The sequence below is a fragment of the Macaca nemestrina genome, chromosome 11 (genome assembly GCF_043159975.1).
Source record: "Macaca nemestrina isolate mMacNem1 chromosome 11, mMacNem.hap1, whole genome shotgun sequence".
NCBI classification, from domain to species: Eukaryota; Metazoa; Chordata; class Mammalia; order Primates; family Cercopithecidae; genus Macaca; species Macaca nemestrina.
In genome coordinates, this window is record NC_092135.1 from 128,680,093 (window position 1) to 128,752,181 (window position 72,089).

Sequence of the window (72,089 nt, forward strand, 5' to 3'; positions counted from 1 at the left end):
GGTCTTTTCAATTTTTTGATGATAATATTATATATCAAGCAATCAAAAATTACTTTTTTGTGATCTTTAGATGATGAGGGTTGTTTGGGGTGGAAATCAATACATAAAAGAAGTGCCTCAATATGAATAGGTATGTGTTTTTTTCTGACACCAAATGTGTGGCATCTTTTCCAACAACAAACGTATTCTTCCGAAACCAATCAGTTCTTTAACTTCTCTGAAACCAACTGAGTATCCAACAATTCAATTTAATTATTTATTTTAGCAATTACAAATGTTCAGGGTCTATTTAATGTAACACAGCCTACCCAAATCTCTGAAAGTTGGGATCAATGCCAACTCTGGCACTAGCCAGAGCTGGCATTGACCCCACAGGCTAAGATGTCAGTCCCACAAGACTGCCCTACTGTAGATAACAGCCATGAATGGGGTGACCAGGCCACCCACATTTCTGTGGAGAAGACTGCAACTTTGGGGGTTCACAGGACTTCCCTCAGGTTGGGTAATTCCTTAGAATGATTCACAGAACTCAGAAAGTATTCTACTTATGATTAGTTTTATTATAAAGAACACAACTGAGGGATGACTGGCTTTGTTGAGTGAGCGTGTGGAGGCGTTCTGGTGGCTGGTTGTGATTGGCAATTTGCAGCATCCTCATATCCATTCACAGGTCAAAATGAAAATCTTCATGACGACCTTGATCAGCAAGACAATCACCCTGGAGGTGGAGCCCAGGGACACCATGAAAAATGTGAAGGCCAAGATCCAGGATAAAGAAGGCATCCCCAGCCTCCTGAGTAGCTGGGATTACAGGCGTGCACCACCACAGCTGGCTAATTTTTGTATTTTGTTTTTGGTAGAGATGGGGTTTCACCATGTTGGCTAGGCTGGCCTCAAACTCCTGACTTCAAGTGATCCACATTAATTCTTCACTCGTGCATTCGCAGTGCCCAATGATGGCACTACTCTGCACTATAGCCATTTGCCCCAACTTAAGTTTGGAAATTACCAGTTTCAGTAAACAGTTAAACCTGCTCAAAATGTTAATAAAGGTTTTGTTGCATGGAAAAAAATAAAACCTCAGGAAGAACCAAATATAGGGCAAGGTGGGGAAGGAGGGACAGAGCTTTCATGACCTCTCCAGGTGAGCCTCAATCCTACCTCCCAACACATAAATGCATTCACCAATTCAGAAGCTCCCTGAACCCTGTCGTTCAGGGGTTTTTGTCAAGGTTTCATTATGTTGGCAAGATTGATTAAATCACTTGCCACTGGCAATTGACCTCAATCTTCTGCCCTTCTCTTCTCCCCAGACGTCAAGGTTTGGGGTTGAAAATTCTAATCTTCCAGTCACGTGGTTGGTACTTATAAAACACCCATCATTTTGGAATTTCCAAGAGTTTAGGGACTTTGTGCCAGGAACTGGGGACAAAGATCAACTATGTATTTTTTAAAGTATACCACAGTAGGGCTGATCACGTGTGTATTAGTCTGTTCTCGCATTGCTATAAAGGACTACCTGAGACTGGGTAATTTATGAAGAAAAGAGGTCTAATTGACTCACAGTTCCACAGGCTCTAAAGGAGGCACAGCCAAGAAGCCTCAGGAAACTTACAATCATGGAAGATGGCAAAAGGAAAGCAAGTACATTTTACCATGGTGAAGCAGGAGAGAAAGAGTGAAGAGGGAAGTGCTACACACTTTTGAAAAACCAAATCTCATGAGAACTCACTCATTATCAAGAGAACACCAAGGGGGATGTCCTCCCCCATGATCCAATCACCTTCCTCCAAGCATCTCCTCCAGCGCGGGGGATTACAATTCAATATGAGATTTGGGCAGGGACACAAATCCAAACCACATGATTCCTCCCCTGGCCCCTCCCAAATCTCATGTCCTTCTCACATTGCAAAATAAAATTATCCCTTCTCAACAGTCAACAGAACCCCCATCTTAACTCATTTCAGCATTAACACAAAAGTCCATAATCAAAAGTCTCATGAGACAAGGTAAGATCCTTCAGCCTATGAACCTGTAAAATCAAAAACAAGTTAGTCGTTTTCAAGATACAATGGGGGTACACACATTGGGTAAATGCACCCATTCCACATGGGAGAAATTGGTGAAAACAAGGGACTATGACCCCGTGCAAGTCTGAAACCCAGCAGGAAAGTCATTCAATCTCAAACCTATAATTTCCTTTGACTCTATATCTCACATCCAGGCCACACTGATACAAGGGGTAGGCTCCTAAGGCCTTGGACATCTCCACCCCTGTGGCTCTGCAGAGTACAACACCCTCAGCTGCTTTCATAGGCTGATGTTGGGTGCCTGTAGTTTCTCCATGTGCACGGTGCAAACTGTCAGTGGATCTACCATTCTGGGGTCTGGAGGATGGTGGCCTTCTTCTCACAGCTCCACTAGGCAGTGCTCCAGTGGGAAATCTTTGTGGGGGCTCCAACCCCATATTCCCCTCTGCACTGCCCTAGCAGAGGTTCTACATAATGGCTTTGCCCCCTGAAGCAGACTTCTGCCTGGACATCCAGATTTTCCATACATCCTCTGAGATCTAGGTGGAGGCACCCAAGGCTCAACTTTTGCACTCTGTATACCCGCAGGCTTAATATCACATGGAAGCTGCCAAGGCTTGGGGCTTGTACCCCATGAAGCAACGCCCTGAACAGTACCTTGGCCCATTTTAGCCACAGCTGGAACTGTGCAGTGGCAATGCAGGATGCCATGTCCCAAGGCTGTAAAGAGCAGTGGGGCCCTGGACTTGGCCCACAGAACCATTCTTCCCTCTTGGGCCTCTAGGCCTGTGATGGGAGGGGCTGCCGCAAAGGTCTCTGAAATGCCTTCAAGGCATTTTCCCTATTATCTCAGCTATCAACATTTGGCTCCTCTTTACTTACACAAATTTCTGCAGCCAACTTGAAATCCTCTGCAGAAAATGGGTTTTTATTTTCTACCACGTGGTCAGGCTGCAAAATTTCCAAACTTTTATGCTCTGCTTCCCTTTTAAATATAAGTTCCCATTTCAGATCATCTTTTTGCTCACACATATGGCCATATGCTGTTAGAAGCAGCCAGGTCACATGTTGAATGCTTTGCTGCTTAGAAATTTCTTCCGCCAGATGCCTTAAATCACCTCTCTCAAGTTCAAAGTTCCACGGATTCCTAGAATAGGGGCACAATGCCACCAGTCTCTTTGGTAAAGCATAGCAAGAGTGACCTTTACTCCATTTCCTAATAAGTTCCTCATCTCCGTCTGAGACCACTTCAGCCTGGACTTCACTGTCCATATCACAATCAGCATTTTGGTCACAACAATTTAACAAGTCTCTAGCATGTTCCAAACTTTCCCTCATCTTCCTGTCTTCTTTTAAGCTCTCCAAACTGTTCCAACCTCTGCCCATTACCCAGTTCCAAAGCTGCTTCCACATTTTCAGGTATCTTTATAGCAATGCCCCTCTCCCAGTACCAATTTTCTGTATTAGTCTGTTCTCGCATTGCTATAAAGAACTACCTGAGACTAGGTAATTTATGAAGAAAAGAGGTTTGATTAACTCATAGTTCCATAGGCTATACAGGAAGCATGGCCAGGGAGGCCTCTGGGAATTTACAATCATGGCAGAAGGTGAAGGGGAAGCAGGCACATCTTCACATGATGGAGCAGGAGACAGGGTGTGAAGGGGGAAGTGCCACACACTTTTAAACAACCAGATTTCATGAGCACTCACTCACCATCACAAGAACAGCAAGAGGGGAGTCAACCACCATGAGTCAATCACCTCCCACCAGGCCCCTCCTCCAACCCTGGGGATTACAATTCCACATGAGACCTGAGTGGGGACACAAATTCAAACCAGATTAATGTGAAAGGGAAAAACAACAAAATATCCTGGCTTCTTTCTAACCTAATGTCAATACCAGAGCACCCATAGTCAGTGAAGATTGCCTCCCCCATTTCCCAAAGTGCCAGGTGAGGTGAGAGCAGAAAAAGAGATAACTGGATCTACAGAGTGTACTCCAGTTGAAACGCATCAGGAAGCAGATGCTCTGAACTCAGACGTCTGAGGTCCTGGAGCCCCGCACAAATGGTCCTTGTCCTTCTCACCAGGCCTGGGCATTGATGCTGAGCTGGAGGCTTCCAGGGTCTCTTCGCCCTCACAGGAATCAGAGTCTTCACTGCTGATCACTGCTCAAAGGAACAAAATCCCTTAGGGTCTCAGTGTGGGACCCAGGAGCCAACACAGCAGGAAACACACAATTAGGGACACCAGGAAAGACCCGGGAGCTTGTGTGACTTGCAGGTAGGAATGTCCCTACCCAGCACAGTTTCAGTGCTCCTGCGGAATGCTGAGACGCAGGGTCCTGGTGCTCCAGTCACTGAAACTAGACCCTGAGGCTGGGGACAAATGGCCACAGTGGCCAGCTTTGAGTGTCTTGCTCTCCATTTCCTTACCCCCTCTCTCTCCTTCCCCTTCCCATTGTCTCTGTCCATTTCTCCACTCCTGCTTCTTTCTTGCAGCTTCTCCCTCTTTGTTTCTCAATCTGTTTGTCCTCACTCTGGCATTTTCTGTTTCTGCCTCTTTTACTTCCTTGCACCTCTATCACTCTCCCCTGGCTTTCTTGCTCTACATACCTACCCTCCACGTCTCCTCTGAGCCACTTCTCCCACTCCCAGGTCTCTCTGTACTTTTCCATTTCCCCACTGACTTTCCTCTGTCATGCAGAAGCTCCCTGAACTAAGCACCAGAATCCACGTCTCCCAGCATTCATCCGAGCTCCCTGGGCCACCATGTGGGACTCTGACCACACACCCAGCCTGTCACCTCTGCTGTGACTCACACAGTGTCACCACATCAACCTTACTGATTATTATACCCTCCACCAGCCTTACAGATTATTTCAGGGGCTTGGTTACACGCCTTCCTTGCCATCTGGATGTCTTCCAGGAACACAAAACTAGGTTGCACCCAATTTTGGGATCTAGATAGCTTTGCCCCTAGAACAAATAGTGATCTTTGAAGAATTTCCATCTTTTTCCCTCAAAAAAGCCTTACGGTACCCCTCTTCCTCTCTCTCTCCCCAGTTGACTTCAGAGGATCACTCTAGCACTAAATTTCACCTTCTTCCATACTGCCTCACTGCAGATATATTTCTTACTTTCTGTTTTTCTCTCTGTGTTTATCTTTTTACCTTGAACTCTATTTTGTTTTTCTCTTTTCCCTTTACCTGTCATTCTTATTTACTAACTGATAAATGTCTTGGCTGAATTTTGTGTTCTTCACTTAATTAACTTAATCATTAATAAAGACCTTAAGGGCCAGGCACGGTGGCTCACGCCTGTAATCCCAGCACTTTGGGAGGCCGAGGCAGGCGGATCATGAAGTCAGGAGATCGAGACCATCCTGGCTAACAGGGTGAAACCCCGTCTCTAGTAAAAATACAACAAATTAGCCAGGCATGGTGGTGGGCACCTGCAGTCCCAGCTACTTGGGAGGCTGAGGCAGGAGAATGGCATGAACCTGGGAGGCGGAGCTTGCAGTGAGCCGAGATCGCGCCACTGCACTCCAGCCTGGGCGACAGGGTGAGACTCCCTCTCAAAAAAATAAAAATAAATAAAAATAAATAAATAAATAAATAAAGACCTTAAGTTCTTAACTTAATTCTTATACTTATTTCCACAAAAGTAGCTTATTACATGTACATGTACATATAAATATAATTCTTAGGCTAGGTGCGGTAGTGCACACCTGTTATCCCAGCACTTTGGGAGGCCAAGGCAGGCAGATCACCCACGGTAGGGAGTTTGAGACCAGCCTGGCCAACGTGGCAAAACTCCATCTCTACTAAAAATACAAAAACTTACCAGGTGTGGGGGTGCATGCCTGTAATCTCAGCTACTCAGGAGGCTGAGGCAGTAGAATTGCTTGAGCCCAGGAGGCAGAGGTTGCAGTAAGCTGAGATCGCACCACTGCCTTCGCCCTCCAGCCTGGATGACAGAGCAAGACTCCGTCTCAAAAACAAATAAATATAAATAAATAAATAAATACATACAATTCTTAGAACTATTTTTGTGATGCTTTCCATACAAATACATCAGTGATGTCATAGTTTGCCAAAATATGTGTCTAGTTTTTAGGGCACAAAAATACGAATACTTTCATTTCCTGACAATGTGAAGTATGCTCTTTATTATGTGCCAGACACTGTCATGCTAGGTTCGAAGGACACAGTGAGAACAAGCAGCTGTGGTCCAGAGAGAGCACTTGCTAAGCACACGATCACAACAAGGCAGGAGTTTTATCTCACAGCAAGCAAGAAGTGCTCTGGAACAGACAGGCCAGTCCAGGAAACAGGAAGAGGCTTATGGGAAGAAATATCACGTGAGCAGGAGGTAGCCAGATTAGGGAGGAGATGAGAAGGATAGAGGCCAAGAAAACAGACCCTGATAGAAGACAGAGCACGGGCAAAGTAATTTGAATAACTATAAGAAGCCAACGTGACTTCTTGGAGTGAGAGAATAGAGGCTGGAGAAATAGGAAGGGTCCTCATTGCCCAGCTTTGAAAGTCTAGTAAAGAGATCAACTTCAACGCAGGTGTCATGCCAGTCATTGAAGGTTAGGTAGGAAGACAGCACAAACACACCCGAACTTTGGTATGATGTGGCAGCTGAAGTTCATGAGAGAGTTATCAGAGATCTCATTAGCATCACAGCATTAGGGATAGAGAAAAATGATCAGGTGGCAAATGTTACCAGGTACAGTGCATGGGGCTGGATGGCTGATAGGGCATGGGGGTTGAGGGAGGGAAGAACTCAGGAGGATTCCTTTCTGGTTTTTTTTGTTGTTATTGTTGTTTTTGAGACAGAGTTTAGCTCTTATTGCCCAGGCTGGAGTTCAATGGCTCTATCTCGCCTTACCGCAACCTCTGCCTCCCATGTTCAAGCAATTCTCCTGCCTCAGCCGCCCAAGTAGCTGGGATTACAGGCATGCACCACCACGCCCAGCTAGTTTTTGTATTTTTAGTAGAGACAGTGTTTCTCCATGTTGGTCAGGCTGGTCTCGAACTCACAACCTCAGGTGATCCGCCCACCTCGGCCTCCCAAAGTGCTGGGATTACAGGCGTGAGCCACTGTACCTGGCAAGATTCCTGAATTTCTTGCTTGAGAAAACTTGACAGTAATGGCCACTTTACCAAAAAGGGAGTTCTGGAAGAGGAGGAGGAAGGGGAAAAGGAGGAGGATGTGGTTTCATGGAAGAATGTGTCTCCTCTCTCACTGCCTCACTGATCTCCACCAATTTCTTATTTGCTCTTTACATTCACTCTCTTCCTGGCTTCTTCGTGCCTCTCCCCCACTTTCTCTGTTCCTGGTATTTACATTGACCTCATGTTTCTCTCTCCATATGATTTTTCTCACTGTCCCTCATTTGAGTTTTCAGTTTATCTCTCCTCTGCCATGTCTCTCACTTCCTCCCCTCTGTCTCTGTGTTTCCGGGGCTTCCCTTGATCCTCTGTCTGCCTCGACCCCTCCAAGCATTTTCTTCCTATGTCTTGTTCTTGTCTCAAAAAGTCATGTCCCTTCATTCCTTTTTTGGCTTTAACTCTACCCCCAGGGCCTTTTCCCTCACCCTCCCCATTCTGAAGGTTGTCTCCAATGACCTTTCTTCCTTGCAAATCTGATGGTCACACACCTTGTTTGCCTGATCTTGTGGCAACTTCCAGCAAGCAGGACAAAATTATTTCCTTGTCAATCCTCCACCAACCTAGGAAAGCTTAGACATCATGTCCACTTAGGTAAAACTGGGCTCACTCCTAAAACTTGCTATTCTGTGGCCCAATCGTCCACCTCTTCCATATTCACGCTCCTCAGCTTCTCCACCCAGGATGCCATGCTCCAGGGAGGCGTTCAGCTCTCCTTTCTCTCCTGCCTGGAAGACTTAGGGCGCATACTCTAGGGGTCCTGCCAGTGAGTGCCTCTCACAGTGTTGCAGCCTAGGCACATCACATGCCTCATCCTGCTTGCTTCCCTCACAAATTTGAAAGCGGCTGGAGGTTGGGCTCCTGTCAGAGAGGGAGGTGGGAAGAAAAGCCCTTCCTCCCTCCACACCCTGAGCTAATCAGGTAATTGGTCACTTAAAAGGCAGGATTCAATTGCAGTACCTTGTCTACCATGTGGCCGTCCACTGGGCATCTCTTCTGACCCTCTCTCCTTTTTTATTTGGAGATCCTTGAGTTCCCTGGTTTCTGAAGAGAGAATATAAAATGAGAGACCAGATCCAGTGGCCGGGAAAAGGACTGAGATATGACCACACTGAGCACTGCAGTTGGGAGCGGAAGTGAACTGCTCCTAGGGAGGTGATGCCCCTCTCCGAGGACCCCTGCTGTCCAGCCAAGTCCTGCTCTACCTCTTCCCATCTTGTCAGACCTTGTTCTCTCTCTCCTACTCAGCCTCCCACCAGGATCCAGTCCCCAGGCTTCTGCCCTAGGAAGGCATCTCTGCATCGTGGACTTAGCCAGCTTCTCTCTTGTCTCCCGGTGCATCTGACTCTCTCCTCTCCAGCAATGCTGCAGGAGGACGCATTCCTCATTCTCCGTTTTCCTTTCCCAACTCTCTTCTTCTACATCTCTTCCAAGCTACATATCAGGCCCCAGTCCCGTTCTCTCTGTCTCTCCGTGTCTTTTTCTGCATTCCTCACTTCAACTAGAAGACATACCTTTCCGTTACGTCAATGTCTACCTGCAGTGGACACTGGTCTATCCTTCTACTGTCATTCAGGACTCCTTGGGGTCTCCCTGTAGATACTGATCATTTGACACAGCACTGCCTTCCCCCTTCTGTGTGTGCTACAGACATCTACCACTAGTCACCCATGCAAACACCTGGCCGTCATCAGCCTTACCTACTTGGGCGCTTGTGTTTGCTTGCTGTGTTCCAAGAGCATCACCTGGGCCAAGGATAGAATGTTCTGGCTTTATATATGTTGACTTCACATCCCGGACAGGCTCAGAGGTTTCTGTTCTGGTTCCAGAATGGATGACCCCTAGATGACATTATGATTTCATAAATATGGCACTGTGATGTCATAAATCAAAACCTAAAGTTTTTATTTAAATGCATTAATAAATTAATCAAATATCCTTTTTATCATGTATCCCAATTATCAGTGACATCAGAATGACCTTCCACAGCTCTGAGAGTTCTCTAATATTTCTTCTATGTCATTCATATCAGAAAAAGTGATCATGAAATGCTGAACAAAGAAATAAAATTTGTTATGGACATTACGGTCTAAGGATGAGGGATATTAGGAAAAATAGAAAAAAGAAGAAGACCAAGAATCTAGAAACAGAGGCTAGTTATAGCACAAAAGTACTAAAGGGTTTTTGAAAAGGCCCATCTGGTATCTGAAAGGTAGCTCCTAGCTGCATGCCCCAGGGATGATGGATGAGGGTTTGTATGGGAGGCACAGTGGTGCCGTGGTCCTATGTGAAAGACCCAACAGGGAAGATAGCCTGTCCCACAGAAGGAACATGCCCATCATTTCCCTCCAGCCACCACAGCACGGGCCATCACTGGATGTAAGCTCAAAGTACCAAGGCAGCAGCCAGATTCAAGCAGATGCAGGCAGAAAAACAGTGAAGCAGACACATGGGTAAAATGAGCAGGCTCAGCACCAGCAGGAACCAGCAGCGAGTGTGCTTAAGGGGTGTAGGAGGAAGAAGTCCTCCCAGGCAACCTGGAGGATAAGGACTTGTTATTGAAATCCTGAACTTGGAGACAATGTAGATGCAAACACTAAAAATTCGGGACAATCATAAACAGAGGCAACCCTCTCTTCCCTTACCCCCAGCACATTCCAGAATGGGGCAAGAACAGCAGAGGATCACAGCACAATCAAGAGGAACAGACCAACAGGAGATGAGGAATCTGAGCATGACCAGGTCGGGCTTTGAAAAGGGTCTTCACAGCCAGGTGCAGTGGCTCACACCTGTAATCCCAGCACTTTGGGAGGCTGAGGCAGGAGGATCACTTGAGCCCAGGAGTTCAGACCAGCCTGGGCAATATAGTGAGACCCTATCTCTACAAACAATTAAAAATTAGCTGGGCGTGGTGGTACATGCCTATGGTGTCAGCTACTGGGAGACTGAGATGAGAGGATCGCTTCAGGCCAGGAATTCAAGGCTGCAGTGAGTTATGACTGTGCTGCTGCACTCCAGCCTGGGCAACAGAGGGAGGCTCTGCCTTTAAAAAATAGAGAGAGAGAGAGTTTCACCATCTGGAGCTGGCCGCCTGATCCTTTTTTTTTTTTTTTTTTTTTTTTGAGACAGAATCTCACTCTGTCGCCCAGGGTGGAGTGAAGTGGCGCAATCTCAGCTCACTGCAACATCCACCTCCTGGGTTCAAGCAATTCTCATGCCTCAGCCTCCCAAGTAGCTGGGACTTCAGGCATGTGCCACCATGTCTGGCTAATTTTTTTTTTTTTTTTTTTTTTTTTTTTTTTTTTTTTTTTTTTTGTAGAGATGGGTTTTCGCCATGTCAGCCAGGCTAGTCTCGAACTCCTGGCCTCAAGCGATCTGCCCACCTCAGCCTCCCAAAGTGCTAGGATTATAGGCGTAAGCCACTGTGCCCAGCCCCACCTGATTCTCGAAGTCAGACTCCAGCCCTGAGAGTGGGGGACTGGGTCACTGCACCCTTGGCTGAGAGGGTCTTGGCCAGACAACCCCGCTGAGTATCCTCCATGAGACATTCTGGTAACTGGCGATGGCAGAGTGAACCTGCCTTTGTCCCCACAGCTACCCTGCCCAGGGCCCTTAGCTCATTTCCTGCGAAGTCCTGGTTGCCTCATGCCCACCTCCTTTTACACCACACCCTCCCTCTCCACATCTGTTCATGCTTTCTCATTGGCCTTTCCATGAGGACTCAGAGTTTGGGTCACCTCCCCTCCCTCCAGCTCTTTGTATTCTTTTTTCCCTGGACCTTTTTTTCTGCATGTGTTTCCCCACTTTTGTTTCATGTTTCTGTCTTTTCCATTAGATTCCCTGGGTAACAGGAAGAACGTAACTTCTGTCACAGTAGCAGAAAGACAGAAACAGCCCATCATTAACTGATGAATGAATAAACAAAATGCGGTAGAGACATGATGGAATATTACTCAGCCATCAAAAGGACTTGAGATAATAATTCATGTTACCACGTGGAAAAAACCTGGAAACATCATATTAAGTGAAGGAAGCCCAGACACAGAAGGCCACGTATTGTGTGATTCCATTTACATGAACTGTCCGGAATAGGCAAATTTGTAGAGGCGGAAAGTAGATTACTGATTGCCGGAGATTAGGGGCCGAGGGAAATTAGATGATTGGTTAATGGGCATAGGGTTTCCATTTGGGATGATTAAACCATTTTGAAACTACAGACAGGTGATGGTTGTACAACATTGTGAATATACTAAATGTCACTGAATTCCACACTTTAAAATGGTTAACATCTGAATTTTACCTCCTTCCCTCCCAAAAAATAACAAAGGCTCTGGGTTCATCTTTTCTCACCTGATCTAGGCAACCCCATACATTGTCCCTCTGGGTTTCGGTTTCCTAATCTGCAAAATGGGCACATAAATAATACTACTCTCCAAAGGCATCCATGAACACTAAACCCAGAGCTGCCACAGAGCAGGCATTCAATCACAGTGAGCTGTTCATAACACGGTTATTTTTATTGTTGACCTTCAACGTCTTTCAATTCCCCTCCTTCTTCCTCTCTCTCTCAAAATACCCTCATCCTCTTCTCAGCACATGCATCACTTCCTCTCTGTGTCTTTCTGTGTGACTGCCTTTCTCTTTGAATATTCCTGCTGCTGAACAACATGCCCCCGTTTAAATCGGCCCCTTCTTCTGGCATCACCAAGAGTATCTTCTTTGACGTTGGTGGCCATAGGCACATCCTTCTTAGCCCTTCAGGGCTTCTCACTGAAAGTCTCCTATAAACTAGTCATTCACACTCAGATCCTCACTCTACCCTCCAGGTTATTGGGGAGAAAGTCTGTTTTTGCCACCTCTTGAGAGTGCTCTTGGATTCCAACTGGAGTCAGGTCACTTTGGAATCAACACAAAGTGACCCTCAACCAGCTCTGCCACCATCCCCAGCAGTGTAGTCTTCCCTCAGACCTCAGTTTCCTGTCTCCTCTTCTTCTTAGTAGACCAGAAAACAAAGTTTTCATCCAGACATTATTACCTTGTTTACAGCTTGGCTGAAAGCTGGGCATTTTTGGTGTCTTTTTTCCGTCCCTTTTCTGGGAAAAGGGGAGCGCTGAACAAAGAAAAGAATTAATTAGAGTCTGCAAGCAAGTGACCAGGAACCCCAACTCGTGACCACATGAATACAGCACCCGTGTGTTCTTACAATTCAGTGGGAAACTCCTAGGCCTTCAGTCACTCTGAATCTCAGTGACTTGTGACTTGGTGTTGCTTATTTCTTCCTCTGAGGCAGCCACGAAAGAAAATAACACAACACATAACCACTGAAATCCTATAGGTGATGAGCCTCTCAGGTTTTAAGGATGACGGAGCAGTAGAAAAATTGTAAACCATAATTAATCATCCAACAAGATGATCAGAGAGGAGCGAAAGCGTATCTCATACAAATTCTGTAAGTGGAATGTCTCGTGACCTGTGCAAATCTTCCGGAAGAAACAAAGGGGTTTCCTGAGGAGAAGAGCTAAGATCCTAGAGAGATGCCTGTAGGTAAGAGAAGCCCAACAGCCTTAAATGTGGGGCTAGAAAACAGCAGAGTTTTGGCTAAATTGGGTCTGGAAAGATGAGTGGTTCCCAAAGAGAGGACATGGTGGAGGAACTAGACAGAGTTCCTCAGGGGTGACCCAGACCCAAGGAACAAAGGGAGGACTCTGTGAAGGCTACAAGCAGGGAGCAAATATTGCCACACTGGGAAATGTCCTGAAACGCCTAGACCAAGGACCCCGGAGTCTGCCAACAAAGGGAGGCCAGGGCATAGGTTAGTTATATTCACACCGCCTATCACAGGGCCTGGGACATGTAAGCATTTCTTTATTTTTTTTGTTATTTATTTATTTATTTATTTATTTATTTATTTATTTATTTATTAGACAGAGTCTCACTCTTTGTTGCCCAGGCTGGAGTGCAATGGCGTGATCTCAGCTCACTGCAAACTCCACCTTCCAGGTTCAAGCAATTCTCCTGTCTCAGCCTCCTGAGTAACTGGGATTTATACAGGCATGTGCCACCACGCCTGGCTAATTTTGTATTTTTAGTAGAGATGGGGTTTCTCCATGTTGGTCAGGCTGGTCTCGAACTCCTGACCTCAGGTGATCCACCTGCCTCGGCCTCCCAAAATGCTGGGATTACAGGCGTGAGCCACCGCCGCGGCCACATGTAAGCATTTCATGAATACTTGTTCAATGAATGACTGACCAAATGAAAGAAAGAAAAGCAGACCTAGACCCCAAAAGACAGGAGAAAGAATTGATTACCCTTTTTGAAGCTTTTATGAATCTCAATTAAATCAGGATACTCCTTCAAGTTAACCCTGCTGAACAGGACTGACAGAACTGAACAATCAAACACCTTCTCCAGGTGGCAGAGAACGTGGTACACAACTCTCTGTACAGGAATCAAGTTTATACAAGCTTCTTGAGAATCCTGTTAAAAAAGTCAATGGAAAAAGTAAACAAAATAATAGCTTTAAAGTTAAACAAAGATCGACAATGTAATTGCATAGAATACTTCCATTGTTCTCAGTGTAGGTTACTATTTTTCATGTAATATTCTAGAACTTCTTAAATATTTGATCCACTGTGTTAGAAAAACAAGTCAACCCTTCCTCTTGACTTTTGAGTTTTCATCCTGCCCAGGATGCCTTGGGAATAAATCTTACGGTGATTTTGTTGACTACACAGTAATCACTGCCCCCACACTCCCCACCTTCCCCCTGTGGTATGAGAAGTCCTGAACAGGCTCCGGGAGACAGGGAGATGGTTCTTCCCTTGCCAAGAAGAACACAACAGGAAGAGCAAAATCGCACACTGAAGACATGGCTTCCTTCTCTGTACCTCCAGGGCACTGTTCAAAATACCTGAATTCCAAGGCTCCAGAACTACCCAACAAAATTTAAACACTTTAGACGAGACAACAGCAAGGCAGAAATTTGTTTGATAACAATTATAATGGCACAAAATCTCTGGGGGTTTCATCTGACACACGTAGACATGACAAAGAAATACTGCTTCCATTGTCTTAGTTATCTTAATTTTGTTTTATTCTTGTATGTTGCATAAATCACTACATATTTGCAGAGCATATCAGTTTCACTCCATCCATGTCACCATTACCGTCCACTCCCACCCCAATACTTGCTATAAAAGAACAGGGCAGCCGGGCACAGTGGCTTACACCTGTAATCCCAGCACTTTGGGAGGCCAAGGTGGGTGGATCACTTGAGGTCAGGAGTTCGAGACCAGCCTGATCAATATGGTGAAACCCCGTCTCTACTGAAAATACAAAAATTAGCCAGGCATGGTGGTGGGCGCCTGTAGTCCCAGCTACTTGGGAGGCTGAGACAGGAGAATTGCTTAAACCCAGGAGGTGGAGGCTGCAGAGAGCTGAGATTGTGCCACTGCACTCCAGCCTGGGTGACAGAGCAACACGCCATCTCAAAAAAAAAAGGCGGGGGGGCTTCAGTTAGAAATAGAGTGCCTTGTCCAGGAAAGGTGGCTCACATCTGTAATCTCAACACTTTGGGAGGCTGAGTTAGGAGGTTCACTTGAGGCCAGGAGTTCGAGACCAGCCTGAGTAACACAGCAAGACCCCATCTCTACCAAAAAAAAAAAAATTAGCCAGGTGTGGTGGCATGCACCTGTAATCTCCCAGCTACCCAGCAGGCTGAAGCAAGAGGTTTGCTTGTGCCCAGGAGATCTAGGCTGCAGTGAGCCATAATTTTGCTACTTTACTCCATCCTGGGCCACAGAGTGAGATGCTGTCTCTAAACAAAACAAAACAAAAAGAAAAGAAAACAAAAGAAAAAGAAATAGAAATGTCTTTAATGACATCTGTTTACCCCATTACCTTCTACCTTATACAATAATTAACCAGCAGAAAAGGGCCTTCCCACAAAAGGCATAAAAGGCCTTTCAGGCAGTTAGCAATATACTAAACTTTGAATCCAGGATGCCAAATATAAATGAATGTGGGGGCCAGACCACAGTGGGTGATGGAATAAACTTCACTTACAGCATACATCTTTTCAGTGATAAAAGAATTGTCTCTGAGGCTTTCAAGAAAAGGAAATGGCTTTGTTATTGCATTTGCTATCTCCACCTTATTTTCCTTGAAGTGATTGACAAAGATCTCACAGGAAATCTCCTTCTTCTGGACCGCTGCAAACATCCTAAGGAAAAAAAGTACAATGAGAAAATAAACATCAAGATTTCAAGATGCCTTTCCCAGCCAAAACATTCCAGACCCAGATGACTTCACTTGCAAGTTCTTCAAAACATACATTTAAGATAGAATATAACCAATCTTACACAAACTCTTCCAGTGAATAAAGAAAAAAGGAACACACTCTAACTCACTAGAGAAGGATAGCATAATTCTGATACACAACCTGACAAAGACATTACAAAAATGAAAAGCACAGGTTACTATCTCCCATGGACAGAGATGGGAAAACAGCAACAAAACATTAGCAAGTCAAATCCAGCAATAGTTAAAAAGAATAATACATCATGACTAAGTGGGACTTATTCCAGGAATGCAAGAATTTTTTAACATTTAAAAATCAGGAAATGGTGCTTCCTTCGGCAGCACATACACTAAAATCAGAATAATACAGAGATTAGCATGGCCCCTGAACTAGGATGACACACAAATTTGTAAAACATACCATTAAAAAAAATCAGGAGGCCGGGCACTGTGGCTCACACCTATAATCCCAGCACTTTGGGAGGCTGAGGCGGGCAGATCACGAGGTCAGGAGTTCGAGACCAGCCTGGCCAACATGATGAAACCCCATCTCTACTAAAAATACAAAAATTAGCCGGGCATGGCATGGTGGTATATACCTGTAATCCCAGCTACTCAGGAGGCTGAGGCAGGAGAATCGCTTGAACCTGCAAGGCAGAGGTTGTGGTGAGCCAAGATTGTGCCATTGCACTCCAGCCTGGGCAACAGAGCAAGACTCTGTCTCAAAAAAAAAAAAAAAAATCAGGAACTAAATATCACCAGATTGACAAAATAAAGGGAAAAAAATGATAATTTAAATAGATCCAGAAAAAGTGAAAATATAATAAAATACCTGTTCATGATTTTTAACTCACAGAAAACTAAGAATAGAAAGTAACTTTTTTAATATAATGAAGTATATAAACAAACAAAACCCTATGACTAACACTATACTTAAATGTGAAATACTAAATACTTCCCCACTCAATTTGAGAACCAGACAAAAATGTCTACTGTCACCATTTCCATTTAACACTTACTAGAAATCCTAGACAATGCAATAAGGTGAGAAAAAGAAATAAAAAGAATAAACCCAAAAGGGAGGAAATATAACTACCATATTTTGCAGATGACTATATACTTGGAAAATCTAAAGGAATGAATAAACTATTAGAATTAATTAGTAATTTCAGTAAAGTATCTGGATTCAAGGTTAATATGCAAAAATAAATTGTGTTTTTGTATACTAGCAAATTACAAGTTTAAATAACAATAGAAAAACAATATCCTTTTCAGAAGCATCAAAACCACTAACAATAAAGGTAAATCTAACAAAAGATGTTCAAGAACACTACACTGAAAATCATAGAACTTTTGCTGAGAGAAATTAAAGAAAGCCAAAATAAATGGAAAGGTATATCTGTGGATTGAAGACTAAATATTAATATGTAAATTCTCCCCAACTGATTCACAGATTCAATATAATTTTAATAAAATTCAAGTGGAATTGTTTGTGGAAACAGACAAACTGATTTTAAAATATAAATGAAAATGCAAAAGACCAAAAGAGTCTTGAAAAAGAATCACAATGTTTTAACTTCATATAAAGTTACAATAACTAAGACAACATGATATGGGCATAAAGACAAGCATATAAATCAACAGAGACTACAAGAAAGAGAAACACACACATAAGGTCACCAAATTTACAACAAAGACACTGCCACATTTCAGCGGGGAAAAGGATGGTCTCTTCATGAAATGGTGTTGAAGCAATTGAACACCCTACCTCATACCATGCACAAAACTTTATTTCAAATGAATCATAGACCTAAACGTGAAAGATAAAATAGTAAAGCTTCTAGAGCAGGTAGTATAATATCTTCTTGGCTCAAGGTAGGCAAAGATTTCTCGCAAAAGATCCCAAAACACTAACTATGAACGAAACCACTGACAAATTAGACTTCCTTAAAATTAAGAACTTTTGTTCATCAAAAGACACTATTAAGAGAGTGAAAAAAAGCCACAGAATATGTGAAGATATTCACAACACATATCTAACAGAAGACTTCTATGTAAAACATGTAGAATGTCTAGTAATTAGAAGAACACAAAAATCCCCAATTTTTTTTAAAAATGGGCAAAATAACAGGCATTTCATAACAAAATACTCGAATGACCAATAAACATATCAAAAAGTGCTCAAAAGCATTGTTTTTCAGGGAAAAGCAAAGTAAAAGCTCAATGAGATACCACTATGCCAAGATATCACTATCTATTCACCAAAATGACTAAGATTAAAAAAAAAAAAAAAAAAAAAACAGAACAAAACAAAAAAAAACCTAGCATCAAATGTTGAGAGGAAAATGCTGTTTGAAACACTCATACATTGCTAGTGGAGTGAAAATTAGTATACCCACTTTGGAAAACTGGCAGTGTCTACTAAAGCCACCCTATGACCAGGCAATTACACTCCCAGGTCTATACCAAGAAAAACAAAGCAAAACCAATAAAAGAAACGTCAGGGTTCAAATGTCTTTGTCTCACCTAGGTAACATTTGCAAAAGGGTAAGTTACGATAGGTAGCATTCCATCACCAGCTATCACTTGCCACTTTTTACCTGATTTCTCAGAGTTTAGTTTCTTCTACTTTACAATATGCAGTTGGTTTTATGACCCAGTTCAAAGAAGTTTTGGAATAAAACTGAGTACAAGTAAATACATATAAAAACCCACATGGAGAAAGATGACAAAGGAAGGGAGAAAAAGACGCATATCTTCTGTTCACCTGCTGCCTTCCTGTTCCTGCTACTTTCTAGGCTGCAGTGCCCCAAGGGGGCTGATGCACCATCTGCCAGCATCTATGCACTTTCAGGCCCAATTTGGGCTTTCCAACATGGCTCCCAGGGACCAGAACAAAAAGTCTGAACTGTCTCACCCAGAAAGTAGAAAAGGGAAGTGGAAGTATTAATATTTATGAATGCCTCTGTATTTGTGAAAACCAGGCCACAGATACTTGGAGTTTCTCAACTCTTGCGAAAATACGGTAGCAGGGAATTAAAAAGGACTTACAGAATCATGTCTGGAGGACCAGAAGAGGGTGCAGCCCAAGGAGGAGGAACAGGAGGCCAACTCCGAGGAGTCCATGGAAGTCAGGGAACCATGTGTTTATGCAAAGGAAAGAGGGCGGAAAAGTCTATTTGACCAAAGTTGACTGAAGTTATTTCTAGGTGAAGTAACATAGTTATGTTAGAGAGAAATAAACCTCTATGTTTGCCTCCTCCCCTTGCAGACATGGCCATGGGAGAAAAAAAAAAAAAAAAAAATGGAAAGACAGAAAGAAACTTCCAAGCCTCTCTCAGGCCTATGAGTTGGCGGGGCACACTATGACCTTGACTGGACAAGTTAGACCCCAAGCATTTGGATATAGGTTGGAGGAAGCTGAAATGCTCTACATCATAAAGTTGGGGGAATGCCCTTAGAGTTTCTAAAAAACAGCCTGGGAGGAAAAAGAGAAACCTCTGGACCACTGGGGCCAGAGGCAGGAGTCAAGTTGATAAAATAGCCAACCTTTTAAAGAGAGTACAGATATGAGGCTTTAAAAAAAATACCCCCAGAATTTGACACTCCTCCCATTGAGAGGTGGAGTCTATGTCCCCTTTCCTTTAATCTGGGATCTGTGACTGCTTGACCAACAGAATGTTTGAATATGGCAGAAGCAATGCTATGCTGATTTTAGGACCAGGCCTTAAACCACAGGAGGGCCCCAGCCAGCCGGCCATGTAGTGCGCCATATTGGTAGTTGATGCTGCAGCCCTGGTCAAGCTGCCAGGAGATACCCATCTAGAGCAGACACACACCATCTCCACTGAGCTCTGCCCAAACTGCAGGTGTATCACAAAATAAAATAAGACTTATTGTTTTAAATCACTGCTGTAGGGTAGTTTTTTATTTCACAGTAGTATAACTAGAACAGATTTTGAAGTAGGATGCAGTTATAACAAAAACATAAAACATGGGGCATTTGGCTGTGGGACAGAGCAGTGGATGGAAACCTAAAGGTGTTCCAGAAGACGTCAGTGCAGTGTATGGGAAAATGGAAGAAACACTAGTGCAATCTGAAGGAAGGAGACCCTTGTTATGTAGTGGTAAAAGTTCTGTGAAACTCTCACCTGCAGTCATGGGGAAGTAGAAAATGTACCCAGCAAAATCAATGACCTAGAGAGGTCCAGGCAGTGGAGCTCAGAAAGGTTTCTCATGGGATGGGCCAAGGGGATGAGAACCAAGATTATCTAGGTCTTAAGGGGTGAGATGAAGATCCAGCTACATTTTTGTGTGTACACAGTGATTTTTTTTACTCATACTCTAATATTATTCAACAAAGATTTGAAGTGACTTTTTAAAATACTTTTGAAAATGTATCAGTACAAAGTTAAAGATAAATTGGAGCAAAGAGAGAATGAAAGTGGGACATGAACTAAAACCAGGGACCAGAACTCTGAGCAGAACTGTGGAGCAGAGACAGGGAGGCAGCTGGGAACCCCAGGGATGCTGGAATCCAGGGTTTGAGGTGAGCAGAGCCCAAAAGTGGGGGAGGATTCAGGGGCCCCAGGGGGACCGTGCTCCAGAATGATGCTTTCCAAAGCATGTTCCACTGAATCTGACTTCTGACTGTTTTTTGGTTTGTTTTTTGGTTTTGTTTTGTTTTGTTTTTGAGATGGAGTCTCGCTCTGTTGCCCAGGCTGGAGTGCAGTGGCATGATCTCGGCTCACTGCAACCTCCACCTCCCTGGTTCAAGCAATTCCCCTGCCTAAGTCTCCTAAGTAGCTAGGATTACAGGCACCCGCCACCACGCCCGCTAATTTTTTTATATTTTTAGTAGAGATGGGGTTTCACCATGTTGGCCAGACTGGTCTCGAACTCCTGACCTCAGGCAATCTGCCCACCTCAGCCTCCCAAAGTGCTGGGATTACAGGTGTGAGCCACTGCACCCAGCTGACTGTTTAAGAAGAATCTCAGGACATAAGGGTTCTGTGCCCAAGTAATAAAAAATGTGGGTCAACGAGGCTTCTGTCCTTCTTCTCCTGCACCCCCCACCCTGGTTTGCATTTCTCTCCACACAAATTGGGCATACATCCTAGCACCCCAATGGAGGACATCTTCACCGGTGGACAGGCACACGCAGGTCCTGCACATGCGTGGGTCTCTCCCTCTCTCTCCCTTCTCCCTCCCTCTCCCTCTCCCTCCTTCCCCCACCCTCTCGCTCTGGCTCTGACTTGTCACTTGTGTGTCACACGTTTCACTGAGGCAGGATGTGCTCCCTCTGAGCAGAGCCATCTCTCCAGAGTGCTGCTCTCTTTTGCTCCCAACCATTATGGGGCAAGTTAACCTGAGCAAGAGAGTGGCCCAAATGTGCTGACTTCTCTGACTCCCTTGGCAAGAACAAAGCACTTTGGTGTTCCTCGGATGGTTGTTGGGAGGATTAGAACTATTGTGGTTCAGAAATAACCCTTTGATTCTATACCCCATGCCCTAGTCAATAGAAAGACCTGCATTGCAATGTCGTACCCTAGCTGCTAATAACACACCATAACTGAGTTCCCATCTCCCAGTCTTTTTTTTGTTTTTTTTTTGAGACCAAGGTCTCACTCCGTCACCCTGGCTGGAGTACACTGGCATGATCTCAGCTCACTGCAACCTCTGCCTTCTGGGTTTAAACAATTCTTCTGCCTCAGCTCCTGAGTAGCTGGGACTACCGGCGCGTGCCACCAGCCCAGCTAAGTTTTGTATTTTTAGTAGAGATGGGGTTTCGTCATGTTGGCGGCTGGTCTCAAACTCCTAACCTCGGGTGATCCATCCACCTTGGCCTCCCAAAGTGCTGAGATTACAGGCAGGAGCCACCGCACCTGGCCTTCCTGGAGTCTTTAAAAAAAAAAATCATTCCAGGCCAGGCACAGCACCTTGGGAGGCTGAGGTGGGTGGATCACTTGAAGTCAGGAATTCAAGACCAGCCTGGCCAACATGGTGAAACCCTGTCTCTACTAAAAATACAAAAATTAGCCAGGTGCAGTGGTGCGCACCTGTAATCCCAGCTACTTGGGAGGCTGAGGGAGGAGAATCGCTTGAACCCAAGAGGCGGAGGTTGCAGTGAGCTGAGTTTGCACCACACTATACTCCAGCCTGAGCGACAGAGTAGGACTCCATCTCAAATAAATAAATAAAATAACTCCTTTAAATTTAATTCAGCTTAAGTTTTTCTTTTAACAGACCAAGTGTCTCAGTGTTTGTGCAACCCGACTGACTCCAATAGAGTGATCAGGAGACCTCACCTTGAGAAACATTCTTCCTTTGACCTTTGGGCTATTAGAACCAGGAACTGTTAAATACTTCAAAGCTAACAGTCTCAACTTCTGTTTGTCTTTCTTTTTTTGTTTGTTTTGTTTTGTTTTTGTTTTGAGACAGAGTCTCACTCTGTCGCCCAGGCTGGAGTGCAGTGGCAGGATCTCGGCTCACTGCAACCTCCGCCTCCCGGGTTCACACCATTCTCCTGCCTCAGCCTTCCAAACAGCTGAGACTACAGGCACCCGCCACCATGCCCGGCTTTTTTTTTTTTTTTTTTTTTTTTGTATTTTTAGTAGAGACGAGGTTTCACTGCGTTAGCCAGGATGGTCTGGATCTCCTGACCTCGTGATCTGCCTGCCTCAGTCTCCCAAAGTGCTGGGATTAAGGCATGAGCCACCACGCCCAGCCTGTTTGTCTTTCTTTTCTTTGGAATTCCATCCAGGTGAACCTTGGCAGGCCTCCTGTAGGTGCAGTTTATCTCAATCCCCATCTTCCCTCCTCTTCCGCTGAAATCATATCTCCCCACTGAAGGAGGCCTCACCGTGGTAGTGAGTTGCAAGGAAATTTTCCTTATTTCAGACCCAACTGTGTAGTGGACTTCTTACTGGGAAGATTGAAAGGAGCGAGGATCTTGGCCAGGCCTGGTGGTGCATGCCTGTAATCCCAGCTACTAGGAAGGGTAAGGCAGGAGAATTGCTTGAATCCAGGAGGTGGAGGGTGCAGTGAGCTGAGATTATGCAACTCCACACCACCCTGGACAGAGTGAGACTTCGTCTCAAAAAAAAGGAATCAGAGACCGGGTATGGTGGCTCACGCCTGTAAGTCTAGCACTTTGGGAGGCCAAGATGGGCGGATCACCTGAGGTCGAGTTCAAGACCAGCCTGGCCAACATAGCAAAACCCTGTCTCTACTAAAAATATAAAAATTTGGCTGGGTGCGATAGCTCATTCCTGTAATCCCAGCACTTTGGGAGGCCAAGGCAGATCACGAGGTCAGGAGTTCGAGACCAGCCTGGCCAGCACGGTGAAACCCCATCTCTACTAAAAATACAAAAATTAGCCAAGCATGGTGATGCATGCCTGTAATCCCAGCTACTCAGGAGGCTGAGGCAGGAGAATCACTGGAACCCAGGAGGCGGAGGTTGCAGGGAGCCAAGATTGTGCCACTGTATTCCAGCCTGGGAGACAGAGTAAGACTCCATCTCAAAAAAAAAAAAAAAATAGCCAGATGTGGTGGCACAGACCTACAGTCCCAGCTACTTGGGAGGCTAAGGCAGGAGAATCGCTTGAACCCGGGAGGTGGAGGTTGCAGTGAGCCAAGATCGTGCCATTATACTCCAGCCTGGGCGACAAGAGCAAGACTCCATCTCAAAATAAAAGGAATGAGGATCTCTACACTGGGGAACATATCAGTTTCTTGGTTAAGATTCAGAATAAACACAAACCTAAGTGGTAAGGTGATTAAAGAACCTATGTCAGAGCATTTGGCTTAAAGAGAGAGGACACTCTGGTTGGCTCTGCAAATCCCCTCTGCCTCAGATGACTCCCCCAAACCAGTTGTGGTCATGTCTCTGCCTCTCTGGTCACTGGCTCATGGATGGTCAGGACTAAGCCAGTTTGCACCGATGACATGCAAGGACAGTTTTCCTGGAGCTTCTGTGCAAAACCAGCCAGCCTTCCTCACCCTGTGGTTCTAAACAAGGCCTCGTCTCCCAGCTGCTGCCAGCAGTCATCTTATGGCCATGAGAGGAACCACCAACCTCAGGGTGAACATATTCTCTTTATTGAGGCCAATTTGAGTCAAGATATTTGTTAACTTGTAGATCCTAACTTTAAAAATCTTCAGAATTTATTATGTGAACAGAAGAGGTTTGGGAAGAAATAAAAAGAAACAGGAAAAAATAGGATCCGTTTAAGAACCAGGCTTGGGAAGAAGAAAAATTGTCTGTTTGTAAATGACATGATCTTACATATAGAAAGCCCTAAAGACACCACCAAAAACCTGTTAGAACTAATAAACAAATTTCATAAAATTGCAGGATACAAAATCAACATTAAAAAGTGCATTATCGGGGGCAGGACAAGACAGCCAACTAGGTGCAGCCGGGAAACATTTCTCCCACTGAGAGAAACGAGTCTACCAAGTAAACCATCACACCTTGGATTGATCTTCTGAGAGAAAATACTGAAACTGGATAGAGAGGCAACGCAGACATTGAGGCTGAAGATGGAGGAAGCTGGGAAGCCTGCACGGGATTGTCGAGTGCTAGGACCAGATGCTAGTCCTGAACAGGACCTAAGGGAGGAACTGTGAGGCACCATTCTCCTGTCGCAGGCCCCTGGGATCCCAGCTACAGGAGAACCCAGCGACCCCCACAGACATTTGAAATGGCAGAGTGAATGTCTGAAGAGCAGGCAGAGGCAGAGTTGGAACCTCTGTGGAGTCCAGGTTTTGCTCGTGGGGCAGCTGCAGTGATACACAACCATAGGCACCTATCCCCCGAGGCTCTCGGTCTTGCTCTGAATGACTGTAGCCCCTGAGGACCGCCAGCCTGGGAGAGAGCAGGGCCTTTTCCGCAGGACCAGGTGCATCTGATCTACATGCCGCTCTGTACACCAGCCCCTCCCAGGGCCCCTGCCTCACTGCTCCCGCCAAGAGTATGGTCTCCACTGCCCTGTCTGAAGGTTTGGCTGGTGGCCTGGGAGCAGTTCAGCCCCCAGCACAGCCAGTGCTCAACCTAGAGGGACTAGAGAACAAAGCCACGGTCCTAGTCCCAATTGCCCAGGGTTTGTGTACACTGCTCAGGGGTATTGAGCTGGGATCTGTAGCCTGAGCTCAAGCAGTAGAGGAGCCCCCACTCTCAGACACTGAGAAGAGGAAGGCACGGGTTCATGCGCTGGTGCAGGAGCTTGGCATGTATCCCTCACAAGACCCATCCAGGTAGGGTGTAGGTCAGCTGCAGCCTCTGCCCAAGGGAGCCCCATGGCCCAGAACACCTAATAGCCCAATGATCCGGGCACAAAAGGCTAAGGGTAAAACTAGCTGGTCAGGCCTACCCCAGGGGCAGACAGTGGTGGGTGATCCAGTTGGGGGAGAATGAGCTACATGGTCCACAACAGTCTGCTGGGTAAAAAACCCCAGGCCACAGGTACCAACCAGCTGCCCACCCACAGCACCACCACCCTGCCCAGGGAATCCTCCACCCTGACCCAGTGCACCAACAGATGACCCACAGACATACCCTACAACCCATCCTGATTCTGCCAAGCACAGAGAACCAACAGGTCCCCAGGAAGTTTCCAGGTCTCCCGGTGACCTAACCTTTAGCTTGGACCGCCCCTAAGGGGGAAGTACAGCCCTCCTGGGCCTTGGAGCCAAGGCCCAGAAATAAACTTGGCCAAGGCCCGGGAATAAACTTGGTGAGAGAACCATTTCTCATCCCCCCAACTCCCCTTCCCCAGAGCACTGCAGCAAACACACTGAAATACAACAAAAAAAAGCACATAGCTGAGTAAGACCTGTCTGCTGGTCCTTACTCTTAAACACCAACACCATTGACTGGATCACAGCCTGAATTACACCACCACACAAAAATAAATTCCTTCAACACACATCGCCTGTGAAACACAAGACAGAAAATTAGCCACAACTAAGAAACGAGTACAGAGCTTTGGCCCCATGGAGGCACCCAGAAACAAAGTCCATCAACTGCACACAACATACACCACACTCAAACCCTCATGGGAAAAATAGAATATCTAAACAAAAAGCCCTATCCAGATGACAGCACCTTCAAAAAGATAAAGAAACACTAGCCTTCTCCAATGAGAAAGAATCAGCACAAGAACTCTGGCAATTCATAAAGTCAGAGTATTTCCTTGCCTCCAGAGGTTTGCACTAGCTCCCTAGCAATGGATTGAAATGTCTGAAATAACAGATATAGAGTTCAGAATCTGGATGGCAAAGAAGTTTAACAAGATTCAAGAGAAAGTTGAAACCCAATCCACGTAAGCCAGTAAAACAATCCAAGAACTGAAAAATAACAGTCATTTTAAGAAAGAACGAAACTGAACTTGTAGAATTGAAAATTTTCCTACAGAAATTTCAAAATACAATTGGAAGCATTAACAATAGACTACACCAAGCTGAGGAAGGAATTTCAGAGTTTGAAGACTGACCCTTTGAATCAACACAGTCAGACAAAATAAAGAAAAAAAATTTTTTTTGAATGAACAAAACTTCTGAGAAATTTGGGATTATATAAAGAGACCAAACCTATAACTCATAGGCATTCCTCAGAGAGAAGAGAGAGTAAGCAACTCGGAAAACATATTTGAGTGTACTGTTCATGAGAAGTTCTCCAGTCTCACTAGAGAGGTCAATATGCAAATTCAAGAAATTCAGAGAACACCTGCAAGATATTATACAAGACAACCATACCCAAGACACATAGTCGTCAGACTTTCCAAGGTCAATGCAAAAATGAACACCTTCAAGGCAGCTAGAGGAAAGGGTCAGATCATGTACAAAGGGAACCCCAACAGTCTAACAGCAGGCTTCTCAGCAGAAACCTTCCGAGCCAGAAGAGTGGGGACCTATTTTCAGCATTCTTTTTTTTTTTTTTTTTTTTTTTGAGACGGAGTCTCGCTCTGTCACCCAGGCTGGAGTGCAGTGGCCGGATCTCAGCTCACTGCAAGCTCTGCCTCCCGGGTTTACGCCATTCTCTGGCCTCAGCCTCCCGAGTAGCTGGGACTACAGGCGCCCGCCACCTTGCCCGGCTAGTTTTTTGTATTTCTTAATAGAGACGGGGTTTCACCGTGTTAGCCAGGATGGTCTCGATCTCCTGACCTCGTGATCCGCCCGTCTCGGCCTCCCAAAGTGCTGGGATTACAGGCTTGAGCCACCGCGCCTGGCCCAGCATTCTTAAAGAAAAGAAATTCCAACCAAGAATGTCATATCCCATCAAACTAAACTTCATAAGCAAAGGAGAAATAAAATCCTTTGCAGACAAGCAAATGCAAAGGGAATTCATTACCAGTAGACTAAGCTTACAAAAGATCCTTAAGGGAGTTTTAACCACGGAAATGAAAGAACAATACCTCCTACTACAAAAACACCCTTGCATACTTAGCCCACAGGCCTTGTAAAGCAACTACACAATCAAGACTATAAAGCAACCAGCTAACAACATCATGACAGGAACAAAATCTCACATATCAATATTAACCTTGGATGTAAACAGTCTAAATGTCCCTCCTTAAAAGTCACAGAGTCGGCCGGGCGCAGTGGCTCAAGCCTGTAATCCCAGCACTTTGGGAGGCCGAGACGGGCGGATCACAAGGTCAGGAGTTCGAGACCATCCTGGCTAACACGGTGAAACCCCGTCTCTACTAAAAAATACAAAAAACTAGCCGGGCGAGGTGGCGGGCGCCTGTAGTCCCGGCTACTCGGGAGGCTGAGGCAGGAGAATGGCATAAAAACCCGGGAGGCAGAGCTTGCAGTGAGCTGAGATCCGGCCACTGCACTCCAGCCTGGGCGACACAGCGAGACTCTGTCTCAAAAAAAAAAAAAAAAAAAAAAAGTCACAGAGTGGGCCAGGCATGGTGGCTCACACCTGTAATCCCAGTACTTTGGGAGGCCAAGACAGGCAGATCTCCTGAGGTTAGGAGTTCGAGACCAGCCTGGTCAACATGGCAAAACCTTGTCTCTACTAAAAATACAAAACTTAGCCAGGCATGGTGGCGTGTGCCTGTAATCCCAGCTACTTAGGAGGCTGAAGCAGGAGAATCACTTGAACCCGGGAGGCAGAGGTTGCAGTGAGCCAAGATCGCACCACTGCACTCCAGCCTGGGCGACAAGAGTGAAACTCTGTCTCAAAAAAAAAAAAAAAAAAAAGGAAAGAAAGAAGTCACAGAGTGGCAATTTGGATTAAAAAAAAAAAGACCCAACTGTCTGCTGTTTCCATGAGACCCCTATTACGTGCAACAACAGCCATGGGCTCCAAGTAAAGGGATGGAGAAAGATCTATCACGCAAACAGAAAACAAAAAAGCAAGGGTTGCTATCACATATCAGACAAAACAGACTTTAAACCAACAAAGTAAAAAAGAACAAAGAAGGGCATTACATAATGATAAAGGGTTCAATTCAACAACAAGACTTAATTGTCCTAAATATACATGCACCCAACATTGGAGCACCAGGATTCACAAAACAAGTACTTCTAACCTACAAAAAGATGTAGACAGTCACACAATAACAGTGAGGTACTTAAACACCCCACTGACAACTTTATACAGATCATCAAGACAGAAAACTAACAAAGAAATTCTAGACTTAAATTTGACACTTTACCAATTGGACCTAACAGACTTCTACAGAATACACTACCCAGCAACCACAGAGTATACATTCTTCTAATCTGCACAGGGAACATACTCTAAGATTAACCATGCCTGGGCGCAGTGGCTCATGCCTGTAATCCCAGCACTTTGGGAGGCCAAGGCAGGTGAATCACAAGGTCAGGAGTTCAAGACCAGCCTGGCCAACATAGTAAAACCCCATCTCTACTAAAAATACAAAAATTAGCCGGGCATGGCCACACACGCCTGTAGTCCCAGCTACTCAGGAGGCTGAGGCAGGAGAATCGCTTGAACCCGGGAGGTGGAGGTTGCAGTGAGCCAAGATTGTGCCACTGCACTCCAGCTTGGACAACAGAGTGAGACTTCGTCTCAAACAAACAAACAAAAAAAAAGATTAACCACGTTTGGCCATAAAGTCAGTCTCAATAAATTCAAAAAAATTAAAATCATACCAAGCAGACTCTGAGATCACAGTGGAACAAAAATATACATCAATACCAAGAAGATATCTCAAAACCACACAATTACATAGCAAGTAAACAACTTGCTTTTGAATGACTTTTGAGTAAACAACAAAACTAAGGCAGAAATCAAAAAAGTATTTGAAATTAATCAAAACAGAGACACAACATACCAAAATCTTTGGAATACAGCAAAAGCAGCATTAAGAAGAAGGTTCATTATGCTAAACACCTACATTAAGAATTTAAAAAGAGCTCACATTAACAATTTCACATTGCACCTAGAGGAACTAGAAAAACAAGAACGAAACCCCAAAGCTGGAGGAAGAAAAGAAATAACTAAAATCAGGGCAAAATCAAACAAAATTGAGATCCAAAAATGCATACAAAGGATTGATGAAACAAAAAATTGGTTCTTTGAAAGGATACACAAGATACATAGACTGCTAGCTAGATTAACAAAGAAAAACAGAAGATTCAAATAAGCACAATCAGAAATGACAAAAATAACATTACGCGCCTGTGGTCCCAACTACTCAGGAAGCTGAAGCAGGAGGATGGCTGGAGCCCGGGAAGTTGAGGCTGCAGTGAGCTGAGATTGTGCCACTGCACAGCAGCCTGGGTAAAGAGCAAGACACTGTCTCAAATAAATAAATATTTTTTTAAAATAATAATAATCCCATTAAAGAGTGGGTAAAGGACATGAACAGACACTTCTCAAAAAAAGACATACAAGCAGCCAACAAACATATGAAAAAATGTTCATCATCCCTAATCATCAGAGAAATGCAAATTAAAACCACAATTAGATACTATCTCACACCAGTCAGAATGGCTATTACACAAAAAAGAAAAATAAGAGATGTCAGCCAGGGCTACAGAGAAAAGAGAAGGCTTACACACTGTTCTTGGGAATGTTAATTACTTCAGCCACTCTGGAAAGTGGTTTGAAGACTTCTCAAAAAGCTTAAAACAGAATTAACATTCAACCCAGAAATCCCATTACTGCGTACATACCCAGAGGAAAATAAATCATTTTCCTCTGGGTAAAAATAAATAAACCAAAAAGACACATGCACCCATGTGTTCACTGCAGCACTATTTACAATAGCAAAGCCATGGAATCAACCCAGGTGCCCATCAGTGATGGAGTGGATAAAGAAACTGTAGTATGCATACACCATGGAATACTACACAGCAATAAAAAAATGATTCTCCACATGGCGCAGCTGGAGGTCATTATCCTAAGCAAACTAATGCAGACACAGAAAACCAAATGCTACATGTTCTCACTTATAAGTAGGCGCTAAACATTGGATACACATGGACATAAAGATGGGAACAGTAGACACTGGGGACTAAAGAGAGGGGAGGGAGGAGGGCCAGGGTTAAAAAAACCACCTATTGGATACTAAGCTCACTACCTAGATGACAGGTACGATCATACTGCAAACCTCAGCATCACAATAGACCTTTGAAACAAATGTGCACATCTATACCTCCCCCCCGAATCTAAAATAAAATTTGAAAAAGAAAAAATAAAATAAAAAATTAGTTGCATTTCTATAATATATACTAACAACAAACTGCTTGAAAATGAAATTAAGAAAACATTCCCATTTAAACTGGCATCAAAAAGAATAAACTTAAGAATAAGTTTAACCAAGGAGGTAAAAGATCTGTACAATAAGAACCATAAAACACGGATGAAAGAAATTGTAGAAGATACAAATAGAATAATTAATACCATTAAAATGCTCATACTATACAAAGTGATGTGCAGATTCAGGCAATCCCTATGAAAATTCAATGATGTATTTCACAGAAATTTTTTTTAAATCCTGAAATTTGTGTGGAGCCAAAAAAGACCCCAAATAGCTTAGGCAATCTTGAGAAAGAAGAATAAAGATAGAGGCATCATACATCCTGATCCCAAAGTATATTACAAAGATACAGTAATTAAAACAGTATAGTACTTGTATTAAAAATAGACACATAGGCCAAGCATGGTGGCTCATACAAAGTATATTACAAAGATACAGTAATTAAAACAGTATAGTACTTGTATTAAAAATAGACACATAGGCCAGGCATGGTGGCTTATGCCTATAATCCCAGCACTTTGGAAGGCTGAGGCAGGTGGATCACCTGAGGTCAGAAGTTTGAGACCAGCCTGGCCAACATGATGAAACCCCATCTCTACTAAAAGTACAAAAATTAGCTGAGCATGGTGATGGGCACCTGTAATCCTAGCTACTTGGAAGGCTGAGGCATGAGAATCACTTGAACCCGAGAGGCAGAGGTCGCAGTGAGCCAAGACTACACCATTGCACTCCACCCTGGACAACAGAGTGAGACTCTGTCTCAAATAAATAAATAAATAAATAAAAACAGGCACATAGACCAATTGAACCCAATAGAAAGTTCAGAAATACACCCATATATACATGGTCAACTAGCCTTCAGCAAAGGCACCAAGAATACACAATGAGAAAATGATAGTATCTTCAATAAATCATGTTGGAAAAATGAAATATCCAAATGCAGAAGAATGAAACTGGATCTTTACCTTACACAATACACAGAAATTAACTCAAAATAGATTAAAGAGTTAAATGTAAGACCTAAAACTGTAAACTTCTAGAAGAAGAGAGGAGAAAAGCTCCATGTCATTGGTCTTGGCAAAGGTTTTTTTTAGTATGACACCAAAAGCACAGGCAGCAAAAGCAAAAATAGACAAGGGGAATTACCGCAAACTAAAACACTTCTGAGCAGTCAAGGAAAAAACAAAATGAAAAAGCAACCTATGGAATGGAGAAAATATTTGCAAACCATGTATCTGATAAGTGTTTTTTTTTTCTTTAGTTTTAATATCTTTTTTAAAATATATTTATTTTAATTTTTGTGAGTACATAGCAGGGGTATTTATGGCATATGATAAGGATTAAATATCTAAAATATATATGGAATTCATGCAACTCAATAGCAAAAAATATATATAACCCAATTGAAAAATGGGCAAAGGACCTGAATAGACATTTTTCCAAAAAAGATATACAAATGGTTAAAGTGTATATGAAAAGGTACTCAACATCACTAATCAGGGAAATGCTAATCAAAACCACAATGAGACATCATCTCACACCTGTTAGATGGCTACCACCAAAAGGCCAAAAGATAACAAGTGTTGGCAAGGATGTAAAGAAAACACTTAAATGTTGTTGGTGGGAATGTAAATTGGTGCAGCCATTCTGAAAAACAGTGTGAAGGTTCCTCAAAAAATTAAAAATACAGGCCGGGCATGGTGGCTCACTTTGGGAGGCCAAGGCAGGCAGACTAAATGAGAAATTGATAATGATAAATAATTGATATATTAACGATGAAATAACTACTATGTATACTTTGCTACAATAAATACTAATGATAATGGGAGGGGACTCAACGTTATTTGAATGTGGAGCTTCGTGTTAATTCGTCCAACTAACCTATCACGTGCTGCTCTCTGGAGCGTGGGGACAGACGATAGCGCTGAGCATAACTGGGAACAGAAAAATAAATTGACAGGGGTGGGGGGACTCAGCTTAGTTGAGAGTGAGATTTTGTAGAGAATGAACATGACCAATATCAGAATTTTCTCAGAGCCACAGTTGAGCTGCTTTTTCTGCTGGTTTCAGGTGACTACAAAACAGCCGCACAGGTGTGGGCCTGAAACCCGCGTAATGGAGCTTTCCCCTCCTCCCTGGATTCAGCCACACCCAGGGTGAATGACGTTTGGCTGCAAAACTTAATAGTTTGGGGAGTTTGGGGGTTTTTGTTTTTTGTTTTTTGTTTTGAGATCGAGTCTCGCTCTGTCTCCCAGGCTGGAGTGCCGTGATGTGATCTTGGCTCACTGCAACCTCTACCTCCCGGGTTCAAACGATTCTCCTGCCTCAGCCTTCCCAGTAGCTGGGATTACAGGCCCCGCCAGCAAGTCCAGCTAATTTTTGTATTTTAGGAGAGATGAGGGTTTCACCATGTTGGCCGTCTCAAACTCCTAACTTCAAATGAGCCTCCTGACTCGGCCTCTCAAAGTGCTGGGATTACAGGTGTGAGCCACCGCACCTGTCCAATTTAATGGTTTAAGAGAAAATGAGGCCAGGCACAGTGGCTCACACCTGTAATCCCAGCACTTTGGGAGGCCAAGGCTGGTGGATCACTTGAGGTCAGGAGTTCAAGACCAGCCTGACCAACATGGTGAAACCCCATCACTTCTAAAAATACAAAAATTAGCCAGGCGTGGTGGTGCACACCTGTAATCCCAGCTACTCGGGCAGCTGAAGCAGGAAAATCGCTTGAACCCAGGAGGCGGAGGTTGCAGTGAGCCAAGATCATGCCACTGCACTCCACCCTGGGTGACAAGAGCAAAACTCCATCTCAAAAAAAAAAAAAAAAAAAAAAGAGAAAGCAAAACAAAAGTGAGGAAATCAAGGGGAGGGAAATCACTGCCCCAGCTCGGGGTTCTTGCCCCGAGGAAGGAGCTGCGCTGCCACAGTCCGTTTCAGGCACCCTCCAGGAAGCCTCCAACCCCCAGCTACAGTGCCTGCATGACAAAAGGTCAAGTTCAAGGGCCTGGCTTCCCCTCCGTTCTCCCCCACCCCCAACCCCCAGCAACACAGGAAGCAGGGTTCACTCTTCTTGCACCAGTGCACTTACAGGAAGTCAGCTGCTGTCACAAGTGCAGCCTCCTGAGAGCCCGGGCCCTTTCCCAGAACCCCACCCATACCTGGTGGGGCCGATGTCCAGCTAGGGTGCTGCACTAAAGCCCTACACAGAACTGAAGCATTAAGGTGCTTTTAACCCAGTTGGGGAAAAGCCACTGCCCTGAGCCCCTTGAAAGAACTGAGGAAATGCCACCCCAAAATATGCCGCTTTGGTGTGCTGATCCCTTCGAGCTGAAGACACTTGAGAAAGATCAAAGGCAGAGAGATGTTTTTCCTGAACTCCCCCTATCTGCCTAAAGACAGATCCCCAATCCCCTCCCAGGGAGTTTTGGGGAAATGAAAATCAAAACCACAGTGAAGTACCATCTCACACCTGTTAGACAGCTAGCATCGAAAGGTGAAAGGTAAGAGGTGTTGGCAAGGATGTAGAGAAAATACGTATGTGTTGTTGGTGGGAATGTAAATTGGTGCTGCCATTCTGTAAAACAGTGTGAAGTTTCCTCAAAAAATTAAAAATAGGGCCTAGGTGGGGGTGGCTGGCAAAATGGCCAAATAGGAACGGTTCCAGTCTGCAGCTCCCAGCAAGATCAACGCAGAAGGCAGGTAATTTCTGCATTTCCAACTGAGGTACCTGGCTCACCTCACTGGGACTGGTTAGACAGTGGGTGCAGCCCATAGAGGGTGAGCCAAAACAGGGTGGGGTGTCGCCTCAACTGGGAAGCCCAAGAGGTCAGGAAACTCCCTCCCCTAGCCAAGGGAAGCCATGAGGGACTGTGCCATGAGAAACAGTGCACTCCAGCCCAGATACTACACTTTTCCCACGGTCTTTGCAACCCACAGACCAGGAGATTCCCTCAGGTGCCTACACCACAAGGACCCTGGGTTTCAAGCACAAAACTGGGCAGCCATTTGGGCAGACACCAAGCTAGCTGCAGGAGTTTTCTTTCCATAACCCAGTGGCGCCTGGAGCAGCAGTGAGACAGAACCATTCACTCCTCCAGAAAGGGGGCTGAAGCCGGGGAGCCACGTGGTCTAGCTCAGCAGATCCCACCCCCACAGAGCCCAGCAAGCTAAGACTGACTGGCTTGAAATTCTTGCTGGCAGCACAGCAGTCTGAAGTTGACCTGGGACACTCAAGCTTGGTGGGGGGAGGGGTGTCCACCATGACTAAGGCTTGAGTAGGTGGATTTTCCCTCACAGTGTAAACAAAGCCACTGGGAAGTTCAGAATAGGTGGAGCCCTCCACAGCTCAGCAAAACCACTGTAGCCAGACTGCCTCTCTAGAGTCCTCCTCTCTGGGCAGGGCATCTCTGAAAGAAAGGCAGCAGCCCCAGTCAGAGGCTTATAGATAAAACTCCCACCTCCCTGGGATAGACACCTGGGGGAAGGGGCGGTTGTGGGTGCAGCTTCAGCAGATTTAAATATTCCTGCCTGCTGGCTCTGAAGAAACCAGCAGATCTCCCAGAACAGCACTCAAGCTCTGCTGAGGGACAGACAGTCTCCTCTAGTGAGTCCCTGACCCCTGTGCCTCCTGACTGGGAGATATCCCCCAGCAGGGGTCGACAGACACCTCATACAGGAGAGCTCTGGCTAGCAATTGGCAGGTGCCTCTCTGGGACGAAGCTTCCAGAGGAAGGAGCAGGCAGCAATCTTTGCTGTTCTGCAGCCTCTGCTGGTGATACCCAGGCAATCAGGGTCTGGAGTGGACCTCTAGCAAATTCCAGCAGACCTGCAGAAGAGGGACCTGACTGTTAGAAGGAAACTAACAAACAGAAACCAATAGCATCAACATCAACACAAAGGACAACCACACAGAAACCCCATGGAAAGGTCACCAACATCAAAGACCAAAGCTAGATAAATCCACAAAGATGAGGAAAAACCAGAGCAAAAAGGCTGAAAATTCCAAAAACCAGAATGCCTCTTCTCCTCCAAAGGATCACAACTCCTTACCAGCAAAGGCACAAAACTAGACAAAGAAGGAGTATGACAGATTGACAGAAGTAGGCTTCAGAAAGTGGGTAATAACAAACTCCTCCAAGCTAAAGGAGCATGTTCTAACCCAATGCAAGGAAGCTAAAAACCTTGAAAAAAGGTTAGAGGAATGGCTAACTAGAATAACCAGTTTAGAGAAGAACAAAAATGACCTGATGGAGCTGAAAAACACAGCACGAGAAGCATACACAAGTATCAATAGCCAAATCGATCAAGTGGAAGAGAGGATATCAGAGATTGAAGATCAAATTAATGAAACAAAGCGTGAAGACAAGATTAGAGAAAAAAGAATGAAAAGAAATATGGGACTATGTGAAAAGACCAAATCTACGTTTGATTAGTGTACCTGAAAGTGACAGGGAAAATGGAACCCAGTTGGAAAACACTCTTCAAGATATTATCCAGGAGAACTTCCCCCAACCTAGCAAAACAGGCTAATATTCAAACTCAGGAAATACAGAGAACACCACAAAAATACTCCTCAAGAAGAGCAACCCCAAGACACATAATCGTCAGATTCACCAAGGTTGAAATAAAGGAAAAAATGTTAAGGTCAGTCAGAAAGAAAGGTCAGGTTACCCACAAAGAGAAGCCCATCAGACTAACAGCAGATCTCTCTGCAGAAACCCAACAAGCCAGAATAGAGTGGGGGGCATTATTCAACATTCTTAAAGAAAAGAATTTTCAACCCAGAATCTCATATCCAGCCAAGCTAAGCTTCATAAGTGAAGGAGAAATAAAATCCTTTACAGACAAGCAAATGCTGAGAGATTTTGTCACCACCAGGCCAGCCTTACAAGAGCTCCTGAAGGAAGCACTAAATATGGAGAGAAAAAACCGGTACCAGCCACTGCAAAAACATATCAAATTGTAAAGACCATCGACACTATGAAGAAACTACATCAACTAATGGGCAAAATAACCAACTAGCATCATAATGAAAGAATCAAATTCACACATAACAATATTAACCTTAAATGTAGATGGACTAAATGCCCCAATTAAAAGACACGGATGGGCAAATTGGATAGAGAGTCAAGACCCATTGGTGTGCTGTGTTCAGGAGACCCATCTCATGTGCAGAGACACACATAGGCTCTAAATAAAGGGATGAAGGAATATTTACTAAGCAAATGGAAAGCAAAAAAAAAAAAAAAAAAAAAAAAAAAAACACAGCAGGGGTTGCAATCCTAGTCTCTGATAAAACAAACTTTAAACCAACAAAGATCAAAAAAGACAAAGAAGGGCATTGCACAATGGTAAAGGCATCAATGCAACAAAAAGAGCTAGCTATCCTAAATATATATGCACCCAAAACAGGAGCACCCAAAATCATAAAGCAAGTTCTCACAGACCTACAAAGAGACTTAGACTCCCACACAATGACAGTGGGAGATTTTAACACCCCACTGTCAATATTAGACAGATCAACAAGACAGAAAATTAACAAGGATATTCAGGACTTGAACACAGCTCTGGACCAAGCAGAACTAATAGACATCTACAGAACTCTCCACCTGTAAATCAACAGAATATACATTCTTCTCAGCACCACATCACACTTATTCTAAAATTGACCACATAATTGGAAGTAAAACACTCCTCAGCAACTGCAAAAAAAATGGAAATAATAACAAACAGTCTCTCAGACCACAGTGGAATCAAATTAGAACTCAGGATTAAGAAACTCACTGAAAACCACACAATGGCATGGAAACTGAACAACCTGCTCCTGAATGACTACTGGGTAAATAACGATATTAAGGCAGAAATAAATGTTATTTCAAACCAATGAGAAAAAAGACAGAAGGCACCAGAATCTCTGGGACACAGCTAAAGCAGTATTTAGAGGGAAATATATAGCATTAAATGCCCACAGGAGAAAGCAGGAAAGATCTAAAATTGACACCCGAACATCACAGTTAAAAGAACTAAAGAAGAAAGAGCAAACAGATTCAAAAGCTGGCAGAAGACGAGATATAACTAAGATCACAGCAGAACTGAAAGAGAGAGAGACACGAAGAATCCTTCAAAAAATCAGTGAATCCAGGAGCTGATTTTTTTAAAAGATCAACAAACAGATAGACCACAAGCCAGATAATAAAGAAGAAAACAGAGAAGAATCAAATAGAAACAATAAAAAACGATAAAGGGGATATAACCACTGATCCCACAGAAATACAAACTACCGTCAGAGAATACTCTAAACACCTCTACACAAATGAAATAGAAAATCGAAAAGAAATGGATAAATTCCTAGACACATACACTCTCCTAGGACTAAACCAGGAGGAAGTCGAATCCCTGAATAGAGCAATAATAAGTTCTGAAATTGAGGCAGTAATTAATAGCCTACCAACCAAGAAAGCCCAGGACCAGATGTATTCATAGCCAAATTCTACCAGAGGTACAAAGAGGAGCTGGTACCATTCTTTCTGAAACTATTCCAAACAATAGAAAAAGAGGGACTCCTCCCCAACTCATTTTATGAGGGCAGCATCATCCTGACACCAAAACCTGGCAGAGACACAACAAAAAAAAAAGGAAATTTCAGGCCAATATCCCTGGTGAACATTGATGCAAAAATCCTCAATAAAATACTGGCAAACTGAATCCAGCAGCACATCAGAAAGCTTATCCACCACACTCAAGCTGGCTTCATCTCTGGGATGCAAGGCTGGTTCAATACACACAAATTAATAAACATAATCCATCACATAAACAGAACCAATGACAAAAACCACATGACTATCTCAACAGATTCAGAAAAAGCCTTCGATAAAATTTAACACTGCTTCATGCTAAAAATTGTCAATAAAATAGGTATTGATGGGACATATTTCAAAACAATGAGAGTATTTATGACAAACCCACAGCCAATATCATACTGAATGGGCAAAAGCTGGAAGCATTCCCTTTGAAAACCAACCTAAGACAAGGATGCCCTCTCTCACCACTCCTATTCAACATAGTATTGGAAGTTCTGGCCATGGCAATCAGACAAGAGAAACAAATAGAGGGTACTCAGCTAGGCACGGTGGCTCACACCTGTAATCCCAGCACTTTGGGAGGCCAAGGCAGGCGGATCACCTGAGGTTGGGAGTTTGAGACCAGCCTGACCAACATGAAGAAACCCCGTCTCTACTAAAAAAAAAATACAAAATTAGCCAGGCATGGTGGTGCATGCCTGTAATCCCAGCTACTCAGGAGGCTGAGGCAGGAGAATCACTTGAACCCAGGAGTTGGAGGTTGCAGTGAGCCGAGATCATGCCATTGCACTCCAGCCTGGGCAACAAGAGTGAAACTCCATCTCAAAAAAAAAAAAAGAAAGAAAGTGTATTCTAATAAAGAGGGGAAGTCAAATTTTCTGTTTGCAGATGACATGACTGTATATTTAGAAAACCCCATTGTCCCAGCCCAAAATCTCCTTAAGCTGATAAGCAACTTCAGCAAAGTTTCAGGATACAAAACCAATGTGCAAAAATCACAAACATTCCTGTACACCAATAATAGACAAACAGCAAGCCAAATCATGAGTGAATTCCCATTCGCAATTGCTACAAAAAGAATAAAATACCTAGGAATCCAATTTACAAGGGATGTGAAGGACCTCTTCAAGGAGAACTACAAACCACTGCTCAACAAAATAAGAGAAGACACAAACAAATGGAAGAACTTCCATGCTCATGGATAGGAAGAATCAATATCATAAAAATGGCCATACTGCCCAAAGTAATTTATAGATTCAATGCTATCCCCATCCAACTACCATTGACTTTCTTCACAGAATTAGAAAAAGCTACTTTAAATCTTATGTGGAACCATAAAAGAGCCCATATAGCCAAGACAATCCTAAGCAAAAAGAACGAAGCTGGAGGCATCACGCTACCTGACTTCAAACAATACTACAAGGCTATAGTAACCAAAACAGCAAGGTACTGGTACCAAAACAGATATATAGACCAATGCAACAGAACAGAGGCCTCAGAAATAACACCACACACCTACAACCATCTGATCTTTGACAAACCTGACAAAAGCAAGCAATGGGGAAAGGATTCTCTATTTAATAAATGGTGTTGGGAAAACTGGCTAGCCATATGCATAAAATTGAAATTGGACCCCTTCCTTACACCTTAAAAAAAAATTAACTCAACACAGATTAAAGATTTAAATGTAAGACCTAAAACCATAAAAACCCTAGAAGAAAACATAGGCAATACCATTCAGGACATAGGCATGGGCAAAGACTTCATGACTAAAACACCAAAAGCAATGGCAACAAAAGCCAAAATTGATGAATGGGATCTAATTAAACTAAAGAGCTTCTGCACAGCAAAAGAAACTACCACCAGAGTGAACAGGCAACCTACAGAATGGGAGAAGAATTTTGCAATCTACTCATCTGACAAAGGGCTAATATCCAAAATCTACAAAGAATGTAAACAAATTTACAAGAAAAAAACAACCTCATCAAAAAGTGGGCAAAGGATATGAACAGACACTTCTCAAAAGGAGACATTTATGCAGCCAACAGACATATGAAAAAAGGCTCATCATTACTGGTCATCAGAGAAATGCAAATCAAAACCACAATGAGATACTATCTCACGTCAGTTAGAATGGTGATCATTAAAAAGTCAGAAAACAACAGATGCTGGAGAGAATGTAGAGAAATAGGAACACTTTTACACTGTTGGTGGGACTGTAAATTAGTTTAGCCATTATGGAAGACAGTGTGGCGATTCCTCAAGGATACAGAACCAGAAATACCATTTGACTCAGCCATTACTGGGTCATACCACTACTGGGTATGTACCCAAAGATTATAAATCATTCTACTAAAAAGACGCATGCACCTTTGGGAGGCTGAGGCGGGTGGATCACCTGAGGTCAGGAGTTCAAGGCCAGCCTGGCCAACATGGTAAAACCCCGTCTCTACTAAAAATATAAAAAATTAGCTGGGCATGGTGGTGGATCCCTGTAATCCTAGCTACTCAGGAGGCTGAGGCAGAATTGCTTGAACCCAGGAGGCAGAGGTTGCAATGAGCTGAGATCGTGCCACTGCACTCCAGCCTGGGCAACAAAAGTGAAACTTTGTCTCAAAAAAAAAAAAGACACATGCACATGTATGTTTATTGCAGCACTATTCACAAGAGCAAAGACTTGGAACCAATCCAAATGCTCATCAATGATAGACCGGATAATGAAAATGTGGCACATATACACCATGGAATACTATGCAGTTATAAAAAAGGATGCGTTCATGTTCTTTGCAGGGACATGAATGAAGCTGGAAACCATCATTCTCAACAAACTAACACAGGAACAGAAAACCAAACACTACATGTTCTCACTCATAAGTGGGAGATGTACAATGAGAACATATGGACACAGGGAGGGGAACATCACACACCAAGGCCTGTTAGGGGCTGGGGGCTGGGGGAGGAATAGCATTAGGAGAAATACCTAATGTCGATGATGGGTTGATGGCTGCAGCAAACCACCATGGCACGTGTATACCTATGTAACAAACCTGCATGTTCTGCACATGTATCCCAGAACTTCCCAGTCAACAACCTGACATCAGGAATCCTTCTGGAACCTGCTTCTGACTTCTGCAGGTGTCAGTTCTGATCAGTAGGAGCACACAGAATGAAAGGCAGGGCTCTCCTGCAAAGGTTGTTTTTTTATTCTGATTTTAGCAAGTAAAACTCTACTTGAAATTTGCGTTTGACCACGGGTTCTCTCCCCTAAAATTCCCATACTCATCCCAACCTGATGCCGCTGTTCAGATTCTCCAGAAAGTCTACACTGCCCTCTCGTGGCAGAATGTTGCTATTGCATAGTCTCCTTTCAAAGCATCCTGTAACGTTTCTTCTTGTAAGTCAAGCTGTTGTCCATCCCGGAAAAATAGAACTCTTCTCAACCTTCTAAACGAAGATCACAAAATCAAGGTCACAGTGCTATTATTTACTTCTAAATGAAGGTGGAATAACATAAAGAATAGGTGCACGAGATGGTTTTGATATGTGGCAGTTCATGTGCCCACAAATGGGATTATGGCCCACATAGAGAACACTTAATTCAAATTGTGACGTGGATACTGTGCCTTCGATGCTCTTCCATCCCCTTTATGATCTTTCCATCCTCCTAGGTCCCTGGGGACCTAGGAGTCTCCAGGAACAATGTATTTCTGCCCACCCTAGATTTCTCTCTAGGCTAGAATGCTCTGAAGCGCGGCCTCCAGAGCAACTCTAAGGTCACACAGCAGTGATGCAGGGGACACTGAAGTTGCAGAGAAGTAAAGTGGCACCTAGATACCCAACTGTACGGCCTCCACTGGAGCACAGGGTCTGTCAGCTTCCGTGGCCTGCTCTGTAGACTCTCACATTGTAAGGGCTTTCTTTCAGTGGAGTCTCAGAGGCGGCCTGAGCAGAGAAGAAAACACTGGGTTATGGAGTGAGCTTAATTACAGCAGACAGTTGTCTTTTTGAGGGGAGATGAGAAGTGGGTTGTTGTAAGTGGATGCCATCTCGGGGAGGGGATTCATCCCCACGGCGTGAATTAATGCCATCTGATCGTTGCTCTGGAGGTGGTGGATGTGGAAATGGATCTCAGACAGAGCTGGCTTTGACAGGGCCCCTTGTCAGTGGGAGCTCCCTCTGGCAGACACAGAATCAAACACCTCAAACACTTGGGAGGGGTCCCATATACAGAACAAGATGTGTCTTCTCAGACTGACAGCCATGGCTGAGATGGCCTCACAGCTCCGGCCCCAGGAAATATCTAGCCATAGCGTCTGCCAGGGGCAGCTAAGCGTTCGCAGCAAGTACAACAGCACCTGGAGTTGCCCGTTTCCCTGTTTTATGGGAAGAGAAGCAGCCGCCATAAACAAGAGAACTTCATGCCACAAATCCTGAAAGTTAAAAATCACAAGCGACAAAGAAATCTTAACATCTTCCCAGCACCAACACAGAATCGTTCATAAATCCGACATGTTTACTAGATGAAGACTGTGACCTCTTTCAAATGTCTGTGGTCAGTACTCTTTTCATTTGGCCTTTTTGAAGAATGTTGACTGTGGACCACATTGCTTCACCGTCCCACCGCTGCTAAGTGTCACACGGCGTCATCTTCCCTCCCTGCCTGCCGTGAGGCCCTTCCTGCCCAGCTGCCTCACAGCAATTCATAGAAGGATTAGTAGGTTATATTTATAATTTTCAAAAACTTTAGAAACATGCAAATGTAAAATGAACATGTCAATGGTTTGATTCAAATCTTTCATTAACAAGGGAAGCCGAAATACGCTAAAACTGGTTCAAAGGAGAACTTGAAGAATTGAGATTTACATTGTCAGTTCAGTGAAAGGAATGCTGAAATGAATTTGCTAATCTATGCAAAACTGGTTAATATACTACTAGGCAATAAACTATATAAATCATCTTTTCTACAAGATAGTAAATAATTATATCTCTCCAATGCAAAATGCATTTTCATTGCTATAGGCTAGAATCATTTACAAAACTTTCAGATAAGAATCTTTATATTATTATTCCTTTTCTGCAAGTTAACCTCTACCTCTTAGAGTTGTAAAATACCCTGGCTAATAAAAAGTTAATCAAGATTACATAGCAACCACTGCATTGAAGGAATACTCAGTCATTTATTTTATTTTATTTTATTTTATTTTGAGATGGAGTCTCACTCTGTCACCCAGGCTGGAGTGTAGTGGCACAATCTCGGCTCACTGCAACCTCCGTCTTCTGGGTTCAAGCAATTTTCCTGCCTCAGCCTCCCGAGTAGCTGGAATTACAAGTGCCCACCATCACACCCGGCTGATCTTTGTATTTTTGGTAGAGACAGGGTTTCACCATGTTGGCCAGGCTGGTCTCGAACTCCTAACCTCAGGTGATCCACCCGCCTCGGCCTCCCAAAGTGCTGGGATTACAGGCATGAGTCACCGCGCCCAGCCTCTCAGTCATCTCTTAATTGTTCTTGAAAATGTATAAAGTATGTGGATTTGATGTGTTAAGGAAAACTGGGCCATTGGTCTCCAGCCTTCTCCTTTCTGAAAATGTGGTTTATGTAAATGCCAAAACTCCTTTATAAATTCTGAGCCCATCAGTAAGTTTTCCCCCTGTAACACTGGGTTTTGCCCAGGTGCATTTCTGCCAGCTGGGAGGCAGCCTGAAGTCCTGGCAAGCCAGGCTGGCATTCGAGAGAGTTCAGTGTAATCGCAACGCAGAAGAGTTCCTGAGCCTGGCCTTCCTGGAGACACGTCAGGGAGGCCCTGGGAGCAAACTTTTTCTACACTGGACCAGATGGTAACTATTTTAGACTTTGCAGGCCGTAAAGTCTCTGTAGCAACTACTCAACTCTGCCACTGTAGCACAAAAGCAGCCTTAGAGCACAGATGAACAAATGGGCATGGCTGTGTTCCAATAAAACTTTATTGACAAAACAGGCCATGGGCTGGATTTGGCACATGGGTCACAATTTGTCTACCTCTGGTAGGGAGAATACAGGAGCTTTCATTCATTCACATAGTTAATATTAGCTGTGATTCTAAGTGAGCCATCCCTAAACCGATCCCATCCCTGCCCTTACTGAGCTCCTGGTATGGTGGAACACATAGTTTAAATAAGGAATTTTAATAAAATGTAATGGCAGAGATGGCAAATCGGACAAACCTAGTCCAATGAGAAAACACCACTTAAGTCGGAACATAAATACGTATTAAGACGCTGAATTTGAGGTTCTTGTGACATATCCAAGTAGCAGCGTTATTGGACAGGTGTTTGTAATAAGTCTACAGCTCAGAAAGCCAGCCTGGGCCGGATGCGGTGGCTCACGCCTATAATTCCAGCACTTTGGGAGGGCAAGGCGGGCGGATCACCTGAGGTAGGGAGTTTGAGACCGGCCTGACCAAAATGGAGAAACTCAGTTTCTATTAAAAATACAAAATTAGCCGGGTGTGGTGGCGCACACCTGTAATCCCAGCGACTCTGGAGGCTGAGGCAGGAGAATTGCTTGAACCCAGGAGGCGGAGGTTGCAGTGAGCCGAGATCATGCCATTGCACTCCAGCCTGGGCAACAGAGAGAGACTCCGTCTCAAAAAAAAAAAAGAAAGAAAGCCAGCCTGGGCTGCAGATCAGATCTGGAAGCCACCGAAGCCTCGGGGGTGGCTGACATTGCCTGGGAGGGTGAGTGGGTAAGAGGAGCTGTGTGAGTGACTAGACCCTGTGCTTCTCAAACTTGAGCGTGCAGCTCACTCACCTGCAGGGCTTCTCAAAACACAGACTGTGGGGCCTCGCCCTCGAAGGCTCAGATTCAGTACATCTGGTTCGAGGCCAAAGAATTTGCATTTCTTTCAAGTTCCCAAAGAAGAAGGTACATCTGGAGTTTAGTCAAGTTTTGAGAAAAGGGCTTTTCATTACAAGCAGAGCGTAACCAGGAAAGACGGCTCCTTGCACCCACCAGAGGAATAAAAACATCTTTTAAGAAAAGTCCAAGATTCTGACATTTTGGTTGCAAGGTGAAGAAATAAGCTCCAACTAAAAAAAATCATCATCATGAGATGCATCCATTTCACTGACATTAGTCATCTTAGACTATCTAATGCAGAGCAATAAATTCTTTCCATGATGTTGGACATCTCTTGGACCTCCCTGTAAATAATTTTTTTTTTCTTCTTGAGATGGAGTTTCACTCTGTTGCCTAGGCTGGAGTGCAGTGGCGAGATCTCGACTCACTGCAACCTCCCTCTCCCGGGTTCAAGCAATTCTCTTGCCTCAGCCTCCCGAGTAACTGGGATTGCAAGCGCCAGTCACCACGTCTGGCTAATTTTTTTTGGAATTTTTAGTAGAGATGGGGTTTCACCACGTTGGCCAGGCTGGTCTCGAACTCCTGACCTCAGGTGATCTGCCTGCCTCGGCCTCCCAAAGTGCTGGGATTACAGGAGTGAGGCACCACGCCCGGCCCCTGTAAATAATTTTTAAAGAGGCAACCTCAATGGGCACTGATCAGAGAAACAGAAGTCACTAGAGCACGAGCTATCTGAAGGTGGCAATCCTCCATTCACTGGGCAACGCTAGCCCCTGACTTAATTTCATTACAGTGAAGGTGAATGTAGCTCTGGTCACTGTTGCTCCAACCCAGAAAATATTCTGGCTGCAATGAGCCCTGGAAGAGACAGATCTCAAAATTTACTGAGGTTAGAACCAAAGCACCTCGGAGTCAGGCAGCCATCGGTCGGATTTCTAAAAATGTCATTTACTTTGAGTGGCCTAGGGCACATTACTTCATTTGTGTGTGTGTGTGGTTTGTGTGGTTTTTGTTTTTTTGTTGTTGTTTTGAAATGGAGTCTCGCTCAGTTGCCCAGGCTAGAGTACAACAGTGCTACCTCAGCTCACTGCAACCTCTGCCTCCTGGGTTCAAGTGATTCTGTTGCCTCAGCCTCCCAAGTAACTGGGATTACAGGCCCCTACGACCATGCCTGGCTAATTTTTGTATTTTTAGTAGAGACTGGGTTTCTCAAACTCCTGACCTCAGGTGATCCACCCGCCTTGGCCTCCCAAAGTGCTGGGATTACAGATGTGAGTCACCACACCTGGCCTAGGGCACGTTACTTTCTACGTGCTTATTTCCTTATATGAGAATATAAATAACTATAACGTGTTCTGAAAGATACATTTTAAAAAGTATGTGAAAAGAACAGAATTCTTGGCCTGTGGTAAGTACTCTATAAACGTTAACTATTTTTGCCAGTATTTCCATTTTCACTGTTGTTTGGAGAAGAAATGAAAAGTTGAAGAGAGTGTTTAATCAGTTCATAAAGTTGCCAAGGGATTTTAACAGCTCATGAGAGGAAAATGCTAAAACAGAAAATCTCCCAGCCTTAGGGAAGAAGCTTAAGGGAGTTACACAGGAAGTTTAATGGGCTTTATATTTGTGTGTAATAAACACACATCATAAGAAAGGAATGCCCGTGGCCAGGCATGGTGGCTCACGCCTGTAATCCCAGCACTTTGGGAGACAGAGGCGGGTAGATCACCTGAGGTCAGGAGTTCAAGACCAGCCTGGTTAATATGGTGAAATCTGTCTCTACTAAAAATACAAAAATTAGCTGGGCATGGTGGCACACGTCTGTAATCCCATGTACTAAGGAGGCTGAGGCAGGAGAATCACTTGAGCCCGATGGCGGAGGTTGCAGTGAGCCAAGATCACGCCACTGCACTCCAGCCTGGGTGACAGAGGGAGATACTGTCTGGAAAAAAAAGAAAAAGAAAAAAAAATCATTTCATTTCCAAGCTTACAAATAACTGGCAACAAATCTTTTTGCAGAAATCACTGGAGCAAAGTACTCTCCATCACAGCTGAGAAAGGATTTGATTTCACTTGGAACAGCTGCAGGCGGAGAGACTGAAATGTTCCTGCCATTGATAACTGAGTTATGGAGTTCGCAGCTACACAGGGCAGGGCAGCATCTCTGTAGGACACCTGGAACCCAATGGGCTGAACTGGGACAGAATGAAAGAGAAATCCAGGTGGGACCAGAGAAGTAACTATTCCAAAGCCCTGCTCAGGCGAGTTTTGACTCAAGAAGAATCAGAAATCAGAAATTCATCTTGGAACTTCCTATAGCTACTAATTTTCTGTTGTCCTTTTTTTTGTTTTTTGTTTTTTGTTTTGTTTGTTTGTTTGTTTTTTGAGACAGAGTCTCACTCTGTCACCCAGGCTGAAGTGCGTGATCTCAGCTCACAGCAACCTCTGCCTCCCAGGTTCAAACGATCCTCCCACCTCAGCCTCCTGAGTAGCTGGGACTACAGGCACCTGCCACCATGCCCAGATAATTTTTGTATTTTTAGTAGAGACAAGGTTTCATCGTGTTGGCCAGGATGGTCTTGAACTCCTGACCTCAAGTGATCTACCCACCTCAGCCTCCCAAAGTGCTGGGATTACAGACATGAGCCACCGCACCCGGCCCTGTTACCTTTCTAAACTCTTAAGTTAGAAAACTTTCCAGGTAATGGCTAAGACAGGCATATTGACAGAGACACCATCAAACACTTGCAGCCCAAACTGTGAAGTCATTTCAATATGACACCCAGTGACTGCTTTTGCATCTGTCATTCTCAACCCATTTACACTCTTTCTTCTTATAAGAGGAGATTTTTTGGCTGGGTGCAGTGGCTCACACCTGCCATCCCAGCACTTTAGGAGGCCAAGGCAGTCAGATTGCTTGACACCAGCCTGGGCAACATGGTGAAACCCCATCTCTACAAAAAATACAAAAATTAGCTTGGCATGGTGATTCACATGTGTAGTCCCAGTCACTTGGGAGGTTGAGGTGGGAGGATTGCTTGAGGCTGGGAGGCAAGTTTCAGTGAGCTGTGATCATGCCACTGCACTCCAGTCTGATCAAAAGAGTGAAGCCTGGAAGAAAGAGAAAGAGGGAAGGAACAGAGAGAGGGAGAGAAAGAGAGAGAGAGAGAAAGAGAAGGGAGGGAGGAAGGGAGGGAGAAGGGAAGAAGGGAGGGAGGGAGGGAAGGAAGGAAGGAAGGAAGGAAGGAAGGAAGGAAGGAAGGAAGGAAGGAAGGAAGGAAGGAAGGAAGGAAAGGAAAGGAAAGGAAGGAAGGAATTCACTGAAGACTTTTTGTCATCTAAGCTGTGTAAAATTACTGAGGAATAGTGAGGAGAGGAAAACCAGGAAAGCAGCCCTGCTGACAATTTTAACCTTACCCAGGAGAAAACGAAAAATTGCAGGGTTTCTCCTACGCACTGCGATGCTAGAAGATACTGAGTAGAGATGCACTTTAGGGTGAAGGGACATATTAAAGGGGTTTTGGTTATGGAAAGATAGGTATCCACACTTAGTCTGGTGGGCCTGAAGAGAGATGAACTGGAGGAAACATTTCATTTCATATGAGGCAGCTGGTGGAGAAGTAAAAGAAGGAACCCAGCCAGCCAGCTGTCACTCTATCCAGAAACAACTGGGAAGATGCTCCCTGGCTCAGGACCCGACAGAACTCCCCTCCACTGCCTCGAACCTTCAGCATAAGTTTAGTATATGCAGCATTGTGGGCAGTTTTCAACAAGGCAGTGTGGGAGACAGGCAGAACTTCCCAGGGGAGGAAAAGATAGAGGACTAAGGAGCAACAGGGAAAATATAAACCTTCCAAGAATATCCAGGGACCTACCGTTAGTGGAATAATGGTTCAAGTTAATGATTATTCATTCACCCTTTAATTCAACCAATATTAACTGAGCACCACCTACATGCTATGGACAGTCCAGCCAGTGTGCAGGAAAACCAATTGTGCACGTTCCTTTCCAACTCCACGTTTAGTGATGTCATGTTGGCAGTTTGAAATCAACCATGGTAGGAATATTGACACCATAGTAATTGGCAAATGTTACAAATCAGGACATTTTTCCCCTCAGAGAGTTGGTTTGCCACTAACCACAGGCCAGTCACTGTTTTGGACAGTGAGAAAAGAGCAATGAGCAAAACAGACAAGGTGATAACCTTAGGAGAGCATATGTTCTAGAAGGGAAAGATCAAAGAATTGATTGATTGATTCACAAGCTATTTTCAAATGGTGAATAGGGCTAGGAAGACAATAAAAAGGGGTGACTAATAGTCTGCAGAGGTTGGGAAGATCTCTTTAACGAGGTAACACATGGCTGGATGCAGTGCTCACACCTGTAATCCCAGCACTTGGGGAGGCCAAGGTGGGAGGATCACTTCAGTCCAGGAATGTGAGACCAGCCTGGGTAACATAGCGAGACCCCATCTCTATAAAAAAATTTTTTTTCAATTAGCCAGGCATGGTAGTTTGCACCTGTAGTTCCAGTTACTCAGGAGGCTAAGGTAAGAGGATCGCTTAAGCCCAGGAATTCAAGGCTGCAGTGAGCTATGATTGTGCCACTGCACTCCAGCCTGAATGACAGAGTGAGGATGGATAGATAGATAGATAGATAGATAGATAGATAGATAGATAGATAGATAGATAGTAAGTATAGGTGCAGTGGCTGACACCTGTAATCCCAGCACTTTGGGAGGCCAAGGCGGGCGGATCACCTGAAATCAGAAGTTCAAGACAAGCCTGGCCAACATGGTAAAACCCTGTCTCTACTAAAAATACAAAAAACATTAGCTGGGCATGGTGGCACACACCTGTAATCCCAGCTACTTGGGAGGCTTAGGCAGGAGAATAGTTTGAACCTGGGAGGCAGAGGTTGCAGTGAGCCAGAACTGCGCCACTGCACTCTACCCTGGACAACAGAGCGAGACTCCATCTCAATAAATAGATAAATAAGAGAGGTAAGCAACACTTGAGCAGTGAAATGAATTTTTAAAAGAAAATCATTCCAGCAGTTTGCGGTCATCTGTAGAGCAGGCAGCTCTGTGTGGCAGGCTATTATAGTCTCCCATCCTAAAAACACCTTCTGGCAGGGTGAGGTGGCTCACGCCTATAATCCCAGCACCTTGGGAGGCCGAGGCAGGCAGATCAAGAAGTCAAGAGATCGAGACCATCCTGGCCAACATGCTGAAACTTCGTCTTTACTAAAAATAAAAAAATTAGCTGGGCGTGGTGGCACGTGCCTGTAGTCCCAGCTACTTGGGAGGCTGAAGCAGGAGAATCGCTTGAACCCAGGAGGCTGAGCTTGCAGTGAGCCGAGATGGTGCCACTGCAGTCCAGCTTGGTGACAGAGCAAGACTCCGTCTCAAAAAAAAAAAAACCACACAAAACAAAACAAAACCTTCCCCTGCTCCTTTGCCCTCTCTAGTCCCTCCCCCTTTTCTCTCCTTGCCTTTATAGCCAGCTGCTCCCAAGAGAGCAAGAGAGGTCTCTGTTTATTTTCTCCAATTCTTCTTCTCCTTGCTTGCTCCCACCACTCACCAATACCCCTCTTGTCAAGGTCATGAGCAAACTTCATACTGCTGAGTCCCATGGTTGGCTTTCATCCTTTATCTGACTGAAGCTCTTGGCAGCATTTGACAGACCCAGTCACTCCCTCCTCCTCACATATTGTTTGCATTTGGCTTCCAGGATGTCACCCCTCCTGAATTCCTCCCATCTCACCAGCTGGACTTTTTTTTTCTTCAGTCTCTTTTGCTGGTTCTTCTCTAAACCCCAGACCTCTAAATGCGGAGGTGTCCCGGCCTCACTTCTTGGACCTCTTCCCTTTCCTGACTATACTTCTTTTTCAGGGACCTCATCCAGTCTCACAGCTGTAGGTTCCAGCTCCATGCTGATGAGTCTCAAACCCACGTCAGCTAGCCAGACCGCTCACCTGAACACCCACTGCTTACTTAACATCTCCACCTGGAGCTAGAGTGATCCTTTAAACTGTGATTTATACCTCATCACTCCTTTGCTTAAAATCCTCCAATGGCAATACAGTGAGGCAAAGATAGTCTTTTTAACAAATGGTGCTGGAACAACAGTATATCCATGTTATAGTTTGGCTCTGTGTCCCCCCCCAAATCTCACCTTGAATTGTAATAATCCCCATGTGTCAAGGGTGGGAGCAGGTGGAGGTAATCAAATGATGGGGAAGGTTTCCTCCATGCTGTTCTCCTGATAGTGAGTGAGTCTCACAAGATCTGATGGTTTTAGAAGCCTCTGGCATTTCCCCTGCTGGCACTCACTCCATCCTGCTGCCCCGTGAAGAAAGTGCCTGCTTCTCCTTTGCCTTCCACCATGATTATAAGTTTCCTGAGGCTTCCCCAGCAATGAGAAACTGTGAGTCAATTAAACCTCTTTCCTTTATAAATTACCCAGTCTCAGGAATTTCCTCATAGCAGTGTGAGAACAGAATAATACAATCCACTTATAAAAAATGAATCCAGACACAGATCTTATAGCCTTCACAAAAATTAGCTCGAAATAGATCACAACCCTAAATGGAAAAATGGAACACTATAAAACTTCTGCCTATGATTTAGGCGTTTGCCCCTTCCAAAATTCCTATTGAAACTGAATCCCCAATGTGGCATGATTAGGGCCTTTAAAAGGTGATAGGGTCATGAGGGTTCTGCTCTCATGAATGAATTAACCCATTTATGGATTAATGGATTAAAGGGTTAATGGATGAATGGATTACTATGAGAATGAGACTAGTGGCTTTAAAAGGAGAGGAGAGACTTGATCTAGCACACTCAGGCCCCTCACTTTGTGATGCTCTGCACCACCTTGGGACTGTATGGAGAGTCCCACAGCAAGAAGGCCCTCACCAGATGCAGCCCTTCACCATGGACTTCTCAGCCTCCATAACTATAAGATATTCCTTTCCTTTATAAATTACCCAGTTTTAGTTATCCAGTTAAGAGCAATAGAAAGTGAACTAAGACACTCCTAGAAGATAACATAAGAGAAAATCTAGATGGCCTAGAGTTTGGCAATGATTTTTTTAGATATATCACAAAAGGCACAATTCATAAAAGAAATAATTGATAAGCTGGATTTCACAAAAATTAAAAGTTTCTGCTCTGTGAAAAACACCGTCAACAGAATAAAAACAGAAGCCACAGACTGGGAGAAAATATTTGCAAAAGACAGATCTGATAAAGGACTGTTATCCAAAATTTTTATTTTATTTTATTTCATTTTATTTTATTTTATTTTGAGATGGAGTTTTGCTCTTTTTGCCCAGGCTGGAGTGCAATGGCGCAATCTTGGCTCACTGCAACTTCCGCCTCCTGGGCTTAAATAATTCTTGTGCCTCAGCCTCCCGAGTAGCTGGGACTACAGGTACGTGCCACCAAACCTGGCTAATGTTTTTGTATTTTTAGTAGAGATGAAGTTTCACCATGTTGGCCAGGCTGGTCTCCAACTCATGACCTCAGGCGATCCACCTGCCTCGGCCTATCAAAGTCCCGGGATTACAGGTGTGAGCCACTGCCCCAGGCTCAAAATTTATATAGTTTATATAGAACTTTACATAGAACTCTGAATACTCAGCCAACAATAAGAAAACAACCCAATTGAAAAATGAGCCAAAGGCCTTAGCAGACACCTCACCAAAGAAGAGTTGGCAAATAAGTATACAAAAAGGCGCTCACATCATATGTCATCAGGAAAATGCATATTAAAACCATGAGACACCTTTATACAGCTGTTAGAATGACCCAAATCCAGAACACTGACATCGCCCAATGCGGGCTAGAGTGTGGAGCAACAGGAACTCTCATTCATTACTGGTGGAAATGCAAAATAGTACTATCGCCTTGGAAGACAGTTTGCTGGTTTCTAAACACACTAAACATACTCTTTTACACAAAACTAAACTTACTCTTAACATAAAATCTAGCAATCATGCTCCCTGGTATTTACCCGAAGGAGTTGAAGACTTACGTCCACACAAAAGTCTGCACGCCAATATTTATAGCAGCTTTATTCATAACTGCCAAAACTTGGAAGCAAACAAGAGGTCCTTCAGTAGGTAAATGGATAAAGAAACTGGTACATCCAGACACTGGAATACTATTCAGAGCTTAAAAACAAACTTCCAAGCCATGAAAAGACATGGAGGACGCTTAAATGTCTATTACTAAGTGAAGGAAGCCAATCTGAAAAGGCCACATACTGCAAGATTCCAACTCTAGGACATTCTGAAAAAGGCAACACTATGGAGACAGTAAAAAGATCAACAGTGGCCGGGCACGGTGGCTCACACCTGTAATCCCAGCACTTTGAGAGGCCGAGGCAGGTGGATCACCTGAGGTCAGGAGTTTAAGACCAGCCTGGCCAACATGGTGAAATCCCGTCTCTACTAAAAACACAAAAATTAGCTGGGGTGGTGCGGGATGCCTGTAATCCCAGTTACTCAGGAGGCTGAGGGAGGAGAGTTGCTTGAACTCAGGAGGCAGAGGTTGCAGCGAGCCGAGATCGTGCCACTCTGCTCTGGCCTGGGCAATAAAGCGCGACTCAGTCTCAAAAAACAAACAAACAAAAAGATCAATGGTTACCAAAGTTTAGAGGGGAGAGAGAGATAAATAGGTGGGGCCCAGAGGATTTGTAGGGCAGTGAAACTAGTCTATATGATACTATAGTAGTGGATACATGTCATTGTACATTTGTCTAAGCCCATAAAATGTACACCAAGAGTAAACTCTAATGTTAAACTATGGACTCTAGGTGATTATGAATGTCATTGTAGGTTCGTCACTTCTCACAAATATACCCTCCAGCGGAGGATATTGACAGTGGGGGAGGTTGTACATGTGTGAGGTCATGGGGTATATGAAATATCTGTGTACCTTCTGCTTAATTTTTCTGTGAACCTAAAACTGCTCTAAAGTTTATTTGGCCCAGTGTGGCTCATGACTGTAATCCCAGCACCTGGGGAGGCTGAGTCAGGTGGATCACTTGAGGTCAGGAGTTCAAGACCAGGCTGGCCAACATCATGAAACCCTGTCTCTATTAGAAATACAAAAGTTAGCTGGTTGTGGTGGCATGTGCCTGTAATCCCAGCTACTAGGGAGTCTGAAGCATGAGAATCATTTGAACCAAGGAGGCGGAGGTTACAGCTAGCAGAGATCGCACCACTGCACTCCAGTCTGGGAGTCGGAGTGAGACTCTGTCTTAAATAAATTAATTAATAAAATTTTAAAATAAAAAGTAAAGTCTATTAAGGCATTTAAAAAAAAATCCTCGAACAGCTCCCATCTTGCTTAAAGTAAACACCAAAGTCATTAAAATTATCTACAAGGCCCCCTCCCTGTACTTCTGTGACCCACCATGGATTCATTCGAAGACCTGCTTCATTGTAAGAGCTTTAGGAGGAGTGGGAGACTGAGGCTGACCTAGTTCAGTTTCCTTGCTCCCCAGACAGGCCCGAGCAAGGGCTTGGGAGCCAGGCACTTATGTGAGAGACAAATTCAGGACCCACATATGATGGGAGTAGGAGGAGAAAAGCCATCAGACAGCCCATTTGTGAAGGGTGGACATGTGGGTTTCTTCCCACCAGGAACCCTCTGGGTAAGCATCTAGAACCCACCCGTGGCGGGGGGTGCGGCGGGTGCAGGCTGCTGGGCCTCTTTGTGCTCTCTCCCATCCTCCCCTGGTTGGGGTTGTTCCAGGGGACGTTACTGTGGGGAGCTTCTCTTTCTCCGGCTTGCAGTCCTGCAAGCCCCCATGGCATCTGAGAAATCTCCCAGGCTCAGAAGGCTTGAGCCCAGGCACTTGGAGAGGATGTTGCCGGATGCTGGAGGCCTCCACAGACTCTGGTGGGGAACTGCCCAGGGTCCAGGCCAGGGGGAGGGCCTATCCAAGTCCCACCCACCTCTGATGGCTGGAGGCTCCAGGTATCACCAAAGATTTGAAAACATGACTGTGTCTACAGCCATTTTACCCTGACAGAGTGAACAGTACTGCATATATTTAATAGTCTTAAGGATAAATATAGAGAGAGGTTAAAAGCATAAAAAAATCCATGAGAATGCTAAACATTAGATTCAGAAATACTGTTGCCACTGAAAGAAGCGGCAGATGTGGTCTAGGAAGCCTCAGCTGTATTAGTAATTATTTTTTGTTTTTTTGAGATGGAGTCTTGCTCTGTCACCCAGGCTGAAGTACAAGGGCGCGATCTCTGCTCACTGTAATCTCCGCCTCCTGGGCTCGAGCAATTCTCCTGTCTCAGTTTCCCAAGTAGCTGGGACCACAGGCACACACCATGATGCCTGGCTAATTTTTGTACTTTAAGTAGAGATGGGATTTCACCATATTGGTCAGGCTGGTCTCGAACTCCTGACCTCAGGTGATCCACCCGCCTCAGCCTCCCAAAGTGCTGGGATTACAGGCATGAGCCATAGCGCTCAGCCATTAATGTTTATTTTTTAAGTGGATGTTCATTATATTTTTCTCTGTACATTTTTATATATTTGATTTATTACTTTTTTTATTATTATTATTTGAGACAGAGTCTCACTCTGCCACCCACGTTGAGTGCAATAGCACAATCATTGCTCACTGCAGCCGTGACCTCCTGAGCTCAAGCAATCCTCCCACCTCAGCCTTTCAAGTAGCTGGGACTACAGGCACATGACACCACACTCAGCAAATTTTTTTTTTTTTTTTTGAGATGAAGTCTTGCTCTGTTGCCCAGCCTGAAGTGTAGTGGCACGATCTCGGTTCACTGCAACCTCCACCTCCCAGGTTCAAGTGATTCTCCTACCTCAGGCTCCTGAGTAGCAGGGACTACAGTTATGTGCCACCATGCCCAGCTGTTTTTTTGTATTTTTAGTAGGGATGGGGTTTCACCATGTTGGCCAGGCTGGTCTTGAACTCCTGACCTCAGGTGATCCACCCGCCTCAGTCTCCTAAAGTGCTAGGATTACAGACATGAGCCACCAGGCATGGCCAGCTAATTTTTTAATTTTGGGTAGAGATGGGGTCTTGCTATGTTGCCCAGGCTGGTCTTGAACCCCTGGCCTCAAGCAATCTTCCTACCTCGGTCTCCCAAAGTGCTGGGATTACAAGTGTGAGCTATTGCACCCAGCCTATATAATTATTTTTAAACAAATATTTAAATTATTCAGAAAATTTTTGAAAAGGAAGAAAAATGGGAGGATTAGACTTGCTATATATAAAAAAGCACATTATAAAGCACAAGTAATTAAAAGTTTGTCATCACAGCAAAAATAGACCAATCTATGAAGTAAAACAGAAAGTCCAGAAATAGCCCCCAAGTGCCTATGGGATAAAGAATAAAAGGAAGGTATCATTTTAAATTAGTAGGGTGGGATACATGACTCAGTAAATGGTCTCAGGGATACTAGCTTTCATTCTTACCCCCAGGATAAATTTAAGATAGATTTTTTTAATGTAATGCAAAAATTAAGTCATAAAAGAGGAAAACATATGAATTTAGTTACACTCTTGGCAGAGAAGGCCTTTGTAGCATGATATATTCAGACACCATAAAAGGAAAATTTTGTTTAATTTTTGTCTGAATAAAAACTTTAGACTTCTTCAAGAAAAGACAAACCCGGAGAAAGTATTTACAGATGTATGGCTACTTTACTTAAATCCAATAAAGTCTTAATAATCGACAATATAAGAGATAACCCAAATGGAAAAAAAATGGGTAATGGAATGAATAGTTGATAGGAAACAATAAAAACAGCCATTAAGCATGAAAAAAAATACATAACTTTAGTAATTAAAGAAATACAGGCGACTATAGTTAATAATTTATCATATATTTCAAGATAACAGGCTGGGTGTAGTGACTCATGCCTATAATCCCAGCACTTTGGGAGGCTGAGGCAGGTGGATCACTGAGGTGGATCACCTGGGTCGGGAGTTCGAGACCAGTCTGGCAAACATGGTGAAACCCTGTCTCTACAAAATATACAAAAATTAGCTGGGGGGTGGTGGCAGGTCCCTGTAATCCCAGCTACTCAGGAGGCTGAAGCGGGAGAATTGCTTGAACCTTGGAGGCAGAGGTTGGAGTAAGCCGAGATGATGCCACTGCCCTCCAGCCTGGGTGACAGAGCAAGACTGTGTCTCAAAAAAAAAAAATAGCTTAGAAGAGATTTGGAACATTCCCAACACTAAGAAATGGTAAGTGTTTGAGGGGGTTGGTATGCTATGTACCGTCATTAGATCATTACACATTGTATGCATGTGTAATGCATGTAAACATGGTGGGCCAGGCACAGTGGTGCACCTGTATTCCCAGCTGCTCTGAGGGCTGAAAAGTCACTTGAGACTAGGGGTTTGAATCCAGCCTGAGCACCATGGCAAGTTTTAAAACTTTTTTTTTTTTTTCCTGAAATGGAGTTTTGCTCTTGTTGCCCAGGCTGGAGTGCAATGGCACAACCTAGGCTCACTGCAATGTCCACCTCCAGGTTCAAGGGATTCTCCTGCCTCAGTCTCCCAAGTAGCTGGGATTACATGTGCCCGCCACCACGCCTGGCTAATTTTTTGTATTTTTATTAGTGACGGGGTTTCACCATTTTGATCAGGCTGATCTTAAACTCCTGACTTCAGGTGATCCACCTACATCGGACTCCCAAAGTGCTGAGATTACAGCATGAGTGAGCCACCGCACTCAGCCATTTTAAAACTTTTAAAACCAAAACAGGCCAGGTGCAGTGGCTCACTCCTATAATCCCAGCACTTTGGGAGGCCAAGGCGGGTGGATCACCTGAGGTCAGGAGTTCAAGACCAGCCTGGCTAACATGTTGAAGCCCCATCTCTACTGAAAACACAAAAATTAGCCAGGTATGGCGGCGGGTGCCTGTAATTCCAGCTACTCAGGAGGCTGAGGCAGGAGAATCACTTGAACCCAGGAGGCAGAGGTTGCAGTGAGCCGAGATCGCGCCGTTGCACTCCAACCTGGGCGACAAGAGTGAAACTCCTTCTCAAAAATAACAAATAATAAAAATAAGACAAAATATCACATGTACTCCATAAACATGTACAATGTTTATGTGTCAGTTTTTTAAAAGAAATGCAAATGAAAACAACTAGATACCGTTTTTATTAAATCAGGTTAGCAACATTTAAATACTTGATTGGTGAGCCTATGGGGAAGGAGGCTGTGGGGAAGGAGGCTGTGGGGAAGGAGGCAGTGGGAGGCATAAACAAGGCAAACTCTTTAGAGAGTACCTTTGCAATAGCCATGAAAATGTAAGAACGTATCCTTCGATTCACCAATTCCAGTTCTTCAGGGTGTGCTCACAAGAGCCTGCAGAGAGGTTGTATACAAATGACCACACATCAATGATTGTGATAGCAAAAATAGAAAGAGCCAACTGCCTGTCAATAAGATAATAGGTGATGCTATGCAGCATTATAAAAAATAGGGTGGGACAGGCACAGTGGCTCACACCTATAATCCCAGCACTTTGGGAGGCCGAGGCAGGTGGGTCACCTGAGGTCAGGAGTTCAAGACCAGCCTGACCAACATGGTGAAACCCCATTTCCACCAAAAATATAAAATTAGCCAGGCATGGTAGCTAATGCCTGTAATCCCAGCTACTCAGGAGACTGAGGCAGGAGAATTGCTTGAACCCGGGAGGCAGAGATTGAGGTGAGCTGAGATCATACCGTTGCACTCCAGCCTGGGCAACAAGAGCGAAACTCCATCTCAAAAAAAAAAAAAAAAAAGAATGGGTGGGTCTCTATGTGTGGGTATGGAAATTGTCCTAATGTAATTTATTACTTAATATATTAGTCTGGTGCAAAAGTAAGCATAATTAAATATGAGTACTTTATTTAATATATTTAATATATTATTAAATAATGAAAGCAAAATACACAGCAGTGCCATTGCATAGTCTAATTTGTGGTTTAAGAGTTCACATGTTCTAAAATACACATAACCACTGTGAAAACGCATTTGCTCTTTTGAACTTTTGCAATTCTTATTTTTTAACCACACGAGTGTTACATTTTTATTTTTAAAAAGCTAGTTTTTTAATGAGAAAAAATGATGTAACAGATATAAAATGACTGACTTGGAACAATATTATTATGTGAAAAAAGTTGGGTTTCAAAACAGCATGTATATGATAATCACATTTCTTTCTTTATACATCTGTAATTATTTCCATATATATTTTTGTGCATTGCAAATTGAAAGAATTTAGCCAAAATGTTCATTGTGGAAATCCCCAGCTGTCATTATTTTTCCATCTGCTTCTTTGAACTTTGTGTTGTTCTGTAGCAGTTTCTCAGCCTCAGCACTATTGGCATTTAGGACCAAATACTTTTTTGTCCCGGGGACTGTCCTGTATCTTGTAGGATGTTTTGCAACATCTCTGGCCTCTACCTACTAGATGCCAGTAGCATCCCAACCTGTGACAAATAACATGTTTCCAGACTGTGACATGTTGCTTCTGGGATACAAAATCACACCCCCCACAACCACTTGATCTACAAGAAACATGATTTGTTTATGTAATTTAAAAATTTGTTTATGTAATAAAAAATAATACATTGGATAGAAATACAGATCAGCCCACCTCGGCCTCTCAAAGTGCTGGGATTACAGATGTCAGCCACTGCGCCCAGTGGTATTTTGTATATCAAAACATAGAAAATTACAGTAAAAATAGGCTATAAAAATAAAAATTGGGCTGGGCATGGTGGCTCACCCCTGTAATCCCAGCACTTTGGGAGGCTGAGGCGGGCAGATCACGAGGTCAAGAGATCACGACCATCCTGGTCAACATGGTGAAACCCTGTCTCTACTAAAAATACAAAAATTAGCCAGGCATGGTGGTGCACACCTGTAGTCCCAGCTACTTGGGAGGCTGAAGCAGGAGAATCGCTTGAACCCGGGAGGCAGAGGTTGCAGTGAGCCGAGATAGCACCACTGCCCTACAGGTTAGGAGACAGAGCGAGACTCCATCTCAAAAAAAAAAAAAAAAAAAGAAAAGAAAACAGGTATACAAAATACCATTGTGCTACAATTGCCTGCAGTATTCAATACAGTAACATGCTGTCCAGGTTCGTAGCCTGGGAGCGGTAGGCTATACCATGTAGCCTAGGTGCGCTAGGTACACCATCTAGATTGTGTAAGTACAACCTATGATGTTCACACATTGATGAAATCTCCTGATGCGTTTCTCAGAATATATCCGTTGTTAGGTGATGCATGACCGTACTTTGTTATGGCAGCCCCAGGAAACTAATGCGGTTGTCTACTCAGCATCCATTACCCTCTTACTAACGACACCCAAATTTTCGTTTGTATATTTGTCCCTTCTGCATACAGGAAACCATAGAGATGGCTTAGCCAATCAGCATGTTTTATTTTCTCCTCCATAAGTCATTGGTTTGGAGGTGGACACATCTTTAACTGGGGCAATCAGAGTGACTCTCAACACTCTCCCTTAGAATAGAGGCACAGAGGGCTCCTCGAGAAGGATGTGAACCACTAGACATGAACCAGAAAGCATAAGGCTTGGATTACATCTGGTAACAGCCATCTTCAGATGCAGCCAACAGGGTGGGCAACAGAGCAGAGAGACTTAAAGGCCCTGGGTCATGGGAGATGTCTTAAAACCACGAGATCAGTCTGCCCTGGAACAATGAACATCTTACAGTTAGTTAAAGGCTTTACAGTTTAAACCAGTTTAACTGAGATTTGGCGTTCCTGCAACCCAAAGCTTCCCAGCTGACAAGCTGGCAACACAGGGCAGATTGTACCACCTCAAGCCAAGTGAGGGGCTTTAAAAGAATCTGTTGGAGGCTGGCTGCGGTGGCTGGTGCCTGTAATCCCAGCACTTTGGGAGGCCGAGGCGGGTGGATCACCTGAGGTCAGGAGTTTGAGACCAGCCTAACCAACATGATGAAACACCATCTCTACTAAAAATACAAAATCAGTCGCGTATGGTGGCACACATCTGTAATCCCAGCTACTTAGGAGGCTGAGGCAGGAGAATCGCTTGAACCCAAGAGGTGGAGGTTGCAGTGGGCCAAGATCACACCATTGCACTCCAGCCTGGGCTACAGAGTGAGACTCCATCTCAAAAGACAAAAATAAATAAATAAATTACAAACTAAGGAGTCCCTTGGAGAGATAGACATGAAGGACTCGGGGCTGAAGCCACACCCAAAGAGTCTAAAGCCTGGAGGCCATGGCTGGAACTCACCCTGCTTGGCAAATACAGGAAGAGACATGACGGTGGTGGGAAGGGCCTGCACCAGAGCCTGGTGGGACAAGGATGGATGTGCATCTCCCGGAGGCCAGAGATGGGCTCGCTGAAGGGAGCTGGGCCGGGTCTCCTTGAGAGAGACTCTGCCCAGGAGAACCTGCTGCAAGTAAAGCAGGCGAATGAATCAGAAAGCAAGAGCCTTGCATTGGTGACCAATTGGGCAGCAGGAGTCATCCAGTTCCCTGGATTTCCCGCTTAAAATTATAACACAGCAGGTCAACCAAAGCCCTTCCTGCTCCTCACCTCTCTTCCCCTGCCCACTCTAGTTCTGCAGAGACCAAAAGGACAGGTGGTGAAGGAGGCCAGAGGTTGAGAGTCAGAAAAGCGATCAGACCAACTCCCCACGGTTCCCGGACTAAGACAGGCCCCAGCTGAAGCAGGATAGAGGGCGTTAGTAGGATAAAATATTGAATATTAGAAGAGATAAGACTTTTTTATTATTAAAAGGAGTCTTTTCTTATAACTAAAAGGTCCTGGAAAAACTATGGGCCATCCCCAGATTTTAACCAGGTCTAGTGAGCACTGTTGTGCCCACATCCCGGGCATTCAACCTATGCAGGAAGGCCTTGTATTGCCAATACCCGAGCGTCTGCCTGAGGGCTTTTATCCGGCCAGGGAGGGTGCTCAACCCTCGAGCAAGGCAAACAGGAAGTGCTGGAGGGGTCAAGTGCCTGGAAGTAGTCTTCAACCAAGGAGGGACAGGAAGTCATGGGCTAAGTACCACAGCTTCCTGCCCCCCAGTCGGGATAATGCTGTGACCTCTGGCCTGAAGACTCACTCTTTAATGGCCCATTCCCTTTCCTATCTCACTTCCTCACTATTTATACCCAGTTCATGCCTCAGGGTCTGTTTCCAGGGACACCCAAACCAAGACAGCAGAAATAGACAAGATGATGTCAAACAGCAGGTTTGAGTGGGCAGGAGGGCGGGGGTGGGCGTGGGATGTTTCCTGTCACTTGTCTATCCAATAAACCCATCACTTAATTATTTTGCTGATAATCAAGTTTCCTGCCTAAAACTTGGGGACAAGAGGTAGTGGGAGATTTTCATTCTCTTCCGCATGTTCACCACATCTTGAAACTGAAGCTGAAGAGAGTTAGATACTCATCACATGGCTCTTCTGACTTCTTCCTGCCTCTTGAACTTTCCGTTTCCTCCCGTGGTGCCCTTAAGAGTGGGGCGAAGTGCATACAGGGCTCGAGCTCACATGATGTGAGCTTATAGAGCTGGGGTACTTTGGCTGATCTTCGTCAGGGTAGCTAGTTTCCAACAGCCCAAGGGCCTTACCTTGTTTTTTCCTTTTTTAAAAACTAAAGTGTAATTTACCTACGGTAAAAATCAGTCCTTTTTTTTTTTTTTTTTTTTTTGAGACAGGGTCTCACTCTGTCGCCCAAGCCAAAGTGCAGTGACACCATACTGGCTCACTGCAGCTTTGACCTCCCTGGGCTCAGATGATCCTCCCACCTCAGGCTCCCGAGTAGCTGGGACCACAGGAGCTCACCACCACACTCAGCTAATTTTTGTATTTTTAGCAAAGACAGGATTTCACCATGATTGCAAGACTCAAAAAAAAAAAAAAAATTGTTTCTGGCTGGCACAGTGGTGCACACCTGTTATCTCAGCTATTCAAGAGGCTGAGGCAGGAAGATTGCTTGAGGCCAAGAGTTCAAGACTGCAGTGTTCTATGATTGTGCCTGTAAATAGCTATTATACTCCAGCCTGGGCAATATAGCAAGACCCTATCTCTAAAATTTAAAAGAAAAATTGGCCAGGTGCAGTGGCTCACTCCTATAATCCCAGCACTTTTGGAGGCCGAGGCAGGCAGATCACTTGAGATCAGGAATTCGAGACCAGCCTGGCTAACATGGTGAAACCCCATCTCTACTAAAGATATGAAAATTAGCCAGGTGTGGTGGCAGGTGTCTGTAATCCCAGCTACTCAGGAGGCTGAGGCACAGGTATGAGAATCGCTTGAACCCGGGAGGAAAGGGTTGCAGTGAGATGAGATCGTGCCACTGCACTCCAGCCTGGGTGACAGGGCGAGACTCTCTCAAAAAAAAAAAAAGGGGGGGGGGAATTTTTTTTTTTTTGAGATGGAGTCTTGCTTTGTTGTCCAGGCTGGAGTACAGTGGCACGATCTCAGCTCACTGCAACCTCCAACTTCCGGGTTCAAGCGATTCTCTTTTCTCAGCATCCCAAGTAGCTGGGATTACAGGCATGCGCCACCACACCTGGCTTATTTTTGTACTTTTAGTAGATACGAGGTTTCCCCATGTTGGCCAGGCTGGTCTCAAACTTCCTACCTCAGGTGATCCGCCCACCTCGCCTCCCAAAGTGCTGGGATTATAGGCGTGAGCCACTGCGCCCAGCTGAGAAAAATTATTTCTACTGGTTTGTTTCTAGTTTGTAAAAATCCCATTGATTCTTGCATATAGACTTTGTATCCAGCAACTTTTGCAGCTGAGTCTTAACTCCCAGAATAAAGGGTGGGACATTCCTGATTCGGTTCATGCCTAAGAAAGCTCAGTGACAGGCAGATTCTGAAAGTGATGTTTCAGACTAGAAAACAATGGAGTGTCTGTGTTTTCAAGGATCTGTGGGCTTTCCCCCAAAGCTTTCTATTGCCTCTCTCCACTCCTGAGTCATTTACCAGGCTCCCAGTGCATCATGGGCAACTGGGAATCCAGGAAATGGAACTTTAAGTTAGAGCCAGACTAGCTGGGGGAAGGGCAGGCATGAGGAGAAGGAGCGGTGGTTCAGCTTCTGTGAATCCACGGAGGCCAGAAGTCCATCCTCCAGCTTCCTATCTTCCCCCCTACATTTTCTCATGCTTATTCTCATTTCTCATTACAAAACGGATGTGAGGTGATGCACAAAACTGCCTACAATTTGGAAAGACAAAATTAGTATAGAAGCCTGAAAAACACAGGAAGATCCCTTCTCTACAAAAATATTTTTTAAAAAAATTAGCCAGACATGGTAGCACACGACGACTGGAACCTCAGCTATCTGGAGGCTGAGGTGAGAGGATCGCTTGAGCTCAGGAGTTCGGGGCTGCAATGAGCCATGATCATGCCACTGCACTCCAGCTTGGGGAACAGAATGAGACCCTGTAAAAAAATGAATATATAAGGAAATTGAAGGGAAATGGGGACACAGACATAAACTGAAATCAGGCTTGGGTGAGCAAAACTATGGATGGAAAACACATCAGAGTCTAGAGGTTTGGAGAAGCCAGAGTCAAAGGCAATGCCAGGGCCAGAAGCAGACCCAAGGCTGTGCCTCACACCTTAGGGAGTCGAAATTTATTCTGACCACTGTCATCTCTTCTCTAGATGACTGCATTCACTCCTCTCTGTTCACCTGGCTTGTAGCTCCGCTTCCTCCGCACAATCTACTGTCAAACTAGCAGGCAGAGAGATCTTTTAAAAACACAAATCAACTCCAGAATGGGAGAAAATATCTGCCATCCACGTGTGATTAAGGGTCTAGCCTAGGCTGGGTACGGTGGGTCATGCCTGTAATCCCTGTCACACGCATCCTTGTAAAGAGACCACCAAACAGGCTTTGTGTGAGCAATAAAGCTTTTTAATCACCTGGGTGCAGGTGGGCTGAGTCCAAAGAGTCAGCGAAGGGAGATAGGGGTGAGGCAGTTTTATAGGATTTGGGTGGGTAGTGGAAAATTACAGTCAAAGGGATTTTTCTCTTGCAGGCAGGGGCGGGGGTCACAAGGTGCTCAGTGGGGGAGCTTCTGAGCCAGAAGGAATTTCACAAGGTTAATCCATCAGTTAAGGTAGGGCAGGAACAAATCACAATGGTGCAATGTCATCAGTTAAGGCAGGAACCGGCCATTTTCACTTCTTTTGAGATTCTTCAGTTGCTTCAGGCCATCTGCATGTATACATGCAGGTCACAGGAGATATGATGGCTTAGCTTGGGCTCAGAGGCCTGACATTCCTGTCTTCTTATATTAATAAGAAAAACAAAACAAGATAGTGTTGAAGTGTTGGGGCAGTGACAATCCCAGCACTTTGGGAGGCCAAGGTGAGTGGATCACCTTGTCGGAGGCATCTGAATCAGAGCGACTCCATCTTGATTAGAAGCTGTGTAAAATAAGGCTGAAACCTACGGGGCTGAATCCCCAGATGGTTAGGCCTTCTAAGTCACTGGATGAGATAGGACGTCAGCACAAAATACAGGTCATAAAGACCTTGCTGATAAAACAGGTTGCAGTAAAGAAGCCGGCTAAAACCCACCAAAACCAAGAGGACCAAGAGAGTGACCTCTGGTGGTCCTCACTGCTACACTCCCACCAGCGCCATGACAGTTTACAGACGCCATGGCAATGTCAGGAAGTTACCCTATATGGTCTAAAAGGGGAGGCATGAATAACCCACCCTTTGTTTAGCATATAATCAAGAAATAACCATAAAAATAAGCAACCAGCAGCCCTTGGGGCTGCTCTGCCTATGGAGTAGCCATACTTTTATTTCTTTACTTTCCTGATAAACTTGCTTTCACTTTACTTTGTGGATTCGCTCTGAATTCTTTCTTACACAGGATCCAAGAACTCTCTCTTGGGGTCTGAATCCTGACCCCTTTCCAGTAACATCCTGAGGTTGGGAGTTCGAGACCAGCCTGGCCAACACAGTGAAACCTCATCGCTACTAAAATACAAAAAATTAGCCAGGCATGGTGGCGTGTGCCTGTAGTCCCAGCTACTCAGCAGGCTGAGGCACAAGAATCGCTTGAACCCAGGAAGTGGAGGTTGCAGTGAGCTGAGATCGGGAAACTGCACTCCAGCCTGGGTGACATACTGAGACTGTCTCAAAAAAAAAAGAAGAGGGAGGGGGTCTAGCATCCAGAATATTTAAAGAACTACTACAACTCAATAAAAGAAACAAGTAACCCAATTTTAAAATGCGCAAAAGACTTGAATAGACATTTCTCCAAAGAAGTCATAAAAATGGCCAACAAGCACGTGGGAAGACGCTCAACATCATTAGTCATTAGGGAAATGCAAATAAAAACCACACCTGCTAGGATAACTATACTCAAAGACACAATAATGCGTATTGGTGTGATTGTGGAGAAATTGGAACCTTCATATTTTGATGGTAGGAGCTTAAATTGGTGCAACTACTTTGGAAAACAGTTTGGCAATTCTTCAAAAGGTTCACAGAGTTACCATGTGACCCCCAAAATTCTATCCAAGGTAACTGGAATACTATGAAGCAATTAAAATGAAAGACTTGGCCGGGTGGGGTGGCTCACGTCTGTAATCCCAGCACTTTGGGAGGCCAAGGCAAGTGGATCACGAGGTCAGGAATTCAAGATCAGCCTGGCCAAGATGGTGAAACCTCGTCTCTACTAAAAATACAAAAAGAAAAAAAAATAGCTGGTCATGGTGGTGGGTGCCTATAATCCCAGCTGCTCAGGAGGCTGAGTCAGGAGAATCTCTTGAACCCAGGAGGCAGAAGTTGCAGTGAGCTAAGATCGCACCACTGCACTCTAGCCTGGTTGACAGAGCAAGACTCCATCTCAAAAAACAAAATGAAAGATTCCTACAATGTGTGACAACTTGGATAAAATCTCATTCACCTACTGTTGAGTGAAAGAAGCGAGGAGAAATGAGTAGGAATTGTATGATTCCATGATATGAAAGTCAAAAATAGACAAAGCTAATTTTTTGACCTATGACAAGAGTATAGAAAGGAACCAGAAATCCTTGGCCTTGGAGATGGCAAGAATTAGGGCCCCAGTCACCACCTGGGCTCTGGAATTTTCTTAGCTTTTTGTCTCAGCTTCTGTTTAGAAGTTAGCTTCAGTCTCTCCAAATGTCTTTTTCTTGCTTGCTTGCTTGCTTGCTTTTTTTTTTGAGACAGAGTCTTCCTCTGTTCCCCAGGCTGGAGTGCAGTGGTACAATCTTGGCTCACTGCAGCTTCCCCCTTCCAGGTTCAAGCAATTCTTCTGCCTCAGCCACCTGAGTAGCTGGGATTACAGGTGTGTGCCACCATGCCCAGCTAATTCCAAATGTCTTTTTCTACAATCCATGGCCCGTAGCAGACTCTGGACACACATATTTCCAGTCCCCTCATTTGGAACAAGACGTCTTTTCATTTACTTCCCATTCAAAAATTGCTAAGGAAGGCTTCTAACTAGCCAGAGATTATACTGACCCCTGGCTTATCTGGCCAACAATAGAATAGGCCGCTCCCATGAGGCCCCTGTGGTTGGAGTTGGAGGTGGGCAGAAGTCTCCTAAAGAAGGCCTCTCCAATGGCATATGCTGTTTCCAAAAGATGGATAGGTGCTAGGCAGACAAGCTCATAGATATCCACACCATTCAGATCCAGCTTTCTTATTCTGACCACTGTCATCTCTTCTCTAGATGACTGCATTCACTCCTCTCTGTTCACCCGGCTTGTAGCTCCGCTTCCTCAACTGATGCCTTCTTCCTTCCCAGACGGAGGATTCATGCCCCTGTCCTCTCCTAGGTTGGTCCACTCACACAAAATCTTACAAGCAGCTGGAGAAACACCATCAGGAAGCCAGGCTTGGTGGCTCACCCCTGTAATCCCAGCACTTTGGGAGGCCGAGGCAGGTGGATAACCCGAGGTCAGGAATTTGAGACCGGCCTGGCCAACGTGATGAAACCCCATCTCTACTAAAAATACAAAAAATTAGCTGGGTGTGGTGGCGCGTGCCTGTACATCCAGCTACTCAGGAGGCTGAGGCAGAAGAATCACTTGAAAGCGGGAAGCAGAGGTTGCAGTGAGCTGAGATCGCACCACTGCACTCCAGCCTGGGCAACAAGCAAAACTCTGTCTCAACAAAAAAGGAAACACCATCAAGTGTATCCAGGGTACACCGTGGTTTCTTCTCATTGCTGGTACTACTTCCTCCTCCAGGTGCCCAGTGGCATTTTCAAGCTTCAACTAATCCACAAGCTGATCCATAACTATACTTGCCTTGTCAATTCCGCAATGCCTACTCAATTTTTTGTTTTGTTTTATTTTGTTTTGCTTTGCTTTGTTTTGTTTGAGAAGGGGTCTTACTCTGTCACCCAGGCTGGAGTGCAGTGGTGCAATCTTGACCAACTGCAACCCCACCTCCTAGGCTCGAGTGGTTCTCCCATCTCAGCCTCCTGAGTTGCTGGGACCACAAGCGTGCACCACCATGCTTGGCTAATTTTTTTATTTTTTTGTAGAGACGGGGTCTCACCATGTGGCCCAGGCTGGTCCTCTGAGCTCTGGCGATCTACCCACCTTGGCCTCCCAAAGTGCTGGGATTGTAGGCATGAGCCACAGTGCCTGGCCCCTACTAAATTTTAAATATGTACCTTTGACCCAGTATTTCTGTTTCTAGAAATATATCCTATACCCACAAACATTATCGCAAGTATACAAATGTATATTCAAGGATATCCATTGCAGTATTGTTTATATAAAGGATTATAGAAATTGGGAGGGGATAAGTAGAATTTCAAATACCGATTAATAAGGAACTCATTAAATAAATATGTCTTAACAGACACAATGGAACATTTTATAACTGTTAAAAGAATGAGAGCCAAGGCTGGGTGAGGTGACTCAAGCCTGCAATACCAGCACTTTAGGAGGCCGAGGTGGGCAGATCACCAGGTCAGGAGATCGAGACAATCCTTGCTAACATGGTGAAACCCCGTCTCTACTAAAAATATAAAAAATTAGCCGGGCGTGGTGGCACACTCCTGTAATCCCAGCTGCTCAGGAGGCTGAGGCAGGAGAATCACTTGAACTCGGGAGATAGAGGTTGCAGTAAGCCGAGATCGTGCCGTTGCACTCCAGCCTGGGCGACAGTGTGAGACTGTCTAAAAAAAAAAAAGAAAAAAAAAAAAGAATGAGATCCTAATACTAAAAAAAGTTCAAGATATGTTAAGTCAAAAAGCAAGTTGCAAAACAATATCTATGGTAACATGATAATAAGGATGATGATAATAATAATATCTATGTTAGCAGATGCATATAAAAAAATCCGAGCAATAGACACAAATTATTAACAATAGTTAATAGGTGCTGGAAAAAGAGGTCGAGTGGGGAGATTTAGGAGAGACTTTCATATTTCTTTAGGATTTAAAGCATAAAATAATGGTCTGTTTTTTAAGAAAGGAATTTGAACGTTGGGGACAGTGTGACAGATGTTGTTTGATTGCCTTCCAGACAGATGTCTTGTGTCCGCAAGGTTGTTTAAGAATTCAGACTTATCTCCTTGTTCACTGACCCATAACACAACAGACTAAATGTTTGACATGGGAAAATTCTCAGGGACAAAAGAGCTTATTCAAGCAGACCTAACAGCTATGCGCTATCTCATAATCAGGAGAGAGACAGACGTGGTGCCTGTGCTGGGGGTGGGGACAGGCGGAGGAGAGGCTGCAGAGGGCTTACGGGGAACAGCAGCTCTTGTGGCCCAGGCTTTGCTGCAATTGATGCAGCAGTGGCCTGAACGGTGGAGATTCTGGGTGCAAGGGCACAAGGAGGAGAGTCCGGAAGACGGGGAAGCCTATGTGATTCAGAGTGCTTCAAATCACGAGCAGACACAATTAACAGAGAAAATGCAGAGGGCAAGATGCACGCATCTTGAAGCAGGTGACAGGGGAATCATGATCTTGAAATGAGGGCCTGTTTTAGGGAGATCAGCCTAAAACATGCATCCTCAGTTTTTCTTTCTTTGCTTTTTAAAAAGTTTATTTTTTTTCTTGTGGCAAAATACACAGAACATAAAATGTACCGTCTTAACAATTTTTGAGTGTAATGTTCAGTGGGTGTGAATTACGTTCATCTTGTTGTGCAACTGTGACCAGCGGAGGGTGTCCAAGTTCTTGGTGTCTTGAACAAAGAATTGGACAAAACGCTCAAACAAAGCAAGGAAAGAATAAAGCAACAAAAGCAGAGATTTATTGAAAATGAAAGCACACTCCACAGGGTGGGAGCGCCCCCAGCATAGAGGCTCAAGAGCCCCGTTACAGAATTTTCTGGGGCTTAAGTACTCTCTAGAGGTTTCCACTGGTTACTTGGTGTACGCCCTATTTCCTGTCATAGCTGAAGTGTTTCCATTTGATTTCGTTCTAGGAAATCAGCAAGAATCGGCCTTATGTTCCCTGCCTCCAGACCCTCTTCTCCTGCCTCACACCCATCACCACCATCCATCTCCAGAACTCTTTTCATCCTGTAAAACTGAAACTCTGCATCCATTAAATAGTAACTCTTCATTCTCCCCCTCCCCTAGCCCCGGCACCACCACTGTACTTCCTGTCTCTATGATTTTGACTACTCTATGTACCCCCATAAGTGGAATCATAAGGTATTTGTCTTTTTGTGACTGGCTTGTTTCACTTAGCATAATGTCCTCAAGGCTCATCCTTGTTGCAGCATCTGTCAAAAGTTTTTTCCTTTTTAAGGCTGAATAATATTCTATTGTATGGAGAGACTACATTTTGCTTCTCCATTCATCCATCAGGGACACTTGGATAGCTTCCATGCTTTAGCTATTGAGAATAGTGCTGCTGTGAACATGGGTGTACAGGTATCTCTTTGAATCCTTGCTTCAGTTCTTTTGGGTGTATACCCAGAAGCCATCCTGGGCTTTTTTGATACGGGGCAGGTTATTTCTGAATAAGATGGCAGTAGTAATAATCCCTGACTTGCAAGCTGCCTTCTACTTTTCCAAGGATGTTCCCATCAAATCCTTCCCTCTTTTGATTTTCACAACCTGCAAGGGAGGCAAGGCAACTGGCATCCATATGGACATGGAAACCGAGGGCCGGGTTCCTGGTGTTGGGCTCCCCCACCCCTCAGGATGTGGCATTCCCTTCCAGGTCCCACCTGAGCACACAGGTCGCCGCATGCCCATTTCTGTCTATCTCAGTATCAACTCTGGCTAGCCTTCTACCATTTATTTTATTGTTATTGCAGCGAACATTTTTTTTATTGTTAGATATGAGTTGTAAATTTCTTTTCAAAGAATTAATATGTCAGTATGTTCAATTCTTTGCCTTCTACTTTTAAAATTCCTCATAAAACAACCTTTTTCGATTACTTACTCCACCCTAACTCATTCTGATCACCTGCTCCACCCCAACTCATTCCAATTACCTGCTACCTGTTCTGCCCTGACTCCTGCCAAAGCACTCACCCCGTCGTTCTCTTTAAGTTAGCCAATCAGAATTAGTTGAGCCCATGCGGTCTAACCCTAGCCAATACGGGAAGGACACAGCAGCAGGGGCCACGTGCCTCAGTGATAAGAACCCCTTCCCCTCCCTTGTCCAAATGTGCGCTCACCATTGTTCCATCTGTAAGGGTGCACCCTTTTACATAGAAGTAACTTGCCTCGTTGAGAATTGAAAAGAAAATTTTATATTCGAATGCTATTCCTTTTGCAGCACCGAAACTTTATACATAACAGTATCATAGACTCTTTCTGGAGGGAGGTGAGAAAGAGCTCTTTCCAGGTCCTTATATGTATAAATAGGCATGTCCACCAGCCCCGCTTTCTTCAAGGCGACTAGATGGGAGGGGCACTGGTTTCCCAGAATCAATTTTAATTCCATTAAAGTAGATCAGAAAATCGCTTATGCATTTCATCAGGAATGTTGATTATTTTTTCCCAGAAGGAAGTTGTTAATTGCATCACACACAGAAAGTTTTGTCCCAGACCAGTCTGGGGACAATTTTTCTTTTTCTTTTTTTTCGAGACAATCTCACTCTCTGTCGCCCAGGCAGGAGTGCAGTGGCACAACCTCAGCCCACTGCAACCTCTGCCTCCCAGGTTCAAGCTATTCTCCTGCCTCAGCCTCCCGAGTAGCTGGGATTACAGGCGCCTGCCACCATGCCTGGCTAATTTTTGTATTCTTAGTAGAGACAGGGTTTCACCATGTTGATCAGACTGGTCTCGAACTCCTGAACTCAAGTGATCCGCCTGCCTCAGCCTCCCAAAGTGCTGGGATTACAGGCGTGAGCCACAGCGCCCAGCCCAATTTTTCTTTTACAGATTGTTAGTGTACATAAAAGTCACCCTAGG

General features: G+C 44.4%; 1 protein-coding gene and 1 non-coding gene across 9 annotated transcripts; one reads left to right on the plus strand and one right to left on the minus strand.

The window, feature by feature from the left end:
* Window positions 1-545: 545 nt before the first annotated feature.
* On the minus strand, window positions 546-41,378 carry LOC105473950 (nuclear body protein SP140-like protein). 8 transcript variants are annotated; one of them, XR_011610109.1, is made up of 10 exons: window positions 41,124-41,378; window positions 15,274-15,430; window positions 13,518-13,686; window positions 12,245-12,319; window positions 8,910-9,050; window positions 8,170-8,253; window positions 7,147-7,216; window positions 5,876-5,998; window positions 4,118-4,198; window positions 546-718 (listed from the first exon to the last, which is right to left on the minus strand). XR_011610109.1 is itself a non-coding variant. In XM_071073518.1 (8 exons), the coding sequence occupies exons 2-8, from the start codon at window positions 15,427-15,429 to the stop codon at window positions 714-716; spliced, it is 711 nt and encodes a 236-aa protein (XP_070929619.1). In that variant the 5' UTR covers window position 15,430; window positions 41,124-41,378; the 3' UTR covers window positions 546-713. The 8 variants fall into 8 exon arrangements, 4 of the variants coding, with proteins under 4 accessions (XP_070929619.1, XP_070929621.1, XP_070929620.1 ...); XR_011610110.1 differs by lacking the exon at window positions 4,118-4,198; XR_011610111.1 differs by lacking the exon at window positions 546-718 and having other exon boundaries at window positions 741-4,198; window positions 8,914-9,050.
* LOC112425235 (U6 spliceosomal RNA) lies at window positions 15,834-15,937 on the plus strand. The gene has a single exon (XR_003016307.2). It is a non-coding gene; the product is annotated as a U6 spliceosomal RNA (small nuclear RNA).
* Window positions 41,379-72,089: the final 30,711 nt, after the last annotated feature.

Bases quoted from the DNA above. Each gene is read 5' to 3' on its own strand.
- LOC105473950 (XM_071073517.1), bottom strand. From the start codon at position 15,429: ATGTTTGCAGCGGTCCAGAAGAAGGAGATTTCCTGTGAGATCTTTGTC. The intron at 13,687-15,273 runs GTAAGTGAAGTT...CTTTTTTAACAG, and splicing joins TCACTGAAAAGATGTATGCT to GATTCTCAAGAAGCTTGTAT. The intron at 8,254-8,909 runs GTAAGGCTGATG...TTCTCTCTTCAG, and splicing joins AAACACAAGCGCCCAAGTAG to AAACCAGGGAACTCAAGGAT.